The sequence below is a fragment of the Panthera pardus genome, unplaced genomic scaffold, assembly GCF_024362965.1.
Source record: "Panthera pardus isolate Hobbes unplaced genomic scaffold, ASM2436296v1 HiC_scaffold_10, whole genome shotgun sequence".
In the NCBI taxonomy this organism is placed as follows: domain Eukaryota; kingdom Metazoa; phylum Chordata; class Mammalia; order Carnivora; family Felidae; genus Panthera; species Panthera pardus.
The window spans coordinates 96,033,398-96,105,486 of record NW_026526655.1 but is presented as its reverse complement, the minus strand read 5'-3'; the positions used below and the strand labels follow the sequence as shown (position 1 = coordinate 96,105,486).

General features: G+C 43.8%; 1 pseudogene; it reads left to right on the top strand.

Moving 5' to 3' along the window:
* Positions 1-32,508: 32,508 nt before the first annotated feature.
* Positions 32,509-56,713, top strand: LOC109269453 (protein shisa-9-like; annotated as a pseudogene).
* The last annotated feature ends 15,376 nt before the right edge of the window (positions 56,714-72,089 follow it).

Below are 72,089 nucleotides of genomic sequence, written 5' to 3'. Positions count from 1 at the left end.
TTGGCTCTGAAATTCTCTGCCACTAAGACAGAAAAGAACAGGTCAAAAGCTCAACTCTTTGTTGGCTGAGACAAGAGATTGAGTCTTTGGATTTAAATTCATCTTTTTTTTCCCCCATAAATTCAACTCACCTAGTAGGCAGTGGGCAGCTCCTCCAAGATAAGCTAGTCATTGTGTTAGGAGACAAAGGTGGAGAAGTGTCATCCCTGCCTTCAAGGAGATTATGGTCTGATAAGACTGAAAGTGGCTAAGAACAGGATTGCCACCTAATACCCCTAACACCAAGCAGAACGTAAGTACTTCATTCAGTCATCACATCTCTTTCATTCTAAAGACATGTATTGGATGATATGCTATGTGTCAGGACAAAATGTTTAGCACTGGGAATTTAAAACATAAATAAGCCAGGATCCCAGCATTCTAGGAATTCATAGTCCCATTAAGGATACATCTATGTCTGGTGCCATAAGACAGAGTCACAAAAAATTACAGAAAGGAGAACTTTCATTATGAGGTGATTAGACCAGCTTCTAAAGCACAGGTGACATTAAGGGAGAGTTTGCACATTTCCTGTCCCAGACTTGGAATCATCCATGTCTTCAAGGACATCTAAAAACAGAGGTCTAGAAGGAAGAGTGGTCCAGGTGAGTGCATAGCATGAACAACAGCACAAAGATGGGGAAATAGGAGGCAGGGTCATGAAACAGCTAGTAGGTCAGCTGGGCTGGTACATGGCAGGGCACACAAGGGAGAAGCAGGGTCACAGCTAGGGACTCAGGTTAGGGTAGGTGGGGAAACATATGTGGAATGCCCAGGTGATGGACCTGATGGATCAGGGAGACCAGTGAAATGACTACATGAAAGCAGGAACCAACTAGTTCTGGCCTTGAGGAAGATCTGGCAGCAAAAAATGCAGTAGTTGTGATGATTATAGGAATTATAGGTGGGTCAAGTTTGCTATCGCAGTTGAGATTTAAAGTAATGGAGAACACTAGTATCCAAATTGTGGTCTTGACATACATTTCCCAGTACAAGAAACCAGGAGTCCTTGGAGATGTGATTGGCTCCCAGTCTGGGGCAGGAGATATACAAGATGGGTCTGGAATATCTTGTTATGTCAGACTATTGAATTGTGTAAAAAAAACTTGAAACCAACTTGGAGAAGCTACCACAGGCCAAACACAGAGCAATTCAAGCACCATATCAGGAACACAACTAAAGGGAATCAAAGTACATCACACATATTAAATCTACAACCTCTTATTTAAAAGAAAAGCATTAATTGGTCACTGTTGAAAGGTACTGGAAAACCAACTGTTAAGTAAGGGAAAAGATCATGCACTTATCTTTCCCACATGAAATGTGCCACTGGGAACCCACATGTTCAATGAAAGGAAGTTTATCTTCTAATGCTGGTAAACACATAAGGAATGATAAAATTTAGAATATCACCATTTTGCCACTTCTTATGAATGAATGGTTCTAAGCATCACCATTAAAGGAGAGACGAACAGATGTTATGTACTTCTTATGCCATTCTAAAGAAGTCTTGCCAAAAAATAATCTGTAAATCAAATCTGTAGACCTACCAATCAATTAATGGGAAATAAAAGGCACAGAGGAACATGTCTAATGACATCACAGGATACAATTAGCAAGATTCAGACCGTGGAAAAAACCTAAAGGTAAAAGGCCCGAATTCTTAAACAAATACACTGCAAGGGAAAGAAAAAGGGAGATGAATGGAAAACCTGTAGCTTAAAGAACACTTAAAAGTGCTATCAACCATTCACAAATGTGGACTTTAAATGGATCCTGGTAGAAACCAACTGTGAAGAATAAAACCATTTATGAGATTTTAAGTACATAATAATATGAAGAAACTATTGTTAATCTCTTGTTTGAGCTGTACATAATATTTTGTGGTTATGTTTCTTAAAAATTTACTTTTGCATGTGATTTAAATGTTCCATAATAAAATGTTAATAGTAAAATCAAAACAATAAGAAAGCCATGAAGGATTGAATAAGGAGCCGAGGAAAGAGAGACAAGGTGCCAGAGACATATCTGTGTAGGCCTGCAGGGACACCTAGCCCCTGGCCGAGTGCCTGGCTGGGCAGTCGCTCAGGTCCTGACAGCTCTTGGCTGTTCCTCTTCTCTTGTCTTGGCTGAAATTCTCCTTTGTTTGGATTTTCATACCTCCTTTTGAATATCTTCTCACCTATAACATTCTGGTTAAGCTTCACCTCCTTCTTGCAGCCCTTTCTGAGTGCCACCCGTCTCCAGGGATACAGGGAGTGCCCTTTTCCTCCTCCTCCTCCTGCTCCTCCTTCTCCTCCTCCTCCTCCTTCACCTCCGGGCATACTTGTCAATGTCTTCCACCACCATGCCTAGCTCTCCCCAGCTCAAGAACTGTGTCAAACATATGCTTGCATTCTCCGTGCCTAGCAAAATTCTTGTCACACAATAGACACTGAAATAGCTGGATGAGCAATGAACGGATGACTCTAAACTTTTGGTGACCATTGCAAATGTGATGTCACTTATAAAAGTAAGGAGATGTGAGATGTTAGATTGAAAGGTGGATGATGCACTTTGCTTCAGACTCACTGAGTCTACAATCCAAAGGACTCAAACTCTTAAAGGAAAGCTGGAGTCAGAACTACAGATTGGAAGCCCTCTCCACAGTGATGAGCATTGAAGCCATTGGACAGGAGAGTCCTATAATGCAAAAGGAATATTCCATGAGCATGCTGTTGAGAACAGACTTGGGAACTAAGAGGATACAACAAGGAAATCTATTAAAAACCAAAAAAAAAGAGAAAATAAAAGGGCATAACTTTTAAGAAGGAGGTGAGGTGTAGGACAGAATTCCAGATGGATCCTCAGAAGGAGGGAGCCCTGGAGAAGTCTAAGCTATGCCTGAAGAGGAAGCCCTTAGTTCCCTGCAAGGACATTCCTCCAGCAAAGAGTGAATGAAGGCAGGCAGAGGCTAGAGGTCAGACCTCAAGGTCAGCGGAGGCCGAAGTGGTTAAAAATGAAGTGTGACTATGGCTCTCTTTTCATGAAACTGGTGAGGGAGAGTTAGAAACAGGTAGTAGCAGCTTAGGACATATTTTTTAATATTGCAAGAGAGAAAGGTTATGATACAAAACACTCCTGGGAGAGACATAGGGGAATGAGAGATTTCTGACTTCCAACCTCTGAATGTCTTTGTTTTACTCTTGTGTCTGAAGGAGATAGTAAAAGGTTACTATCACTGGCTCTTAGAGCGTGAGCAAAACTATACAAAAATAGATGATACTTATGCAGCAGTTACCATTGCCAGTTTATTTTAAGTGTCTTACTGACATTGTCTCATTGAGCTCTCCGACTCCAACCTGAGGGGCATGGCGCTGGTATTATCATCCCATTTTATAGGGAAAGATACAAAGGCACCACAAGGTTCAGTAACCCATGCAAGGTCAGCTTGTGAAAAGGAGATCCAGACCTTGAACCTGCTGATTTGGCTCCAGAATCCATGTTCTCCACCACCATGCCCTGTGGCGTCTGACGTGAGGTGAGGTAAGTTTTATTGGAACCACCTTACAGAAGAGAAAACTAGTTCAGTGAAAACGAGAAACTTGCCTACCAATCAGAGTCAGAGCCAAGATTCAAATCCACATCTTCCTATGCCAAGTCCAGCATTCTTTCCATTACCTATTGTTGCCTCTTTTTGATAAAGGAGGCAAGATGTTACCTACGAAAAGTGAGAGAAGTTTCCAGGGGAACTGGGCTCCTGGAGAGAATTTTTAAAAAGGAAAAAAGCTTGAAAAAGCTTTTGTGACTAATGTGGTAATGAGTCAACAATAGGTACAATTTCAACACAGATGCTATAACCAGAAGGCAAATTCCCACAGAAAAGAAGAGTTATCACTAAGTACCTGTTGAATTAACGAATTCATGAATGAAACTGATAGTGACATCCCATTTGCCTCCATCCATTGGTCTCCAAAAACATCACCCAAAATAAGCTATATCAATAGAAATGACACCTAGTATTTTTTGAAGCTCATTATATTCCTAGCACTGTGCCAAGCACGTTAAATGCATAATCTCATTTAATTTTCATGACAATGCTATCGAGTACCATATTATTATTATTATTATTATTATTATTATTATTATTATTATTATATCTATTTTGCAGAGATGACATATGTGCCTGGCTAACAAGTTGGGGACCAAGATTTAGGCCCATCTTTGGTAGGCTTCCAAGTCTGTGTTCTTAGTCACTAGTGTCAGTCAGTGTTTGCCCTGGCCCCAAGGCTTCTAGGACACTTGACACCAACCTTGGATATTCATGTCTCAGATGTCCTGTTGGAACCACCTAATCCAAGCCACTAACAGCGGCTGATGGCTGGGAAGTGAGCATTTAACACACATGTTGTCCTACTAGAGACTGACTCCCTACCTATGATTTGATGTAAGAAGATGAGCTGGAACAATCAGATTAATCTTGTGGAAATTTAACATTGGGTATCCAAGGCACTGCGCAGTTAGAAAAAAACAAAGTTATATGAGCATGAGTGGGGTTGGACCATAGAGCACTTGTAGGGCTGTGTGTAAGCCAACTGATGGAAAGAGAGAAAGTCAATGAATAAGTCTAGAGGTGGATGGACAGATATACAGAAAGTAACAGCAATGCTATGAACAATGAGGGAAAGACCAAACAGCTCTTAAAGGAGTCAATAAAAGAGTAGATTTGTTACCTTATGTTCTTCCTCTTCCTGTTCCTATGAGATCTGGACATTCTCTGGAAGGCAACCTTCAAGGGGGCACCCAGTGATCCCCAGCTCCTGCTAGTCACATCCTTGCAGAGGTGCCTCCCACAGGGTTGGTATGTATGGTAATAAAACATGGCAGAAATGATGGTATGTCACTTCTGGGATTAGATTATAAAAGCCTATTAGGTGTTAAGACCAGGATTAGGTTATAAAAGACTGTGGCTTCTGTCTTGGCCTTCCTTTCTTAGATTACTCACTCTGAGAAAGGCCAGCTGCCATGTCATAAGGACTCTCAGGCAGCCCACGAAGAGGCATGCCTGGAAGAACAGAGATTGTCAGCCAACAGCCTGTGAGGTAAGGCCTGTCGACAACCATGTGAGCCAGCTTGGAAGCAAATCCTACCTTAAGATGACTGCTGGACAGCAACTTTATAAGAGACCTAGAGCCAGAACCACACCATTAGGCTGCTCTTGGATTTCTGACCCACAGACACTGACAGATATAAATGTTTGTTGTTTTAAACTACTAAGTTTTACGGTGAGTTGTAATGGAGCAATAGGTAACTAATATACTTTCTTCACTCCTGGGAGATCTCTGCTCTATTTATTGCCCTATAAGCTTCTTTCTAAAAAGCACCTACTTCCTGGAAATGATTTGAATATGACTTTGTTTCTTCTGGCTGAAAGGACTAGACCTGAAACTAAGCCACTGCAGTCAGTCAATCCTTAAAGACAACTTCCCCTGGAGCCTCAACAACTCACCTTGATTCCTGACGCTGTTTCCATTCCATTTGCTCTGCCTGGTTGAGGACTAATCTCATTCTCTTCTTGTATCTGCATCCACATGGTTCCAGGCCAGCTGCCCAACTTTGACCTACCAACAGGCTGCACACTTGGCTTCCAAGCTCCTGATAACTGGCCATCTAGGTTTTCCCTTGGCCCAGCCTTCTAGTTTTTTGTGAGCTTCAGATTACTAACTTTGAGTAAGTCTCCTCTTCCTACCATCGCCAAAGTCACAGCCTTGTGTAGTACTTATACTTTTTTTTTCTACATGGACTTTCCAAAATTCAATGTCACATTCACCATTAAACAAATATTCATCAGTACCTACAATATGGCAGGCATAATGCTAGTCACTGGGGACATAGAACTGAAATAAGACACAGCCCTAGTCCTCAAGGAGTTCTTGGTCTAGTTAGAGAAACTGGTGCATAAATAAATAATAATTAATGTGTTATGAAGATTTCCATGGAAGTGGTGATATTTGAGTGGTTCAAAAAAGCTAACTAGGAATCCTCCAATTATGGAGCCTGAGAAGGTGATTCTAGGCAAAGGGAACGAAAGAAAAAAGTTTTGCATTACCAATGAAAATAGAAAATTCCCCTTGGAATTTTCACCAGCTACTTACTTAGAAATTAGGCATTTCATACGCATACACCTTGACCAAGTAATTCCAAGAATTTTTACTTACAGCTATCTCAGAGCCTAACTAGAAATATATCTTATGGATAAATTCAAAATGTACATGAAGACATAGACACACAGATATTATGGCAACTTATTTTCCAATGGAGGAAAGAAGAAACACAGCCTAAATGCTCATTATTGGTAGAATAGTAGAAATAGATTATGTACATTCCTACTATGAATGTACTAGGCAACTGTTAATAGAATGACCCAACTCTTTAGGTATAGCTATAAAATACATACAGTGAAAAAAACAAAGTGCAGAGAAATATAAATAGCATACTACCAATTGTATGTACGTGTATGTGCTTGCATTCCTTCTTATTCATCAGTTTGTTCAACAAATACTTGTTGATCTCCTATGTGCCCAGAACTATTCTAGAAGCTGGGGATTCGGTGGTGAACAAGATAAAATGTAGGACCCCAAGCTTACAGTCTAACCCACTTGCTATGCATAGACCATCTCTGCAATGACAACAAAGAAACAGTAACAATTGCTGCCTGGAGCAGATGCACTGCAGGGCTGAAAGTCAGGAGTATAAGTGTCACTGTCACTTTGTATATTTTTTGGTACCATTAGAAGTTTTTACAGTGTTCAAGAGTTATCTAGGACCCCCCCCCCCCCATTTAAAAAAAATTTTTTTAACGTCTATTCATTTTTGACAGACAGAGAGAGACAGAGCACTAGTGGCGGAGGGGGAGAGAGAGAGGGAGACACAGAATCTGAAGCAGGATCCAGGCTCTGAGCTGTCAGCACAGAGTCCGATGTGGGGCTCAAACTCATGAATGGTGAGATCCTGACCTGAGCCGAAGTCAGACACTTAACTGATTGCCCCAAGTTGCCCCAAGTCCCCCCAAATTTTTAATTAGAAAAAGACAATAATCATTACATAGAATTAAACCACTTGTAACAGTCAGATTTAATGCTGCTCCAAAGTACATGCATTCTACATTCCCTACTCATTCAATTCTTTCCCTAAAGAAAAACTCAGGCCAAGAAATGCTCCTGGAAGTATCTCTCAGACTGATAGTTTCTGGTCCGAGTTTATCTCTAGACCAGAAAAGGGTCAGCAGTAATCAAAATGCATGATTTTTTAAAGAAGAAATTCCATCCTAAAGTCACAGAGAAAAATAGATTTTTATGATAGGCTCTGAGTTGGTTACTAATCCACAGTCCCTCCTGTGAAAGAAATAACAGAGTTGGACATGATTAGTATCATTCTAGTACATGGCCACAACATCACTTTACAAATGATTCCCAGCAATGAGGCAGAAAGAATGTGCCAGGATTCCAACAGCAACCCTAATGGCCGGGTTTGGGAATGGTTCTGGAAGGGGGGCACTTGCTGAAATATCCGGCCTCATGTTTTCATTCAGATCTTATGGAAACACCCAGTGTTCCCTCCTCTAGCTGAGTAGCCTGCTAATAATATATCACCCTCACCTCAAACCGACATAATTCACTAATAACATTGCTGGTCGAGAACTACGTTTAGGCATGTATTTGGATTAGGCGTGATCTGTGATGACAAAGGTTTCAAACTAAGCACAAATAACAAGGATAGATTTATGCAGGCCAGGATGCTCATTGTGGTTATTTAACACAATTACATCATTTCGCTTGGCAGTGGGAAAAGGGGGGGAAGAAGAAGCTTGTGAAATGAGCGTCCGGACCCCTCGCACTAGTTCCAGCCAGCACACAGAAAAGCACTGTTTGAGTGGCCCCTCTGTCCTGTCAGGGCTGTCTTGACATCCTACATCATCCCAGCTAGTCCTATCAGACCTCTGTCTTTAAACAGAGGCTACCATTCAGACCTAGTCAGATGAGAGTCTTGTGATACCTATCATGTCTCTCTGGAGCAAAATGAGGTCACTAAGTACCTGGGAGTGTCACCTCTGTGACTGGAGGCAACAATCTGACCTAAGATTCCATAATTTGAGCCTCTATCTGCCAGACTACATTGAAACTCCCTCTGAGTTATATAGACTTCAATGTCTCTTTTTGTTCTTTTCCACTGAGTTTTACGGGCAGTGGGTTCCCCTCCCTGCTGGATATGAGGTGTTGTGGCCTCCCTGGGCCAAAACCACTGTTGACCCAGGAGGCTTGTACTTGGCTTTCAGACAGCCCTGGCAGACGCTGCCCACGATTTGGCTCAGGGCCTGCTCTACAGACTTTGTAAAGCAGTGGAATCAACACAAGGAGACAGTAAAATGTAATGGCTCAACATACTTCCAATTCAAAGGATAAGAAAAATATTATAGTCTGTATCAACTGCATTACAACTCCTTGTAAGGTACAGTGATTCTAAAGGTTGAAAGCATTTCAGAACATTTGACATCTTCCCCTGGGTCTTGCGCAGTGTCTGAAGCAACCATAAAAGCACCATCTCTGTAAGATGGACATCAGGTAAGAGAAGAGACTTTCGTCACCCTTGGCTGAGTCGGCCAACATTTATAGCACAGCAAGGCCCAGGCACCAGGTCAAGCACACAGGTAGGTACGTGACAGGGTATACTCCCTCACTCCTGCGTGAACAGGACATGGAAAATATCACTATCCCTGTTTTACAGATTAAAAAAAAAACAAGAATAAGAGATCAACGGTTTACTCAAAGTCAAAGAGCTAGAATTCACAGAGGCCAGATCTGGACCTGCACTCCAGGAAAAACCCCAGGGGGAAACACTCATCCTATTAGCCTTTGTGGACCAGGGTTCATAAAGCAGCTGTGTGTGTTTCTCGTACACAGAGACCTGTGCCCAGGAAACAGGCACAATTACATGCACAAACCCACACACTGAGTCTTCCACTTCCCCAGAAGCCACTGATCAATCTGCTAACTCCCATTTACCAAGAAGAACACTTCAAGGAAAATAAGGGGGAGTCAGAAAAATAGGAATACGAAATAATCAGTGGAACACAAAGTTAGGGAAGCTAGGATGGTTTAATCCTGAAATAGGAAAGTTTATGGTCATATAGTAAGTAATTCTCAATTGAAGAGTCAAGACATGTCTCTGGGTGATTGTGCAGAAGTAATGAAAGATGCCAAAAGGGTCTTTCTGCTACAAATTTCTTCCTTTGATAATCTGCCGCATGTGCCTAAAAATTCCATTTCCTGGAGCCCATGCTTGACATTAATTTGTATCACCTTATTAACCTTTAATGCCTTGTCATGGATCAAAATCTACCACCCACATATACCCTGCAGAGAGCAAGGTCATGTGGGAATAGGAGGCTGTCTGCAAAGAGAAAGGCAGAAAAGGCCTGTGGATCTGAGGTCGTTGAGAGCAAGCAGGTGGGTGATAGTGGGTGAAAGGGTCTGTGTCATCTGGGGCAGTAGCAGAGTAACGGTGATGCTATCAACAGTGGCAGGAAACTTGGTCCTCTGGGACTAGCATAAGCATCCTGGAGCACACACAGTCAGCCGAAGTGGTTCACAAGATGAGCATACAGGTAGAACACTTTGCTCTCATTTTTATGCATTCATTTTAATATATTTAGAAAAATGACTGCCAGCATAGCCGGCCTCTCATTCCATAGATATCAGTGCTTACAACAAAGCTGGATTTTCAAAAAGTGATTGGATTTAAAAACAATTTGATGAGGAGGTCCGCAGACATGGCAAAAATTGTGACAGGGACATCAAAATAGCTGCACTTTTGAAAAATCTGATTTAGACCCCTGTCATGTTCTCAGCAAACACTGAGCACATCCTTGACTCCAAGCACCATGCCAGGTCAAGGAGGACCTGCCCGTGGGGAGTTCACAGGCTAAGGGTAGTGAGGCAAGAGAGGCATTGCAAAAGAACGTGCCATGGCCACCGTAAATGCAGGGATGCGAGGGACCTGCCCAGGGAAACTGTCTGGGAAAGGGAACACAGAAACTGAGTCCAGGAGCATTTGCAGGCATTGGACAAGCATGGGAGGAGCACAGTCCCAGACAAAGCACATCTACATTAAGCCTCAGGCATCTTGAAGCTATTGTTCTGAGCCTCCTCTACCTCTGTGGGCCTCTGCCTCCATCAAGGGTGGTTAGTGGGGACGGCAGGTAGACAGGAAGACAAAAGCTAGAATTGACCTCCCAACTGAGGGGACCAGGTCCAGTAGATATTGGAGGGCCACAGAGTCTGTCCGCCAGCTGATCTGATTCTAGGTCCCCACACTGCTCCGGTCCTTGAGTGTGAACTATGAGCTTCCCCAGGGTGCTCTGGGTGCTGACCTCCAGAAGTCCCAACCCCACTTTTTGACATTTGGGCTGCTTCCACAAAATGACCAGTCCCCATGTTCTCAATACCCCCTATCCCTGCTTCTGCATTGCTTGTGTGTTTGATTAGTCAGCCTTTTGTTCTTGACCTTGGACTATACCACTAATCCAATACCCTCCCTACTGTGGCTCAGAAGTGGGGGCCAGATCCCTTCCTATTTTGAAAGCAGTGTGCCTCTTACCCATGGATAAAACCACACACACTTGAACAGATAGTGGTGGATTTTTCTTTTCCAAAACTCAGGCCCTTCATTTCAGAAACCATGAAAACTTGCATGATTAAAGAGTGAAATTAATTAGAACACTTAAACTTCACCAAGAGGCACATTCAAAAGAGCAGCCAAATATAAAGCAGCAGTCACCACTGCCACTGCCTCTGAGGGTTCTATGAGGCACTGCCAGCTTAAAGAGATAGGCCCCAGACAGCACCCAGGAGGCCAATAAAGGACCATATGCAGCTTTAAGATGCTATACGAAACTCACTGCAATTATGAGCTGACGCATTCAGCAATGATGTAATTCGATACATTTAATGAGCACCCAAATACACTTTCAAAAAATTCTTACAATCATGCCATTCTTACAACCAATTTTCTATATTTCTCCAGCCCTAAAAAGAGGGGGGGACAGGGAACCGAAGTAATCATGTCATAATAAAAATATTGAACAAGTTTGAATCTCTTTTGTTCTTTGATAAAAGAAAAGGACCTTTATACATAATAAGTGCTCAATAAATACAAGTTTTATAATGTTATGGTCATAAAAATACAACATTTGATCCAATGCTAAGAGTATTTTCCTATAGGAGACATTTAAAAGAGGACATCGTTAATATCTATCACAGCTTTTTAAATATACTCACCTTTGTTTCGCACCATCTTCAAATCTCAGAGAGTTTGCACTTCCATTTACCACTCCGCAACCATGTGGCCCGCAACATCAGGTAATATTTCCATTTCACAGATGAAGAAACTAAGGCCTAGAGGAGACAATGCATTACAATCTTGTAAGTGGCTGAAACACAGCCCCTGACTCAGAGGGCTCCTCTCTCGTACTTTATTTCAAGTAATTATTGTGCCTCCACCACTTGTTCTCAGTCATGTGAAGATGGGAATAACCTGAAGAGGAAAACAGAGAGCACTTCCTCAATGGGAATAACCTGGAAAGGGGTGGGGGGGGGGGAGGGGAGGAAAGGGAGAAGAGAAAGAAAAAGAAAACAAAAAAGCAAAAATACCTTGGATCTCATTTCTAAAGCAGATCTATTTTTCAAAGAGCCACTGAGCACTCAACCAATAACTCCATCTTGAGTGAATGTGCCTGTGTGCAAAGCATCATGCTTTTAAGAAGAGAGCATTAGATGAGAGGGTTGAGAGCTGAAAGCCAAAACCCTACTGAAATTTCCTCAGAGGTGAGCAGCACACCTAGTTCTAAGGGTGAATTGGCATGCTCAAAAAAAGACAGTTTTCACTCTAAAGTTTGCATCTACTGTGGGGACTCGATAAATCAGCAGGACATCCCTTCTCATGTGTCTTCCTTTCATTGCTCAATCTTCAGAGGTTCCCATGTTTCTCCCCAACACACAAATTCCCCCCCACCAACTGCCATTATCCCAGGCTTCACCAAAACATGGCTCTCTCTTCCATTTTATGAAACTTGAAATCCATTCATATTGTGAGGCTTTCAGTCATTGAGCCTTTTCCTTTTAATCAGGTCAATATGCAGCCTACTAGCATTAGGTACACGCTCTACTTTACCCTAAATTAATTGACATTTGCTTCTGTAAATCTTACCAAATTACTACTGATGTTTTATGTCTCACCTTACACTATAAATTCTCAAGAGAAGAGATCAGAGACACATCCTTTCTTTGGGTCTGCTTTTTCAGTTCTCTCCTCCAAAATGTCTAATTAAGGGGCACCTGGGTGGCTTAGTCTGTTAAGTGTCCAACTTCAGCTCAGGTCATGATCTTGCGGTTTGCGAGTTCAAGCCCCGCATTGGGCTCTGTGCTGACAACTCGGAGCCTCAAGCCTGCTTTGGATTCTGTGGCTGCCTCTCTCTCTGCCCCTCCCCCACTCAAGATCTGTCTCTCTCTTTCAAAAATAAACATTAAAAAAAAATTTTAATGTCTAATTCACTCAGAGGGTCCATAGATTCTCTCTCACTCATCTTCTCCCCTCTTCATTGTGGTTATTTTCTCACCTAACCACAACTTTATCTGGTAATTATCAAAATCACAATTCAATAAACAATCCTCATGTGTTCAATGAGACAAATGTAATTAAAAATAGCATTAATAGATCAACTACACTTTACATTTTACAAATTACTTTCACGTATATGACCTCCTTGTTTGCAAATTCCAGGTGTTCTTGCTGATTAAAATTCCTGTATCCAAAAGGGAAATCATGAAGGAAAGTATCTTTAATTGCTTAATTCGTTTCAGCTCTTTAAGTATTAATCTAATCTGCACCATTTTGTTGGTATCACTTAAGAGCCATTTTTAAAAATAAGCTCAAAGTTCCATTTGCCCAGGTGGGAAGATTATATTTCAGGATTAAAAAGGAGAAGGAGGGTGGGGTGAAGAAATGATTGCTATTTCATCAAGAGAACTAATGCAGGAATTTCAAAAATTTTTTGCTTGCTGGCTAACAATTACCTTACTGGGAATTAAGAAAACACGAAAAAGGGGTTTAAACCGTTCCAAAATCCACCAGCTGTTTCTAAAAGCTCTTAATTTAATCCTGGGAGGTACCTTTTCACACTAAGTAATCCTGTCGAGAAACCTCTGTATATTTTTGTCCTGCTTTAGTTCTTCTAAAGCGATGATGAAGAATCTAAAACTGGGGGCACAGCGCAATCTAGTGGTGGGAATGGGTAGGTCAGGATCTTTGAATCAGATGGTTCCCAAAAGGCTTTTGAGACCGGCGGTGTCTGCCTCTCAGCCTGGACGCTGCGGAAAAAGTAACTATTCCCTTCCATTGAGATACATAATATTGTTAGGACATCTAATAAGCAGCAGAGTCTTAATGACAAAAGTCTCTCCTATCTGCTTACCCCTAGTAAGGCTTTCTCTTTCATTATGGAGGCAAGTCCTAATGGTATAATAGGTTAGGAGTTGCTCAGGAATAGGCAATTAAGAATGGAGGAAGGAGAAACCAAGCCCTCACAATAAGGTATGGTCAATTTATGGACAAAACATAATGTTGGTCCTGCCTGGTTCTTTGTGAACATGAAATTAAATTGATGATGATGATGATGGGGGACCTGAGTGGCTCAGTCGATAAAATAACCCACTCTGGGTTTTGGCTCAGGTCATGATGTGATGGTTCATGAGTTCCAGCCCGGAATGGGGCTGTGCGCTGACACGGAGCCTGCTTGGGATTCTTTCTCTCTCTGTGCCCCTCCCCCTTGCTCAAGCTTGCTCTCTCTCTCTCTCTCTCTCTTAAAATAAATGAACTTAAAAAAAGAATGTTGGGGCACCTGGGTGGCTCAGTTGGCTAAGCATCCGACTTCAGCTCAGGTCACGATCTCACAGTTCGTGGGTTCGAGCCCCGTGTCGGGCTCTGTGCTGACAGCTCAGCGCCTGGAGCCTGTTTCAGATTCTGTCTCCCTCTCTCTCTCTGACCCTCCCCCGTTCATGCTCTATCTTTCTCTGTCTCAAAAATAAATAAATGTTAAAAATATATATATTAAAAAAAAAGAATGTTAAAGTGATGATGATGAGGGAGGTGATAGTGATGCTGGTGATGGGGATAGCTAACAGTTATCAAATACTTCTCATATGCCACATCCTAAGTACCTGTGGTAACTTATTCTATCCTCCCGACAACACTGTGAAATCCATTTCTCTGATGGAAAATCCTAAGAGAGTAACTAAGTCATGTTCCCAGGGCCAAACAGATAGTAAGAGGGGATTCATATCCAGGGTATGTTCCTTTAATAATGATGTTAAGAAAAGTACTAATTTTCAGATTTAGATAAAAAGAGTTACCTCCTGAAGTAGCATACCATCTTCAAAGTTAGAGTAGAGAAGAGCAGCCCAGCAGCATCCAAGAGCCCACAGTGTGCTTTTGCAGATTTTATTCTGTCCGGGCTATCTGGTTTCATGTTTATTTCCCCCTCCCACATGCATGTGCAAATGAGCACACGTGCACACAGACAACAAGCATGCTGTACCACAGGGATGTGGTGAGTGGGCTCATAGGCTGATGCCGTTGGAGCTGGAAGAGGCCTTGAAGATGACTTCAGTACAGATTCCTCTCCATTTTACAGACGACAAAACAAGACCAACAAACACAATTGATTTTGTACATTTGAATTTATTACCAATTGAAGACTGACAACCTGCAAGGACTCATGACATTTTTGGGTAAGTACAAAGATGAGCAAATCCTGATCTCTTCCATCAAGAGGAATGGGGTCTGGGAGGGAGAAGAAGGGTTCACCGAATAACTGTCATGGCATGGAAAGATGTACAAAGGGTTTTGATGAAAATAACAATTAATAGTTAATAATAATTATTATTACCAGTGTTGAATGTTCACTCCATGCCAAGCATAGTACATATATTATAACACTGATATTTGTAAAAACTCTGAGAAGTTGGTATTATTATCGTTTTATCATCCCATATCATATTTATCATACTCACTTTACAGACAAGGAAACAGGCTCAAAGAAGTTAAGTTGCTTCCATCTGTTGGCAAGTACTAAGAGGCAAAGGCAGGATTTTTAACCCGGCTGTGTTGTATGGCAAGACTGATGGTGTGAAACCCTCCCACTCCAAAGGAGGGGTGCAAGCGAGATCTAACCCTTACCCTAACCCTCAACAGTAATGCTAACCCTAACTCTTCCCTTAAGAGATGCCTGCTTCTTCAGCTGTGAAAGTGAAAAGAGCCATTTATGCAAAGTCAAAATTACCAGTGGCATCAATACTCCCTCGCTGAGGAGTGGTGCTACACATGTGTGACCCCCTCCCATGCGGAGGGGAACAGGGAGCATGTATGAACCACCTAGGGCACCAAGGGGGGCCGGGGCTCATGGGTGAACACCCTTCTGCCACCAGGGGGCACTGTGCGCATGCGTGTACACCCTCTGGCGCCCAGGGGGCAGGGCGCATGCGTGAACACCTTCCCTCGCTGGGGGGGTCGGGGCGCATGGGTGAATATTCTCCCGTGCTGAGCGGGTGAGGCATATATGTCAACAACCTCCTGTGCCGAAGGGGGGGGTGGAGCGCATGAACACCCTTCCTTAATGACGAGGGACGGGGCTAATGTGTGAAATCCTCCCGCCATGAGGCGTGTGCGATGCATGCAGGTAGGCCCTCCCTCGCAGATGGGTGGTGGTGCACATGCATGAACATCATTCCGCCCTGAGGGCGTGCTGTGCTCATGCGTGAATACGCTCCTGAGGAGCGGGGGCGGGGCGCATGCATCAACACCCTCCTGCAGAGGGGTGCGGGGGGGTAATGCCTGAAGCCCTCCCATGCCTGGAGGCAGGGAAGTAAGCTTGACCTGTTACTCTAAAGGTAATCCTAACCATAACCCTTACCATAGGAGATGCCTGCTTCTTTAGCTGTGAGAGAGAAAAGAGCCAGTCATGAACCCTCAGATTTAATAATAGCATCACTACTCTCTTGCAGGGGGGGTGGGGCACATGCCTGAACACCCTCCAGCGCGAGGGGGTGGGGTCAGGTGTGACCTCCCTCCCTTGCCAAAGGGGAGTGCACGCATGACCTAACCCTTACCCTAACCCCAAAGAGTAATCCTAACCCTAACCCTTACCTTAAGAGATGCCTGCTTCTTCAGCTGTGAAACTGAGAAGAGCCACATGTCAAATTTAATAGTGGCATCACTACTCCCTCACTGAGGTGGGGCAACGCCCATGGGTGACCCCTTCCAGTGCCAAGGGGTGCAAGGTGCATAAGTGACCTCCCTCCCCCGCTGAAGCTGGGGTGCAGGTGTGACCTAATCCTTACCCAAACCCCTAACTCTAACCCTAACCCTAACAGTAACATATGCCTGCTTCTTCAGCTCTGAAAGTGAAAAAAGCTATTCAGGAAACGTCAGATTTAATAGTGGCATCACTACTCCCTCGCAGATTGGGGGAGGGGGGGTGTAAGCGTGACACCCTTTCATCGCTGATTAGGGGTTCAAGAATGACACCTATGCATTGCTGATGTAGGTGTATCGAGGCTGTCCTAGAAGGGCGAAAAATATGATTTGCATACTGTAGGCAGATGTTAGGGCTGTGGTCATGAGCGTTGGTAGTAGGGCTCAGGCATTGGTATATGATCTTAAGATCTGAATACCAAAAATAGACAACCAATTCTTAAGAACAGATGAATTTCACAATAAAAGCAATAATGCTGGTATGTGCAACAAGAAATGTTTGTCCTTGCATAAGTTTCTTTCAGTGCGGATAACCACGGACAGTTAACAATAAGACAAAAATAACCTGAGTATAAAGTCAACATGAACCCAATTGTTGACCCAACAGAGATAGGCAATGAAAGAAAGACGAAAATAAGTAAAAGGAACCCAACAAACACAAACCCCACTTGTTTACCAATCATACCACCTCTAATATTTCTAGTATTGGAGGCCCTGCCTGCACAGGAACCTCGTGAAACAACCATGGTATCCCGACTCAGCACAGGTAGCATAATCACTTGTTCCGTAAATAGTGACTCCTGTGAATGGCCACAGGAGGGTTTTACTGTCTCTTCCAATCGGTGAAATGGACCTTCCTGTGAAAAGGCAGGAATAGGACAAGAAGACCCTATGGAGCTTTAATTCACTGGCACAAAGAGACTACAACCAACATGGACAACAAGTCTCCCCATGGGCCAATAATTTAGGTTGGGATGACCTCAGAGAATAAAATCCCCTCTGAGGGATTTAAATTTACACTTACCAGTCAAAAGTACATCACTTATTGGTCGAGAATAGTTGATCAACACTGTAGATACTATACACATACCCTGCCAGAGTTTCCTTTTCAGGGTGGGTGGTGGTTGTCTCCACATTCAGTGCAAGATTATGAAATGGTGTTGGTGGCAGTGTTTTCTCCTCTCCTATAAAGAGTTACAAGGCGACCATTTTGTGAGAGCCAAGCAGTAGCTGGGCTGCTCCTGGATCCCTCACTGCTTCAGATTCCCTGTCCGGCGTCCTAGCAGCAGCCTAGCATAAAAATAAGAGATGTCAGAAGACACTCAGGTAACCAAAGATGTGAATGAGGAGCCTACTGAAATACCATCAGAAGACAATGGGTCAGTGCTGCTGTCCACAGTTACAGTCCAGTTTCCAGAGGCATGTGGGATGCGCTAGAGGAATGCAGTGTCACAGTGGATGAGAGGTGTCCAGCCGGTAGAAGAAATGCTGCACGTCCCTGATGCTGGCTGGGGAAATGTTGTATATGTCAACTATCCCAAAGATAACAAAGAACAAGAGACAAGACAGATGCCTGCCATCCAGGAAACCTCTGATTTAAAATGTTTTTCGGTATATTTTTTTGAGAGAGGGAGAAAGAACACAAGTGGGGAAGGGGCAGAGAGAGAATGAGACACACCTTATCTAAAACAGGCTCCAGGTTCAAAGCCGTCAGCACCGAGGCCGACTCAGGGCGTCTCGAGCCAAAATGGGACTCTTAACGCACTAAACTACCAACATGCCATAGAAAACATCTCACTTAAAACCAACATCACTACTACATCCTCAATGAAAGGGCGAAGAATAGACGCGTGCATGACGCCTCCATCGCGGGGAGGTGGGGGGTGGGGACACATGCATGACCCCCTTCCCGAGCCAAGGGGGCAGGCAGGGCACATGCGTGAACACCCTCCAGTGCCAAGGGGGGTGGGGCACATGCGTGACCCCACTGCGCCATCAAAGAGGGTGGAGCGCATTTGTGAACTCCCCCCCACCCCAAGCCGAGGGGGGGCGGGGCACACGCGTGACTCACCCCTCCGAGTGGGGAGAGGGGCTCTTGCCCCCTACCGCGCCGAGGCGGCAGCGCAAGCGTGACCCCCCCTCCCTCCCCAAGCTGGGGGCCCAAGCGTGACCCACCACCCTCGCCCAGCGGGGGCGCATGTGAGACATCCTCTCTCCCGGAGGGGGCGTGTGCATGCGTGTTCCCCCTCCCTCGACTACGGGCGGGGCGCATTCGTGACCACCCCTCCCACGCCAAAGGGGGGCGTGGCGCATGCATGTCCCCTCTCCATCGCTGAGGGTGGGCGGGGGGCATGCGTGAACCCCCTCCCGAATGAGACGACGGCGCAAGCGTGATCCGCCTACCTCTCCCTCCCCTTCGCCTTCGCCCTGGGCCAAGCAGGGTTGCGAGGGTGACCTAACCCTTACCGTAAGCATCCTGCTCATTCTTCACAACCCCTGTATATGGTCATCTCTTCCATGAAGTCTTCCCGGATATTGATCACTTTCTCTCACTTATACCCAGAGTGCACTGTTGAAACCTTCTCTTTCAGATGACCTGCTCTTCGAAGGACTTAACTGTATGTCTGCCTTTCTGTATCTGAATGTAATGTCCGGGTGGCCACGACTTGCCCCATTCATCTTTCAGGTCTCACATAGTTTCTAGCTCAACACACGTTTGCTGCGGGGAATGAACCATGGAACATATTACTATGAATTTTGATGGTATTTAATTAATGGAAAGTAATCTCTGGAAAAAAATGAGTCGTGTTTTGAGAAAACAAAGAATAGTTGTCTTAGGGCTCTTTTGGATGAAAGAACCCCAAATCTGTTCAGATTAGCTTAGGTGGAAGTGGGTTTTTAAAGAAAGATCAAAATCCCAAGAAAATCTAGAAATCTAGGTCTCTCAGAGTAAGAAACTGGGTGGTACCAGGGAATCTTCAGCTGTATATGTATGTGTGTGTGTGTGTGTATATATATATATATATATCTATCTATATAGAGATATATAGAGATATATATAGATATATATAGATGTGTGTGTGTATATATATATATATATAATTTGAGAGAGAGAGCATGCAGAAAAGAGGGGCAGAGGGAGAGAGGAGAGAAACCCAAGTAGGCTCCATGCTCAACTGAGCATGGGGCTCCATCCCATGACCCTGGGATCATCGCCTGAGCCGAAATCAAGAGTCAGACGCTAAACTGACTGAGCCATCCGGGCACCCCTCAACAAATATTTATTGAGCACCTACTATGTGCCAGGGTGGTGGTAAGCACTGGGCATACAGCAGGAGGAAGATTGTACAATTCCTGCTCTCATGCAACTTTGTCTGGTTCCTAAGCATTAAGGTAATGGGACTGCCCACCCCCCCGGCTGTGTTTTCTTAACTCAAGTTCTTGAGGACAAATCTAATTGGCTTTAGGCAGCATCACAATTGACTGGATCCTCCTGGGTCAGGCATCTGCGTCCATCTCTGGCCAGGCTATGGAGGACTTTTCTCTGCAGAGGGTACGGGGTTGATTAGGCACCCAAATGTGCCTCTTGTAAAAAATCATCTTATTCTACATGATTTGCAAAAATGTTATTTATGATTCATTTTATATCCTTTAAGGCACCATATTCCAAAGATAACTCTAATAAAGAAAAAGCCATTTCGTATTATAATGGTAACATCCTATGCTGTTGTGGGAAGCTAGGACAATTACTGCTTTCATTTGAAAGAAAGTTCTGCCCAAGCAATTAGACGTTTTTTGGAGCCAGGACCTTAGAGACCATTGGATTCTACTGACCTATTTTGCAGATGAAAAAACCGAGGCCCAAGGAAGGGAAATGGTTTAGTCAAGGTCAAGGATCCATCATGGAGGGGCTGAGACTGGAACTCAGGTGGTGGTTGTTGAGCTGTTTGGTGCTCTTTTCTTTTCTTTCTCATGTACCCTTTGTTCAGTGCATTTGCTCATTTTCTTTGCTTTTAAAAACATTTTAATTGATTACTTTTCTGGAATAGTTGAAGCATTTAGAGGTTTAAAAAACAGTACACAGAAGCATGCAGGGAAGAGCAATGTGCCTCCCCACCCTTCCAGTTCCTGAGGGTCACGACTTCTTCTAGTGCATCTTCCCAGAAACAGTCTGTGCATTCTAAAAGTAAGTGTGCTTGGGGCGACTGGGTGGCTCAGTGGGTTGAGTGTCTGTCTGACTTCGGCTCAGGGCATGATCTGGCAGCTGATGAGTTCAAGCCCCGCATGGGGCTCTGTGCTGACAGCTTAGAGCCTGGAGCCTGCTTCAGATTCTGTGCCTCCTTCTCTCTGCCCCTCCCCCACTCATTCTCTGTCTCAAAAATAAATAAACATTAAACAAATTTTAAAGTAAGTGTGCTTGTATTTCTGCTTTACGTATAATATATGTATATTATTATTATAAATATAAATTTACTTCGAAGTTTAATATTTGTGTTATTTATATAAATACATTCATATAATAAATATACTTATATATTTTTACATATTTTAATAAAGGACAGTATATTTATTATATATTTTTATAAAATACATTTAGATGTATAATAATGTGAATTATGATTTATTATAATTTAAACCATGTTTAGAATATAAACATATTTATTTATTAAATATGTAAGTAAGGCAATAATGTTAAACTGAGTTCTGGATTTTTTTTTTTTTATTGAATTATGTTGAGAGAGAGATGGGGGAAGGGCAGAGAGAAAGGGAAAGAGAATCCCAAGCAGTCTTTGAGCTGTCAGCTCAGACCCCTACGCAGGGCTCAATCCCACGAATGTCAAGATCGCGACCTGAGCCAATATCAAAAGTCGGATGCTCAACTGACTGAGCCACCTAGGCACCGCTAGAGTTTTTTTTCACTGCTCATTTTTTGTAACTGCTGTACAGTATTCCAATATGGAAGTTCTGTGATTTATTTAGCCAATACCTCACTGATGGAGAGATCTCTCTGGGAGACTATCAGGTCTCTCACTGATGGATGTTGTTTTCAGTCCTTTGCTATCACAAACTGCCATAATGAACACTTTTCTACATCTGAGTATGTATGCAATGACACCTTTCTCTCTTCTCCCCTCTCCTTCTCCCCTTTTCTTGCCTCTTCTCCCCACCCCTGCCTTCCCCTGACCTCTCCTTCTCCTCTCCATCTGGCCAACTCATGGCATTGGGGAGGAGAGACACAAAATGTGACACTTGTTGGTGATGTGGTGAAGGCCTGAAGACAGAAACTGGACACACAGTATCCAGGTCAGAATTATAATAGGAATCAACTTGAGTCAGTTTGGGCAAAAACAGGAGGAAGGTAGGAGGACTGCATTGGAAGATCCAGTAGTAGCATGCAGAACCCCCAAATCTCAGGATCCAGAAAGCCATCAGCAAGGTAGTTAAGTTTCTTTTTGTCTTGTTTCTGCTTCTCTCTGGAATCAGATCCATTTTCCCTTTCTGTTTCCCAGCACTGTTGGATCCTGTCTGTGCATGGAGGCCAATGGGATTCCCCACAGGACTCGGTATAGACGTTCTCAGCTCAGACTGGTTTGCTTTTTCTCGGTCCCAGATGGGTGATGAGGACCAGATTGGCTGACAAAGTGATCTGCAAAAGATGCAAATCTGAATGGATGTGTCTATCTTTGCTTTACATTGTTAGACAAGGTACCATCATTATAGGAAGCAGTCTTGAACCCCTTAGCAAGGCTTTGAAACACTTTAAGTTGACCCCCTACTTGACGTTTATTTCCAGTCTTTTCTCCTCAAAAGCTCCAAGTTCTGGCCATGCCAAGCATCAAATCATTTTCTGTAGACACCAAGAGTGCATCACTTGGCCAGGACAGTTGCAGGTTGGATTTCAGCCCCAGCTCACCCATCGGTTGGGGACATCTTTGTGGAGCGCACATCAACATAGGTGTACAAGCAGAAGCAGGAAATCAGAGTCAGAAGAGATTAGGAGAAACAGAAATCACTTGATCGTGGTGTGGGTGGTGATGAAGGTTAATGCTGGATTTCCCTTTATATGGGGATGGTGCTGTAACTATTTTATTCAAATTACAAAGGACATGATGGTCGTGGCAACTACAGGATTTGAAAGAAGGCATCCAGTAGATAGCACCTGGTCCTCACAGGCACCTTCCCTGTTCCTTTAGACTTCCCTAGTTTGTCTCTATTCCGGATAGGTGGATAAGCAGGTTATGTCCTCTGCAGGTACCATTAACCACCAGAATTGGTGCAGCTGATGTTGGTGATGGAGTGGATGTCTCTTATCAGAGGCGGGCCATCACCAAGTCCTGTTGATTTCACTACATATTGCCAGGACCCTGAATTATTGCCTTTCTACTTTTCTCCTGGGATAAAGCAAATGACTGTCTTCTGCTGCCAGCACTGGTTACCCTGATCTGCTCTCCACAGAGCAGGTGGGGTCATCTTGCAAAAATGCAAATCTTGGTCAGGTCACTTCTGCTTCAAAGCCTTCCTCGTACCCTCAGGTTTAAATTCACTACCCTCCCTCCTCCCCTCCACTCCCTCTCCTGTTGGATCTGGACCTTGCTACCCTTCAGTCTTAACTTCCACTTCTGGCCCTGCCTTCCAGTCTTTTTGCCTAGCTACTAATGAGTGATCCTTATCTGGAACTCAGCCTAGGCATTACTGCTTGTATTAGTTTCCTCTCCCTGTTGTCACAAATGACCACAAATTCGGTGTTTTAAAGCAAGAAAACTGTATTCTCTTATACTTGTGGAGGCCAGAAGTTCAAATTGAGCCTTAACAGGCTAAAATCAAGGTGTCAGCAGGCTGATTCCTTCTGGAGGTTCCAAAAGATAATCTCTTCCTTGCCTTTCTCAGCTTTTCAGTTTCTGGGACTTGTGGACTTTTCCTCCATCTTCAAAGAACATCACTCCAATCTCTGCTTCTGTCATCCCGTCTCCTTTTTCTCTTCCCTGGTCAAATCTCCCTCCATCTACCTGTTAGAAGAACACTTAATGATTACAGTTAGGGCCCCCTTGGATAATCCAGAACAATTTCTCTGTCTCAAGATCCTTAACTTAATCACATCTACAAAGTCCTTCCTGCCAGGTTTGAGATTCCAGGGATTAGGACTTGGATATCTTCAGGGGCCATTATGTAGCCCACTGCCCTGCCATCCTGAATCCAAGGATATAGTAAATACATTAGATCTTCCCCTGGTTCCCTTAGGATGCCGTACTTCCCGGTTATATGCATGACAATCATCCATTGAAGAAAGGACTGGTTATACACTCACCAGCTCTCTTTCCTCCTCTGAGTATGTAGGAACACTACAGTTCCCAGACTCCTTTGTGCTTAAGTTGGGACCATGTGACCGAGTTCAGCTAATGGAATACGGTGGGAAAGATGTATGCCACTTCCTAGGCATGGCCATAAACTACCTCACTCCATCCTTCTGCTCTTTCCTCTATGGCTCCATATTGCCTCTGCATGGCTTCCACATGGCTGAAAGTAAATGATTTTGTGATGGTGGAGCTACATGATGGGAGGGACCTGGATTCCTAAGTCACCATTTACTGGGTTAAGCCACAGATTTTGCGGTTATGCAGTACAGCACATGACCTACCCTGACGAATAAATTAAGTCTTTTTTGCTTCTTTCCTTTAGCAAACTATGGGCTCTGTTATTTCCTGTTGTATCTGCCACCACCAGCAGAGTGCTTGGCAGAATGTGAGCATTCAACAAAGGCTTGCTAAGTGAATGAAAGGCAACTGAATTCAGGATGAGGACATGAAGGGAGGGGTAGGCAAAATTAGGGAGAAGTGTCACCGTCACCATGAGAGATGATGAGGGCTGAAGTGAAACAGGAGGAACGCGGATGACAGGAAGGAAGGATCTGATGTTTGTTCAGGAGGGAGAATTAACAGAACTTGGTGACCAACAGGATATGGGAGATGAGACAAAGGGAGGCACCAAGGACCACCCAGTTTACTGGTTGGGACACATGGTTGGCTGCTGGTGCACCGAACTTTCTAATGTTACAGGGGTTGTTCTGATTATGTCAGTGAAAACACAGCTTGTATAACTTTATGTGACTGTTGTTTCTTTGCTGACAGTAAAATCCGTGTGTATAAAGTTTCTCCTGAAATACTGTCGGTGGGGCAGTCTTGGTGATAGGGAGATTTTCATTCTACCATGGTTGGGAGTAATGGCATTTGAACTATTTGGTAGGTTGAAGCTATCCTCTAAATGTTTGTGTCCTCTCAAAATTCCTATCTGGAACCCTAATAACCAATATGATGATATTAGAAGGTAGGGCCTGTGGGAGGTGGTTAGGTCATGAGGGTGGATCTTCACAAGTGAAATCACTCTTCTTATAAAAGAGACCCCACAGAGCTCCATCATCCCTTCCACCATGTGAGGACACAGTGAAAAGGTGCCGGCTATGAACCAGGAAGAGGGCTGTCATCAAAATGTGTCCATGCTTGTGTCTTGATCTTGCCAGCTTCCAGAACTGTGAGAAATAGATTTCTACTATTTCCAAACCACCCAGTGTATGACATTTTGTTACAGCAGCCCAAATGGACTAAGACAGTTGATAAAAAAAAAAGAAAAAAAAAAAAAAGGTACAGTGATTCACACATTCTACATGCATGTCCCTTTTCTTTCTTTCTTTCTTTCTTTCTTTCTTTCTTTCTTTCTTTCTTTCTTTCTTTCTTTCTTTCTTTCCTTATTTTCAGAGAGAGAGAGAGAGTGTGAGTGGTCAAGGGGCAGAGAGAGGGAGAGACAGAATCCCAAGCAGACTCCACGCTGTCAACACAGAGCCCGACACAGGGCTTGAACTCACAAACTGTGAGATTATGCCCCAAGCTGAGATCAAGAGTCAGATGCTTAACTGACTGAGCTACCCAGGCACCACATGTATGTCCCTTTGCAATGCAACTTTGCCACTCCTCCATATTCTCCTTGAATATGAATTGCCTTTGTAGTTTGTTTTGTGCCAAAAGAATGTGATATTCTTTTGTACCAAAAGAACAGTGATAATGTCCCTGTTCTGACCCTGGGTCTCAATAAGTCTTATGTGCTTTATTTTAGTGACTAGGATCCTTGCCCAGGCATCATGTGAAAAAGCCTGGGCTAGCCTGATGGCTTATGAGAAATCTCATGGGACAGAGAGGAACTGTCCCAAATGAAGGCTTTCCCAGACCAACCAGCACCCTGGTGACCTGGCAGTTAGCAGCAAATGCAAGAGTGAGTCCAACCAAGACCAGAGGAACCATCCAGTTGAGGCCAACCTAAGTTGCCAATCTATGGAACTGTTAGTTAAATAAATAGTTATTATTTTAAGCCATTAAATGTTGGGATGATTTGTTACATGGAAAAAACTAACTGATACAATCCGTATTTATAGGCATTTATTGGAACAGAGAGACATGGGTCTGGGGAGTTGTGTGGTTTGCATCCAGCCATAGCTGATTCCTGGGGATGCACCTCATCATTTTAGCCAATGTAGCTAGCTGGAAAATGCATGACCCTAAAACCTATTTTGGTTTCACAGCACAGTTGGAGGGACTTAAATTATTCAGAGAATTGCCTCAAACTACCACTTTACTTGTGAGCAAAACCTACTGTGAGGTTCTTAAATTAGTCATCCCAAACTCTGGGATTTCATCTATAGTAAAATGACCAAAAACTAGGCATGATAAGTTTACCATTTTTTCCCTGGTAAGAAATATTTAAACACACACACATACATAAATATAAGACTAACATAATTTAGAAAGTGAACTGTGACACAAATAAAGTATACAGCTTTAAAAGAGGTGCTTATAGAATATCTATTTCATCAACCATAATTTTTCTCAATTTTCTATGGACTAGAAAGTTAACTATGGAAAACTTCAGTATTGTTCTTAGGACTGACATTTGAGAACTACCTGTTGTATTTTATTTATTTATTTTGGGGGGCAGAAAGATAGGGAGAGAGAGAATCCCAAGCAGTTCCACACTGTCAGCACAGAGTCCCATGTGGGGCTTGATCTCAGGAACTGTGAGATCATACCCTGAGCCGAGATCAGGAGCTGTATACTTAACTGACTGAGTCACCCAGGCGCCCCGAGAACTATTTTTAAAGAGAATCTACCAAATTTCTTCCTGCTATGGGGGTGCCTGGGTGGCTTTGTTGGTTAAAATTGATCTCAACTCAGGTCTTGATCTCAGGGTTGTGAGTTCAAGACCAGCATTGGACTCCACACTAGGCATAAAGCCTACTTAGAAAAAAAAAATTCATCTTGCTATGTTGCTGAGAATGCTTACACACATGTAAGCTGGGACTGCTGGGATGTCAACACTTTGAGAGAAGCCTTTGCCTGTGTAGGCGGAGTGAAACATCCTCCTGTAAGTTCCCATATGCTTGACCTCTCTTTCTGCCAGAGTTGCATCCCCTACATAGAGGACTGGCTGCAGAATTGGTGAGGCCCCGTGTTCAGAAATCATTTAAGAGTTTTACAGCAATTTAAACATGGGGCGTTTCTCAATTGATTTTGCAATGTCTGCTCATCAACAGTGTTTGGTTGTGGCAACTGGGAGGTGCTACTGGCATCTAGTGGGTAGAGTCCAGAGATGCCGCTGAACCTTCTATGATGCACAGGACAGCCCCCCACATCAGCTCCCCATATCACAGAATGATCCACTGTAAAATGTCAATAGCATTGGGGCACCTGGGTGGCTCAGCCGGTTAAGCTACTGACTTCGGCTCAGGTCATGTTCTCACGGTCCGTGAGTTTGAGCCACTCATCCGGGTCTGTGCTGACAGTTCAGAGCCTGGAGGCTGCTTCAGATTCCGTGTCTTCCTCTTTCCCTTTCTCTCTCTCTCTCTGTCCCTGCTTTGCTCACGCTCTCTCTCTCTCTCTCAAAAATAAATAAACATTAAAAAAATAAAATGTCAATAGCATTGAAGCTGAGAAACCCTGTACTCACACCAAAACCCATGTTTCCCAAACATAAGACACTTCATCTTATTTTATTTATTTATACTTTATTAGTAAATACTATAATGTATTTATTATTCTTCTTAAATGGACTTTAAATTGATGTGCACCTTAAATGTTTCTGCCCATGAAGCCAAGTGTTTGATGTGTCATAAATTTTTTTCTGACACACATTAAAAATAAATATAAAATTATTAAAAAAACATGTTTGGGTACCACCAAAAATCATCTCACCTACTACTTGTGGTCTGGGGGAACCAAAATTTAGACCCATTTCACTTCTCTTGTAGTTTCCTTTATCTTTTCAGAACGAAAGAATAAAATATATCAAATCAGCGTGTTGCCCCAGCACGGCAAGGTGCTAGCCACATTTTGGCTTCTGTTGGAGAAAGTCATCAAGGGCACATGACCTTCAGTTGACCCCTGAGCTGGAGGTGGGCAATCGGAGGCTCATCACCCCCTCCCCTGTCCTTGCAATGTATATTCCAAACACTGTACTGGCACTAGGAGTCTGCTTCAGGGATGCAGCGTTGAGAGAGCAAAGTGCTGTTAAGACCATCTGGACGATATACTACTGACCTCCGTTTTGGGTCGTGTGTAATATAAACTTGTAAGATTCTGGCAGGCAGGTGCAGAGATCCACTTGCCTTGCAGGGCCCAGGGCAGGCCTTGTAAGTTCCCTTGCTTATTACCCCCACCACCCACCTATCTGGAGACATCTGCCTCCTTCTTTGGTCTCTCCTTGCCCTCTATTGGTCCTCTATTGCCCTCCTTGGTCCAGTTTTGACCCCCCCCCCCACCCCCCAGCCCCCAGGTAGCTCTTAAGGTTCCCAACCAACAGCTTCTGTGTCATCTCTTTTTTCTCAAGGCTAACAGTTGCTAAGAAACATTTTTGAAACCCTAAAAGTCACCAGATGAGGACTATTAACAATCAACGCCTTCGGCCACAACACAGTCTAATTTGTGGAGTTGCGTATAGATGGACGCAGGCTCCAAGTCTTGGTGAACAAACCCCCTTTGTAACATCGCTCCTTCCCCTTAATTGTTGGGGAGTATGGTTGCAGGCTCCTTGCTAATTGTGCTGCAGACTGACATAGTTAAGCCTAGAGCAAACAAGATTCTTCCTTTGATATTAAAAGTGCCTGTGTTGTAAATACTAATGTCATCATCTCTTTCATAGAAAGCACTTTCCTGAAGAGCTGCGTTTTAATTTCAACACATTTACATGAATTCATTTGAGTAGTGGTGGGGGTGGTCTTTGATGATGATTTTACATCTTCTATGAATTTGACAGGTGTTTCAATTAGGAAGTAAATAACCACCCCCCCCCCCCCCACACACACGCCGCACCCCTCCCTGCCAGAAACCCTGAGAGAAATGCTTTCTCAACCACATGTCCTAAATGGGGACATGTTTTCAATAATCACACATCTATTAGGAAGCAGTGACTCTATTTACTGAGTTGACATACCCAGAGGAAAGTGGCTTTCTTCCTTCAAAGAGTAATATGACCCTGATTCTCCCCTTCTTGTACATATTTTTCAAAGGCTTGGGAAACAGGTGTGGGCAATATTCCAGGCCGGAACAACAAGGGAATTTGGTTTGGTTAAAGTTCACAGGGCTAGCAGGTTTAAAGTTTGGGATCTGGCAAATAAGCCATGAAGGGTCGGTCTATCGGGTTGGCTTCTTTCCAAAACAGGCTCCCTGCACTCTCCTTGTGACAAACAGGGGACAGTCTCTTAATTAAAGCCGGGAACAGCAGGCAGAGTGAGTCTCCTCTGAGGACCGGACTCAAATGTTCTGGTGACAAGCAATATTTTACAGAGATTGGAGACCGATTCTAAAATGGACTTTTCTGTCTAGAGTTTGTCTCTTTTCATGAAGGTGTTTTCTGTCTCTCTTTTTTAAAATCAAATTTAGAAGTGTCCGAACACCCCCAACTCTTGAGGGAAGGTGTCTGTGACCTATTCTTCTACCAGGTCCTTGCCCTAGGCTCCCAGCTCTGATGCTTGCTGGGAGGTGCCTCGGTGGGGTGCAGTGGGGGTGGCCAGGCAGGAAAACAGAGGCTAAGAGTCTGGCATTCTGCACCCAGCCTTGGCTTTCCCATTTGTTGACCATGTGACCTTGGGACAAAGCCCTTAACCTCTCTGAGCCTCAGCTTCTTGGACCTTGGCAGGCGTGCTGGAACAGTCCTTTCAGGTTCTGATTTAGTGCCTAGATTTAGTGCTTAGACCAATCCCTCTGTGCGGTCCCGACAGCAGAAACTCCATTGTCAGTTCTCCCTTGGTTTCACACCAAGGTCTTGGATAAGAGCTTAATAAGTTAAACAAAACAGCCTATAAATAGTTTTTGAGTGTCTCTCATGCTTCTGGCTGCTGTAGGTGCTGGGAGATGCTGCAGGAGTCAAGGCCCCTTTCTGCCCTGGAATTTACGTAACATTTAATGTGCGGAGACGGGCACAAACCAAATATATAATGTAATGTCAAACGGACAGGGAGTCTAAGGGCCTATTTTAGGAAGGCACTACCTGCAGTGGTTAGAACACAGACCTAAGAGTCACTTTTCTTGGGTCAAATGCCAACTGTGTAGCATCCCTTGCTGTGCTACTGTGGGCAACTGGTTTAACTGCTTTGGGCCTCAGTCTCTCCCTCTGTTGTATGGGCCTGATAGTATTACCTAGAGATAGAGTTAAATGAGATCAGTCACTCCAGTGGTTTAGCAACTATTCCCAGATTGTCTGTGAGATGCCAGGCACTGCTTTGAGCATCTGTGAGGAGGTGATTTTAGAAAAGATAAGCTTAGTGGGTATGTTGTAAGCATCAAATAAATGTCAGCTATCATGAGCTCTCACATACCAATGCTTGTGTTTGTAGAGGCTCACACAGTGGTGGTGGGTGTGGGTCGACAGACATCCACACTACCTTATTTTGGAAATCTCATTCCGATGGCTCTGATGCATTTAGACTAAACAATCTCACACCTTGCCCAGGTGGTTTGGGACATAATACAGCCCGCAATTCAATGAATCTCCCAGGGCTGGCATACTTCTGGATATGCTGGGTCAGTGTCGGCCTGGTTCATTTTTTGCTGGAAAAGGGTCATTCTATGCTAGTGTTTCAGAAGACAGGAGGTGACATTCTTTGAAGAGAAGGCACAATTAATTCTCCAAGCTCCCTGTCATTTTGAGAAAACTTGCCATAGAGTCCAATAACCGCCTCCCCAACCATGCTTTTTTAGTTAAAGAGAACCCACTATGTCATTTTCTATGTGACCCAACTTTTTGATGCTTTGAAAATGAAAATGACCCGAGAAGCCCCTAACCGAAGCCCAATGGAGGGGCTGGGGTGGTGGAGATATCATTTCCCTGCAAACCGCCCAGCTGACTGCAAAGTGTATACTTAATTAATGCAATTAAAAACAAAACAAAACGCAGGGGCGTGTGGAGATCTAAATTCGGTGTAGCAGCTTTGGTGCAAATCCTGTTTTGGGGGCTATTGGAGTCAAATTCAAGCAGAGGAAAGAAGTGGTAGACATGAGAGAGGGCTGACGGATGGCTGGAATCCGCTGAGTGGAGAGGGCAGATTTGGAAATGCTGACGGGCGACGACCTGAGGCTGAAAGCTGAGGAAACAAGGCCGGGCTGCGCCACATCCGGTGAGGATGTCTGGGGGGCTCCGTGAGCACAGGGGCCAGCCGTCTCCGGAGACCCACGCGCGGGCTCCAGGCGCGGGAGGGTGCCTGAAGCTAGGCGCGGGAGGTGTCCAGGCCTTGCGCTGCACCGATCTGGGCGCGCAGAGGCGGCGCGGCGGTGTGCCCTCCTGTGGAACGCAAGGAACGCTGCCGCGAGGTCGTAAAGGGACAGAAGTGGCAGGTCCTGGGGCCTGGGAGAGTCCCAAGGAAAGACCTTCCGGCACGTGGGACGTGCCCCTGCCTGGGCCTGGTCTACTGCCTCTCCCTACCCCCTGCGCTTCTTGACTTCAGTTCCTCCCACGGCCCTCTCCCGGGGGTGCTTACCCCGGGGCCAGTGGCTTGCCACCCCGCCTTCCCAGCACAGCCTCCGTCCTCCGCCAAGTCCCGGGGAGTAGAACCATCCCGGACGCGCGCGCCTGACTAGAGGGCGCAGTCGGGAGAAGCTCCGGAAGGGCGAGGCGAGACGGCCCCGGGCACTATGGAGGGGCGATCCTGATCAGACTGTGTCCCAGTCTGCCTTGGAGCGGAAGCCACTTAGTCGGTCCCTACCTAACCCCGCCGAGTCCCCCCTTCCCTGGAGGTCAGATTCGAGACGCAGCTCCTGCGCACTCACGCCTGAAAAAGCCACGGGCGGAGCCCGCCTCTTCGCCCGGAACAGGTCTGAGCCGCGACTCCCTCCCGGAGAGGGCGCGGGAGGTCCCGCAGCCATCCTCCACCTGCTGGGAAACCCGAGCGGTGCCTTCAGCCCCAGTGGCTGCCTAAGCTCCCTCCTCCCCGCCCGCTAGCGTAGCTCAGCTCCGCAAGCCCCCCAATTCCCTCCCGCTAGCCCTCCTGAGTCACCTCTTCCGCGCCCCCGCCCCTCTGGAGCTCGCGCCCTTTCAACCCCCTCCCCCCTTTCCCTCGTCCCCCTCCCCCTTTCCTCCTGCCTTCCCTTCATCCCACAAGCGTTGCTTGGCTCTCTCCAGGGCACTTGGCGAGCTGGAGAGGTGAGAGGGATAGGGATCCTCAGAGCGGGCGCAGAGCGGCTAGTCCGGAGCCTCCCGCCTAGGCGAGGCGCTGACAGATCGACTCTCCGCTGCTCTCCGCCCCCCACCCCGCCCCGCCTCTCCCCGCCTCTCCCCGCCTCTCCGCGTAGCCCGCCGGACCCACACCCAGCCCTTGTCCCTACTCATCCTCCCCGCGCCCGGCTGGGCGCGCTCCTCCCCGCCCGGCCCCTCCCCCTCGGCGCGCACGCGCGGCGGGCGGGAGGCGAACGCTGGCTGAGGCCAGTGCAGTGACCGCCCACCGCTGAGCGGCCCGCGCAGCTCCCTGCCTGTCCGGCCCGCGGCGGCTCGAAGCCCCCGGCAGCAGCCTCGGCAGCTTCGGCCGCACCTCAAGAGGCGGCTGCAGCGGCTCTGGCGGCGGCCGAGCGACCGAGCCCAGGCTGGGAGACATGATTTCGTCGCGTCCCACGGCTTCTCCTCGGCTGCTTCCTCCCCGAGCTGTGCACCCGCGTGTGCCCGGCGCAGGAGCGAGCGGGGCACGGGCAGCTGGCGCAGCTGGAGGCGTGGTAGTACTGGCGGAGGGGGGGGGGGGGCAGCTGCTCCGGGGCCACCTCGGGAGAGGCCGGCGAGGACCCGGGGGTCTCGGACAAGCCACCTACCAGAGCGTCCACGCCGGACTTCTACCGGGGCTACTTCGATGTCATGGGGCAGTGGGACCAGCGGTTCACTCGGGCGGCTTCATCTTCTGCTGCGGGACTTGTGACTTCCGGTTCTGCTGTACATTTAAGAAGCGGCGACTGAGCCAGAGCACCTGCACCAACTACGACACTCCGCTGTGGCTCAACACCCGCAAGGCCCCGCGCGCAAGGACGACTCCCCACACCACCCCACGAAGGACAAGACCACCCTGATCCTTTACATCATCTGCGGGTGGGACGTCATGGTGCTTGTCGGCATCTTCACCAAGCGGGGGCTGTAGAAAGCGCACCGGCTGCAAAGGGAGCACGTGTCCAGGTGGGCTGCAACCCCTCCCCCCTCCCCTCCAGGCGCCGCTCTCCCTCCTCTTCCCTCTCCACCTTTGCCTGCGCAATGGCGCTTCCCCCACCCCCCGTATCTCCGCTGGAGGAGGTCGCCCAGGAAGCCAACTTGGGCTCCCAGCTCGGAGAGGGGGCGCTGGGCTCCGCACAGGTGTGGACTCGAGCGCGTGTGTGTATGTGGGGGTGGTCTCTGCCCTCCTCCTTCACCCTCTCGCCGCCCCCTCCCGCCTAGGATTGAAGCGGATCTGAGACACACACAGCCCGGAAGCCCACGGCCCCGGAGTCTTGGGTTTTGGCGAAGGGTCGACCCCTCGTATTCCAGTTGCTAGGTTCTAGGTAAACAGGGCAGGTGGGCCCAAAGGGAAGGGCGGCCTGTGTAAGGGAGGGAAGGAGTGTGTGCCGCCTGCAACTCGTAAGGCTCGCGAAGAAGAGGCGAGGGAGGTAGAGAGAGAGGGGAGGGCGAGAACAAAAGCCTTGCCTGGAGCGGCCGCCTCTCTCTCCCTGAGCTGCCAGGTCCCTGGAATTGGGACCTTGGTTGCCTTCCTGTCTTTCCTGACTCCTCCCTGCTTTCCGCTGGCGCCACTTCTCCCTGCTGGGGGTCAGGGCCTCCACCTCGCCCCTTGCAGGGTTGGCCCGGACTCCATGGGCGGGAGCCCCCCTGATTCCTCAACTTTCCAGTTTGCTTTATTCATTATGCAAGTCCCAGCGGGAGCGAGTTGCAGCAGATGGGAGAAGGCATTTGGGGATTAATGGAGCGATTTGCCTTTTGCTTTTTTTTTTTTTTTTTTTTTTACGTTTATTTATTATTGAGAGACAGAGACAGAGCATGAGCAGGGGAGGGGCATAGAGAGGGGGAGACACAGAATCCGAGGCAGGTTCCAGGCTCTGAGCTGTCAGCACAGAGCCCCCACGCGGGGCTCGAACTCAAAAACCGCGAGATCATGACCTGAGCCCAAGTCGGTTGTTCAACCAACTGAGCCACCCAGGCGCCCCTGCCTTTTGCTTTTTAAAAAAGTGTCTGAATTGATTCGCACGACCCAGTAACTTTGGAGGCAGAGGACGCAGCCACAGGGAAGCAGCCCCCAGACGCGTCGCAGGCCAGGGTTGGCGTGAGGTCTGGGGGGGCGGGGTTGGCGAGCGACTGGTGGTCTTGGAACAGGTGGATGGCTGGGTGCTAGCTAGCTCGATCTGGCCGAGTGTGGGCAGCGGGGTCGCCATGTGTCCCCCTACCCTCCCTACACACAGACACATACCCTCCCCACACCTCTGGCGGGGGCCCATGTGTGCTCGTGTGGATGCACGAGCTCCGTGCGCCTGCCTAAAAAATCTGAACAGAGACCCCACCCAAAACAGGCGAAGCAACATTACCACCTCACTAGTCATTATTTTCTACTTATACGCAGAGTATCCGATGATTCCCACCCCCCCCCCCCCCAGAGGGGAGGGATTTGGGGCAAGAGGTGAGGAAGTTCCTCTTGGTTTGGGTCAGCAGGGAGGTGTGGGTGGATGTTGGGGTCTTGAAGCACAAAAGTTAGCTTCAGGGGACTCAGGATACTCTGACCAACTGAGAGAATAACACGCTGGCCCCGCCCACCTCCTGCACCCTCAACATGCCCTGTCGCCAGCCCCACAGGCCAGTTTCACTTCCCCGCAGTCCCCACCAGTCCCTGTAGCTTCCCAGGGTCTGTGTTAAGATGAAGGAAGAGTACCACAGGACTGCGGCAGGGGACGGGTGTCGCCTTGGTAGGGAGAGAGTCCCCCAGGGATAGGTAGGCTCCCTTGCAGATTCGTTTTAATTCCTCTGCTGAAGTATATCCCCTGAGCCTTTCTTGCAAACCAGCGTTTCCAGGAGCCCTCCTGGGTGTTTGGGTGGGGGGTGGAGGAGGGTAGGAAAGGTGGGAAGGTTCGAGTGGAGTTAAGGGTGGGCGGCTCCCTTTGGCCTGTCGGCGGGGTGTGGGGGGGGGGGGAGGTGATGTGTGATCTTCAGGCTCTGTGTGATCTGGGCATTCCTGTTGAGACAGCGCTCCACCGCTGACCTCACGGCCCAGGAGGGACTCATGTTCGTGTCCTGCCACCTTGAAGCTCTGTCTGGAGAAAAAGAATCCCCCAGAGGTTGCAGCCACTTCTGCAGGGACCACAAAGGGCTGCTTGGGGGTGGAATCTCGGGGCACCCAGTCCTCTGATAACAGAGCCTGGACACAAGACTCTCCCTGGGCACAGTTTGGGAATTCTAGAATGCAGTGGAAGTACATTCTCTTGAAGAGAAAGGATAGTTGGTTTTTATTGGCAGTTTCCCCGGTGTGGTTTTTTACCCCAGCTGCTGTTTAGCACCTGGAGTGCTTTAAAAAACAAAAACAAACAAACAAACAAAAAAACGTGTTGCTAGGGGCCCCGCCCTAGGCAATTTAGATCAGAATCTCTAGGGTTGCTGAGTCTGTATACTTCTGTAAAGCTCTCTAGGCTTTCCTGTGTGTAGCCAGTTACTATTACGGAAATGGAAGGAACATTTGTCAAGCACAGCACTAGAGGTGTGTGTGTCTGTGTGTGTGTGTGTGTGTGTGTACTCGCATGTGTGGGTGTGTAAACGCTCCTTTAGTGTGCATGACTGCCTTAGGAGACAGGTGCTGTCAGTTCCCACTTACAGAAGAGAAAATCATGGCTCAGGTTGGGTGGCTTCTCCAATGTCACACAGTTAGTTATAAAACTGCAGTCCCCAGCCCCCTGATTTCAACTGTGTTTCCAGTTTGAGTGAGCAATGGGTGGGGGTGGGGGGCTTCCTAGAACACACATTCTTGTGTTCTGTCCGGAAAGGGAACGATTCCGGGTCAGTAAAGGTCTGGGATGAGCCCCAGAAATCCGCATGTAACAGCCTCCTCGAATTGCTCCTCAAAAGTGGCCTACACATTTAAGGAAGACTGTTCTTGAGTTTGGGACTATTTTACAGTCTTGGAGATGGATGCATTAATCCAGTGCCACTCTCTTATTTGCATTTGGTTGTGTGTTTTCTGCACGTATTTCTGCTTGTGTATTTGTGGTGCTGGGGGCTGCCCCAGGGACTGTCCAAATGCATGTTACACTGTGTATGCAGTTAATCATTTCAAGTCTCAGCCACAGGTCAGGCTGGGTGGCATATACCCAGCCACCTGAGAGCTCCCGGGTGAAATTAACATCTCGGCCACAGCCTCTTAATTTGTCTTGGGCTGTGCCGGTCACTGAGATGAAGGGTTCATTCTCATTTCATCGGAAAGCACCCCCACGTCACCAACTGCTTCTGGTGACCCATGCACTTGTGGTATCCCAGAAGAGGCCTCTGTGATGTCAGTTTTCAGACCCAGAGTCCTAGGCATGTCGGCTGCTCCTTTCTGGGCTGACTGGGACCTGAAAACAAGAGAAAGTCGCTAATTCCAGGAGCTGTGGGGGTCTTGCCCACCTATCTGAAGAACTTTAGAGGCCCTCATTCACCAGCCACAGCAGCCTTACATCCAGCAACTATGTATTGGAACAAGTGACTGCAAACAGTGGCGAGCTGTGGTTACCCATCCACGCAGACATGTTTTGTTTGGTCTGCAAGGTATTGCTATTTATGTATTCTTTTTAAAAATTTTTTTAATGTTTACTTTTGAGAGAGAGAGAGCATGAGCAGGAGAGGGGCAGAGAGAAAGAGAGAAGGAGACACAGAATCCAAAACAGACTCCAGGCTCTGAGCTGTCAGCACAGAGCCCAACACAGGGGGTCGAATCCAGGAATGCTGGGATCATGACCTAGGCGGAAGTCGGATGCCCAACCGACTAAACCACCCAGACGCCCCTATTTATGTATTCTTATTTTTAGTTTCTCTCTCTTTCTCTCTCTCTCTTTTCTTACTGTGAAACATTTTACACATACAAAATAAAAAACTTAAAAGAAGGACAGGAATGTCTTCAGGGTTTGTCACTCCCGGTACGACTGCCATTGGGGCCGGCTCATTCTCAGCTGTGGGGGGCTGTTCTGTGCGTTGTAGGGTGTCTGGCAGCCTGCTTCGACTCCCCCCACTAGGCGCCAGTGGCAGCTCCCTTACAACCCAGCTGTGACAGTTAAAAAAAAAAGGTCCTCAGTCATAGCCACATGTCTTCCGGGGGTAGAATCACCCCCAGTTGCGAGTTACAGATCTAGACCACACAATTACTAGTATTTTGTCATATCTGCTTTAACACACTCTATATTTTCATTTTCTCTCTCCCTTTCTCCCTCCATTTCTTTTTCCTCTGTTTCTTGGTGGAAACATTTGAAAAGAAATTGCAGATGTGGCACTTCATCCCTCAATCCTTCAGTGTGGATCGTCTAAGAACAAGGACATTCTCCCACATGACACAATCCCAGGATCACACTCAAGAAGAAGGACAGAAACTCTGTAATACCATCAAATAGCCAATCATGGTAACATTTTCCTGGTCATGCCAGAAATGTCCTCTGGAGCTTGGACTGCCAAACTCAGATCCAGTCAAGGCTCACTGCATCTGGGCTGTAAAATGTCTTCAGTGTCTGTTATATATTGTGTTTTAAAACCAACTTAGAACCAAGGAGATTTCACATAGAAATCCCGATTTCTGACTTCTCTTGAGAAATTGGTAGAACCGACAACACCGGACGTGCATTTTCACAGGGAAGCTGTTGGTTGCCACCCAGTGGTGACTTCCCTCCTTAGGAAGCTCTCAGGTTCACCTCTGTCTCCACCCCCAACCCAGTTCACTTAGTGCTGGTCCCTGCAGTGCCTGGAGATGGGGTCAGGCCGACCTCAAGTCAGATGTCCGGAGATTCCATCCAGCCTGGCCACTTAAGAGTTGTGTGGCCTTGCGAAAGTGACTTCACCTCTCTTTTAGGTTCTTGACTGTAAAATGAGACCACGGCGATCCCTATGTCCTAGGTTTATGTGAGGGTTTCACTGAGACTGGGCTTAGGAGGCCCTTAGCACAGGACCTCTTTATGGTCACTGCTCCGCAAATTTTACCCCTTTGCCATGACCCTTATTATTGGAATTTTCTACCCCTTACCTGCCAGAGGGGTAAATGTTGTAGTCTGAAACTCGGTTCCTAGCCCTCACTCTGTTATATCTTTTTAGCTATGTGATATTGGTCAAGGCTCCTAACTCCTTCAGACATAAGCAGCAGAAGGTGACAGGTTCAGAATAGGAGAGAAGGCCCAGGTATGGCCACATTGAATGCCTTGCAAAGTGTTGGCCTGGGTGATATTAAAGAACTCTTGTCTAGCCTGCTATTTTGCCGTGAGCTTGGGTATAAATTCTCATTTAATTTCAGGCCCTGCCCCAGTGAAGCAGGCGTTAGGACGTGTGCCTTTGAAGAGGCACAGATTGCTTTCCATGAGGATGAACAAGGCCCTGGGAAGTGGAGGAGTCAGACTTCCAACCCAGACAGTCTGAGGCCAGAGCACAGGTCCTTGACCACTAGGCTGCATGGCCTTTGAGCGGACATGTGCAGGACTTCCGTGCTCTCAGATCACCTAGAAGTGCTTGCAGTTCTGCAAATGGCAACATGTGCCAGGGGGGCCAGATCAAGAAGACACTGTAAGATCAAGACCAGGAGTGTTTCCTGCATCTGCCCCTGGCAGGACCAGCACCCTTGGAGGAGGCATTGATGAGAAATGACCTTGGGGGCAGGAATGCCTGTTTGAAGCTCCATACACTTGAGGCCAGTAGGGAACACATGCCATTATTTTGCCCACCTTCAAACAGAATCAGAAATCCAAGTGGCACATTACACAGCACAGTGTCCTGGGTGCTTTTCAAACACACTTCAGAAGAGCTGGAGTCCCTTTTAAAGAAGTGGCATCAAGGGATAAATGTCTTCCCTTCTTTTGCCTTTTCTCTCTTCCTCCTGTTTCCCCTTTTTCCTGCATGTCTGTGGTTACCCTGTGGCTTTGACCAGCTCCCCAGCTTGGAGAAACCCTTGCAGGCACATCTCCTTGCCCATGGAGTAGTCTCTTTATATTCTTTTTCATGGCAGGTTACTTCTCTTTGGGCAATGGAGTCCTTGCATTTTAGTAGTCACCTTCAGTGGGGTATACTTTATACATTAAAAGGCACACATTTTAAGTGTGGTTTGAGGAGCTTTGCCTGTACCTGTGTAACCAGCGCTCCAGAAAGTTACCTCATTCCCACAACCCTTGCGTTCTTGAAAGACTAAAAGATGCTTCTGGTACAACAGGAAATGCTCCAGAATCCTAGTCAAGTGTTTAAATGTCAGGACACAGTTTAGACCTCGGGACTCCTGGAACCTTGGAAGCAAGATGAGGAGGTTCTGAGCTCTGTTTGGGAATGTTGGGGTCTTTTATTTGCTCGCTGTAATTGGAAAATGAAGGAACACCGTGTTCTCTTTTTGTTCCTCAAATGTATCAAGCTCATTGCTACCTTGGAGCTGTTGTGTTGGCTTGGCTTGAATTCTCCTCCATCAGACCTCACATGCTGGCTCCCTCGCCATTGAGGTCTCCGCTCCAATGTCGCCTTCTCCGAGAAGTCATCCCTGACGGATGACCCAGGCTCAGTTACCACTGCCCCCCACCCACCCCCTCCAGCCCATTGCTTGGTGTTCCTTGCTTCATTTCACATGATAGTCTAAAATTAACTTATTAATTCCCTGGTTTGCTACTTGATTATCTGTCTGTTTGCATTACTGTCCACAGTGAGGAGTGCAGGGACACTCCACAGATCTCTTCTTTTGTATCCTCAGTGCCTAGAACAGTATCTGGCACAGAGGAATTCTGGTTTCTGACATCCCAGTTTACAAAAGAAAGTACCTCCTCTTTTATTCATTCATTCATTCATTCACCCATTCACCTATTCATTTAATAGGTATTTATGGAGCACCTATGGCATACCTAGCACTGTTTTGAGAGCTAGAAGAGAATAGTGACGGTGCAGACACAATTCCTGTGCTCAAAGAACTAACAGTCAAATGGCCCAAGACAAGTAACACACAAGTACATATAGAAGGAAATTGACACTAAATTGAACCTTATGAAATTGCCAATATTCCATCATCCTTGACCACACAAATGGCAATGTCTGAACCTAATTTTTCTGAACTGGGACAAGAGATATCAAGGAAAAGTATAGTTTCTTTAGTAAGGTACCTGTATTAGTTAGGGTTCCCCAGAGAAAGAGGACTATATTTATATATACATATATACAGTTGAAGGCTGTCAGACGGGAAAATTTCCCTTTACTCAGGAGAGGGTCGGCCTTTTGGTCTGTGCATGCTTTCAACTGATTAGACGAGGCCCACCCGAATGATGGAGGGCAATCTACTCAGTCTGTTGAATGTCAATGTTCATTTCATCCAAACACACATTCTCAGATGCATCCAGGATGACCTTTGACCAAATATTTGGGTACCCTGTGGCCCAGTGAAGTGGACACTTAAAAGTTACCATTATAGTTCTTTTAGGAACTTAGTATTCAGGGTGTGTCCTTTGGAGCAGCCTCATATTCATGACCTGGGAGCTTGAGCGGAAGAATGTTATGCCATGCCTCAGACTTACTGAAATAGAATCTGCATTTTATCAAGGCCCCTAGGTAGCATGAATGCATATCGTTTGAGAAGCACTCAAACTATGTGCTACAAATAGATGGCAAATCCTTGGGAGTTTGTTTGGTTTATAGCACATAGTTGGTGATTTCCACTGTGTTATTTATGAAGCTTTTTGGACACGTATTTTCACATGTTTTTTAGTATGTACCCCAATCCATACACATCTGTTATACTAATAAGTATGTGCATGTACCAGTGAACAGTTATTAGGTACATTATAAAGCATACATAACAACAAATTTTAAACTGAGCTGTAGGTGCAGTAAATATTATTGTAAAATTTGTTGGTAAGCACGATGACATCGTGCAATCATTAGCTAATGTCAAAGCATGATGTATGTTGAGGATGAAACTTAGCATTAATAAACAGTCCATATTTTGAATATTTTTCATGAGAGTTTTGATTATTCTTGGCTGACTTTGCTTTGATCTGAATAGAACATCATTGTTTTTAACCTTGTGACAAGCTAGCTGTTCAAGAGATGGGGAGAGTCAACGCAATTGTTTTCTTGTGCTTCCTCTATCAGTATTTTCTTGAGTCTGTAGTTTTGTTATGGCAGGGGGTGGGGGTAGTGGTTTAAGCCATGTGCCTGCTTAGTGATGGTTAGCCTCACTAACCCTAGATAATGAATCTGCATATCTCCTTTAGGGGGACACATAGCTGTAATATGGGCAACATACCCCACCGATGGTGCCACTGCCAGTCATCATTCTTGGTCTGAGCTTCCTGATTGTCACTGTCTGACGCAGGCATTTCAAGTGAGGGTGCCAGCATCCATACATATATTGCGTTGATTCCCCACTTTGACGACTAAAGACCGTACGCAGGAGTTCTCGGATTTCCTGCCCCTATGCCGAATCAGTTTATGTGGTCTGTAGAGTGAGTGGACTCTACTTTGAAGACTGCTTTTCCAGGATATGGAGGCCTCTTAAGAACTCTCATCTCCATTGCATGCCCTGGGAAGGGCTGCCTTGGGGAGAAGCATCCTTGGCTTTTCAGGAATTTCAGCACTCTGGAGAAGCCCAGGGGATCTGCAGATAGTAGTGCTGACCAAGTTCATGGTAGCTGTCCTGATAACTTACTATGCGAACCTCTTGAAAGCCTGAATAACATGGAATTATGGGGGGGGGGGGGGGGACTCCTTAGAGAAACTGGTGAAAGCTATGGCCTCTTGCTTGAGAAAAATGCATAAATTTTCCACTCAACTCCCGAGGGGTCCAGGGACCCCCTGAAACTCATGATGAAGAACCTGTTTAGAAGTGAAAAAGGCAAATCAGGTTTGGAGGGCCTGCTTTACCTCAAACATTCCCTTTCCTGCAGCCTCCTTGAGTTTCAGACTATGCTTACAGCACAGAGTGAGGAAGGAGGCTGAACTCCGATTTCAGAGACCCTCAGTTTTGTATGTCAGTCCCTGCATTGATGCGCCAGGTGAACTTGAACAGTTTTTTTAGCTCCATAAAATGGGTAGGTTTTCCTCACCTTAAATGCTCCCTTCCTTATTGGCTATCCTCCAGCTTCATTGGCCTTTTGGCTTATACCTCAAATATCTGAACTCTTTCCTGCCCCAGGGCCTTTGTACTTGCTGTTCCCTCTGCCGGGAAGGTTCTTTCCATCATCTTTACATGACTTACTCCTTCTTACCGTTCAGGGCTCAGCTCAAATGTCAACTCCTCAGGAAAGCTTTTCCTGATCACCTTGTGTGTGTGTGTGTCTCTCAGTTTATTTAGAATTTTAGAAAAGTATACAATTCATTGATTTTTGGCATATTCACAAAGTTGAGCAACTATCACTACTATCTGATTCCAGAACATTTTCATGGTTGAAAGTCTGTATACATTCCAGAACCACTCCCCAGTCCTCCCTGTCTCCAGTCCCTGGCCACCACTGGTCTACTTTGTATCTCTGTGGATTAGCCTATTCTGAACACTTGATGGAAATAGAATCACGTACCCTGTGGCTTTTTGGGTCCTTTGCAGGAGCCTCAAGTTTCCAGGTTCCATCCATGTTGTAGCAGGTGTCAATGCTTCCTTCCTTTTCATGGCCAAATCATACTCCACTGCATATTACACATTCTGTGTGTCCATTCATTAGCTGATTTGGGTTGTTTCCACTTTTGGGCTGTTGCAAATAAGGCTGCTATGTGCTGGTGTGGCTTGATCATGTTACACTTTTTCAAATTTATTTAATATGCATATATTTTTTATCCTGTCCCCTAGAATACAAGCTCCAGGAAGACAGTGATCTTGTGCATCTTGCACACTGGCTGTGTTCCCAGAGCTTTGACTAGTGCCTGGCACATAGTAGGCAATGAATGTTTGTTGAGTGAATGAATGAATGATTGGGAGCTGTTGTTATTCTCTTGTGTCTTGGCACACTCCTCTAATTCTTGCGGGACTCTTGCTGTGTTATCTGTATTTCACATCTGACACTTCTCACCAGCTGTGGTTTTTGGGCCATTGTCTCATTGCCCCCTGAGCAACCACTCAGTCCCCAAGCTTGGGGCCTCTGTGAGCCTAGCACAGGCTCAGACTTGAACGTGCACTTGAAAACACAGGTAGCTAACTCTGGAGTTTCTGAATCAGTAGGTCTGGGTGGATGTGAAAATTTGCCTTTTAACGTGCTCCCAGGTGATGCTATTGCCGTTGGTTGGGAGACATTATTTGAGAATTGGTGCTATTGGGGGGGGTGGTAAATTGCAGCAGGCAGGGTGGCCTCACTCAAACAGGTCCCCTTCCTTCTCTGTCTCCCTTGATGTGGATTCAGAGGGTTCTAGTTTGTTAAGAGCATCTGGATGTATCCTAAACCATGGCAGTATCACTTGTGAGTGTGTACCCTGAGAAGCTCTCCCTGGTCCAAGAGGAGGCATGGATGAGGATGCCTATTGCTGTGTTGTGTTCAGAGGCAGGGAGGTGGTGACCATGTAGGTGTCCATAATTGGGGAACTGGATAAGCAGGGCTGATATTCTTCTACTTCACCATAAAACCACTGGGTAAAGGAGATTCACAGTTAGAACTTTGGCTAGCTCTCATGTCGTGCAAAGAGGAAGAAACAGAATGAGATTTGTGGTCAAAACACTACTCATGTCAAAGATACACACCTATGCAATTATACCTACAATAGTATATATCATTCAAGGATGGTCCTGTCTCGGTAAAGACATGGTGGAGTGTAGGTGAAGAGAAAGAAATGTGGTGGTGAGGTCTGACCTTAGATGTGATATCTGCTTGACACTTACCTGTGTTCTGCTCTCTGTGCAAACACTGAACTGCTTTACTAAGGTTACATCTAATTGTGAAGGTCACTGTTCTGGGTGAATTGTGTACCCCCGCCCCATAACAAAAATTTTTTTAAAGTCCTGGTCTTTTTTAGTGATCCTCAGAAAGTGGTCCTCAGAATGTGACGTTGTTTAGAAATAGGATTTTGCGGATGTAATGATTTGAGATGAGGTTATCCTGGAGGAGGGTGCACCCCTAACCCAGTATGACTCGTGTCCTTTTTTTTTTTTTTCTTTTTTCTTTTCTTTTTTTTTTTTTTAATATATGAAATTTACTGTCAAATTGGTTTCCATACAACACCCAGTGCTCATCCCAAAAGGTGCCCTCCTCAATACCCATCACCCACCCTGCCCTCCCTCCCACCCCCCATCAACCCTCAGTTTGTTCTCAGTTTTTAACAGTCTCTAATGCTTTGGCTCTCTCCCACTCTAACCTCTTTTTTTTTTTTTTTTTCCTTCCCCTCCCCCATGGGTTTCTGTTATGTTTCTCAGGATCCACATAAGAGTGAAACCATATGGTATCTGTCTTTCTCTGTATGGCTTATTTCACTTAGCATCACACTCTCCAGTTCCATCCATGTTGCTACAAAAGGCCATATTTCATTTTTTCTCATTGCCACGTAGTATTCCATTGTGTATATAAACCACAATTTCTTTATCCATTCATCAGTTGATGGACATTTAGGCTCTTTCCATAATTTGGCTATTGTTGAGAGTGCCGCTATAAACATTGGGGTACAGGTGCCCCTATGCATCAGTACTCCTGTATCCCTTGGATAAATTCCTAGCAGTGCTATTGCTGGGTCATAGGGTAGGTCTATTTTTAATTTTCTGAGGAACCTCCACACTGCTTTCCAGAGCGGCTGCACCAATTTGCATTCCCACCAACAGTGCAAGAGGGTTCCTGTTTCTCCACATCCTCTCCAGCATCTATAGTCTCCTGATTTCTTCATTTTGGCCACTCTGACTGGCGTGAGGTGGTATCTGAGTGTGGTTTTGATTTGTATTTCCCTGATAAGGAGCGACGTTGAACATCTTTTCATGTGCCTGTTGGCCATCTGGATGTCTTCTTTAGAGAAGTGTCTATTCATGTTTTCTGCCCATTTCTTCACTGGGTTCTTTGTTTTTCGGGTGTGGAGTTTGATGAGCTCTTTATAGATTTTGGATACTAGCCCTTTGTCCGATGTGTCATTTGCAAATATCTTTTCCCATTCCGTTGGTTGCCTTTTAGTTTTGTTGGTTGTTTCCTTTGCTGTGCAGAAGCTTTTTATCTTCATAAGGTCCCAGTAATTCACTTTTGCTTTTAATTCCCTTGCCTTTGGGGATGTGCCGAGTAAGAGATTGCTACGGCTGAGGTCAGAGAGGTCTTTTCCTGCTTTCTCCTCTAAGGTTTTGATGGTTTCCTGTCTCACATTCAGGTCCTTTATCCATTTTGAGTTTATTTTTGTGAATGGTGTGAGAAAGTGGTCTAGTTTCAACCTTCTGCATGTTGCTGTCCAGTTCTCCCAGCACCATTTGTTAAAGAGACTGTCTTTTTTCCATTGGATGTTCTTTCCTGCTTTGTCAAAGATGAGTTGGCCATACGTTTGTGGGTCTAGTTCTGGGGTTTCTATTCTATTCCATTGGTCTATGTGTCTGTTTTTATGCCAATACCATGCTGTCTTGATGATGACAGCTTTGTAGTAGAGGCTAAAGTCTGGGATTGTGATGCCTCCTGCTTTGGTCTTCTTCTTCAAAATTACTTTGGCTATTCGGGGCCTTTTGTGGTTCCATATGAATTTTAGGATTGCTTGTTCTAGTTTCGAGAAGAATGCTGGTGCAATTTTGATTGGGATTGCATTGAATGTGTAGATAGCTTTGGGTAGTATTGACATTTTGACAATATTTATTCTTCCAATCCATGAGCAGGGAATGTCTTTCCATTTCTTTATATCTTCTTCAATTACCTGCATAAGCTTTCTATAGTTTTCAGCATACAGATCTTTTACATCTTTGGTTAGATTTATTCCTAGGTATTTTATGCTTCTTGGTGCAATTGTGAATGGGATCAGTTTCTTCATTTGTCTTTCTGTTGCTTCATTGTTAGTGTATAAGAATGCAACTGATTTCTGCACATTGATTTTGTATCCTGCAACTTTGCTGAATTCATGTATCAGTTCTAGCAGACTTTTGGTGGAGTCTATCGGATTTTCCATGTATAATATCATGTCATCTGCAAAAAGCGAAAGCTTGACTTCATCTTTGCCAATTTTGATGCCTTTGATTTCCTTTTGTTGTCTGATTGCTGATGCTAGAACTTCCAGCACTATATTAAACAGCAGCGGTGACAGTGGGCATCCCTGTCGTGTTCCTGATCTCAGGGAAAAAGCTCTCAGTTTTTCCCCGTTGAGGATGATGTTAGCTGTGGGCTTTTCATAAATGGCCTTTATGATCTTTAAGTATGTTCCTTCTATCCCGACTTTCTCAAGGGTTTTTATTAAGAAAGGGTGCTGGATTTTGTCAAAGGCCTTTTCTGCATCGATTGACAGGATCATATGGTTCTTCTCTTTTTTTTTGTTAATGTGATGTATCACGTTGATCGATTTGCGAATGTTGAACCAGCCCTGCATCCCGGGAATGAATCCCACTTGATCATGGTGAATAATTCTTTTTATATGCTGTTGAATTCGATTTGCTAGTATCTTATTAAGAATTTTTGCATCCATATTCATCAGGGATATTGGCCTGTAGTTCTCTTTTTTTACTGGGTCTCTGTCTGGTTTAGGAATCAAAGTAATACTGGCTTCATAGAATGAGTCTGGAAGTTTTCCTTCCCTTTCTATTTCTTGGAATAGCTTGAGAAGGATAGGTATTATCTCTGCTTTAAATGTCTGGTAGAACTCCCCTGGGAAGCCATCTGGTCCTGGACTCTTATTTGTTGGGAGATTTTTGATAACCGATTCAATTTCTTCGCTGGTTATGGGTCTGTTCAAGCTTTCTATTTCCTCCTGATTGAGTTTTGGAAGAGTGTGGGCGTTTAGAAATTTGTCCATTTCTTCCAGGTTGTCCAATTTGCTGGCATATAATTTTTCATAGTATTCCCTGATAATTGTTTGTATCTCTGAGGGATTGGTTGTAATCATTCCATTTTCATTCATGATTTTATCTATTTGGGTCATCTCCCTTTTCTTTTTGAGAAGCCTGGCTAGAGGTTTGTCAATTTTGTTTATTTTTTCAAAAAACCAACTCTTGGTTTCGTTGATCTGCTCTACAGTTTTTTTAGATTCTATATTGTTTATTTCTGCTCTGATCTTTATGATTTCTCTTCTTCTGCTGGGTTTAGGCTGCCTTTGCTGTTCTGCTTCTATTTCCTTTAGGTGTGCTGTTAGATTTTGTATTTGGGATTTTTCTTGTTTCTTGAGATAGGCCTGGATTGCAATGTATTTTCCTCTCAGGACTGCCTTCGCTGCATCCCAAAGCGTTTGGATTGTTGTATTTTCATTTTCGTTTGTTTCCATATATGTTTTAATTTCTTCTCTAATTGCCTGGTTGACCCACTCATTCGTTAGTAGGGTGTTCTTTAACCTCCATGCTTTTGGAGGTTTTCCAGACTTTTTCCTGTGGTTGATTTCAAGCTTCATAGCATTGTGGTCTGAAAGTATGCATGGTATAATTTCAATTCTTGTAAACTTATGAAGGGCTGTTTTGTGACCCAGTATATGATCTATCTTGGAGAATGTTCCATGTGCACTCGAGAAGAAAGTATATTCTGTTGCTTTGGGATGCAGAGTTCTAAATATATCTGTCAAGTCCATCTGATCCAATGTATCATTCAGGGCCCTTGTTTCTTTATTGACTGTGTGTCTAGATGATCTATCCATTTCTGTAAGTGGGGTGTTAAAGTCCCCTGCAATGACCACATTCTTATCAATAAGGTTGCTTATGTTTATGAGTAATTGTTTTATATATCTGGGGGCTCGGGTATTTGGCGCATAGACATTTATAATAGTTAGCTCTTCCTGGTGGATAGACCCTGTGATTATTATATAATGCCCTTCTTCATCTCTTGTTACAGCCTTTAATTTAAAGTCTAGTTTGTCTGATATAAGTATGGCTACTCCAGCTTTCTTTTGGCTTCCAGGAGCATGATAAATAGTTCTCCATCCCCTCACTCTCAATCTAAAGGTGTCCTCAGATCTAAAATGAGTCTCTTGTAGACAGCAAATAGATGGGTCTTGTTTTTTTATCCATTCTGATACCCTATGTCTTTTAGTTGGCGCATTTAATCCATTTACATTCAGTGTTATTATAGAAAGATACGGGTTTAGAGTCATTGTGATGTCTGTATGTTTTATGCTTGTAGTGATGTCTCTGGTACTTTGTCTCACAGGATCCCCCTTAGGATCTCTTGTAGGGCTGGTTTCGTGGTGACAAATTCCTTCAGTTTTTGTTTGTTTGGGAAGACCTTTATCTCTCCTTCTATTCTAAATGACAGACTTGCTGGATAAAGGATTCTCGGCTGCATATTTTTTCTGTTTAGCACACTGTAGATATCGTGCCAAGCCTTTCTGGCCTGCCAAGTTTCAAAGGAGAGATCAGTCACGAGTCTTATAGGTCTCCCTTTATATGTGAGGGCACGTTTATCCCTTGCTGCTTTCAGAATTTTCTCTTTATCCTTGTATTTTGCCAGTTTCACTATGATATGTCGTGCAGAAGATCGATTCAAGTTACGTCTGAAGGGAGTTCTCTGTGCCTCTTGGATTTCAATGCCTTTTTCCTTCCCCAGTTCAGGGAAGTTCTCAGCTATAATTTGTTCAAGTACCCCTTCAGCACCCTTCCCTCTCTCTTCCTCCTCTGGGATACCAATTATGCGTATATTATTTTTTTTTAGTGTATCACTTAGTTCTCTAATTTTCCCCTCATACTCCTGGATTTTTTTATCTCTCTTTCTTTCAGCTTCCTCTTTCTCCATAACTTTATCTTCTAGTTCACCTATTCTCTCCTCTGCCTCTTCAAGCCGAGCCATCGTGGATTCCATTTTGTTTTGCAATTCGTTTAAAGCGTTTTTCAACTCCTCGTGACTGTTCCTTAGTCCCTCGATCTTTGTGGCAAGAGATTCTCTGCTGTCCTGTATACTGTTTTCAAGCCCAGCGATTAATTTTATGACTATTATTCTAAATTCACTTTCTGTTATATTATTTAAATCCTTTTTGATCAGTTCATTAGCTGTTGTTATTTCCTGGAGATTCTTCTGAGGGGAATTCTTCCTTTTGGTCATTTTGGAGAGTCCCTGGCGTGGTGAGGACCTGCAGTGCACTTCCCCTGTGCTGTGTTGTATAACTGGAGTTAGTGGGCGGGGCCGCAGTCCGACCCAATGTCAGCCCCCAGCCCACTGCTGGGGCCACAGTCAGACTGGTGTGTGCCTTCTCTTCCCCTCTCCTAGGGGCGGGATTCACTGTGGGGTGGCGTGTCCCGTCTGGGCTACTTGCACACTGCCAGGCTTGTGTTGCTGGGGATCTGGCGTATTAGCTGGGGTGGGTAGGCAAGGTGCACGGGGGCTGGAGGGGCAGGCTTAGCTCGCTTCTCCTTAGGTGATCCACTTCAGGAGGAGCCCTGTGGCAGCGGGAGGGAGTCAGATCCGCTGCCGGAGGTTTGGCTCCGCAGAAGCACAGAGTTGGGTGTTTGCGCGGAGCGAGCAAGTTCTCTGGCAGGAACTGGTTCCCTTTGGGATTTTGGCTGGGGGATGGGCGGGGGAGATGGTGCTGGCGCCTTTGTTCCCCGCCAAGCTGAGCTCTGCCGTCTGAGGGCTCAGCAGCTCTCCCTCCCTTTGTCCTCCAGCCTTCCTGCTTTCCGAGCAGAGCTGTTAACTTATGACCTCCCAGATGCTAAGTCGCGCTTGCTGTCGGAACACAGTCTGTCCGGCCCTCCGCTTTTGCCAGCCAGACTCGGGGGCTCTGCTTGGCCGGCGAGCCGCCCCTCCGCCCCAGCTCCCTCCCGCCAGTCCGTGGAGCGCGCACCGCCTCGCCGCCCTTCCTACCCTCTTCCGTGGGCCTCTAGTCTGCGCTTGACTCCGGAGACTCCCTTCTGCTAATCCTCTGGCGGTTTTCTGGGTTCTTTAGGCAGGTGTAGGTGGAATCTAAGTGATCGGCAGGACGCGCTGTGAGCCCCGCGTCCTCCTACGCCGCCATCTTCCGGAACCCCCCTGACTCGTGTCCTTAAAAGCAGGTCTTCATGGGAAGACAGAGCCTCCAGGAGACACATCAGGTGAAGATGGAGGAAGAGTGAGGCAGCTGCGAGCTAGCAAATGCCAGAGATTTCCACCAGAAATCCACCAGAAGCCAGGAAGAGGGAAGGGAGGAGTCCCCTAACGTCTTGGTTTTGGACTTCTGGCCTCCGGAACTGTGAGACAGTGCATTTCCATGGTTTGAAGCCACTTAGTTTGGGGTACTTTGTTACAGCAGCTGGGAGAAACTAATACAGTCACTTAACACCTCTCAACTTATTTTCTTGTCAAATAATAGTAAAAAGAATATTGACCCTTGGATGAATGTCAAGGAGATGAAACAGGATGATAAAACACAGTTGGTGACTCAGGTTGTAACCTTGCCCTCCATCCCAGCTACTGATTAAGAGGGGCACCAACATGGGGGGGGGGGTGTGGATGGATCATACCAAATCCTCCCTAACTACAGGAAACCCAATGTACTCAGTGTACAGAGCTGTGAAAACAGACTCTTGTTCAAAGCCCTGTACAACTGGCTGTGTGACTTTGAGCAGGTTAATTCACCTCTCTGAGCCTTGGTCTGCTCATCTGCAAAGAAGGGGTAATAAACCTCATAAAGTGTTTGTAAGCTACTTAGTTGAATTAAGGCTTGTAACGTGATCGGCATGGTGCCCCGCTTATGGTAAGCACTCCATGAATGTTATTTGTGGTTAATGGTGGGCCATTGCTATACATGGAGTGTGGTATCGGGCGTTAGCTATGAGGGGGGACTGAGTTTACAGGGTGCAGACACATTACGTATATTTGTCATTAAATCTTCTCCACAGCTCTGCAGGGTGGGTGATACTGCTATCTGTGGGTGATACACATCTATTGTGAGAAACGTGTGGATTGTTTTGCATGAAGTCCTTATGTAATCTGTAATTGCAGTGATCTTTGGTAACTTCCTGCTGTCTTTTTCTCCCTCCCACCTCTAACGAGCATGCAACTCCGTGGAGTAAGGGGCCTTGTCCTCATAAGCACAGTGCTCAGAACACAACAGGTGCCAATCATTGTGTTTGGAATGAACAGATTTAAATTCTTTCTCCTTTCAGGGCCCTTGCAGATGTCATGAGGCCACAGGGCCACTGCAACACTGACCCCATGGAGAGGGACCTCAACATTGTGGTTCATGTCCAGCATTATGAAAACATGGATACCAGAACTCCCATAAATAATCTTCATAAGTATAGCAGTGCAGTCTGTTTCCAGCCCCACTTGGTGACCCAGGCAGTGGTCACGTGTCCATATTTCATGGGGTGAGTTTGGGTTCATTAAGAGCTTTTCTGTTTGTTGACTAGTTAGAAGTTTTCTTTCATCTCTCCGGGATGTTTGGCATCATCAGATTTCCCTTGGTTGGTGTCTCTGTTAAAGATTGATCCATTTGGTTGGCTTCTTATGGTTGGTTCTTCTGTTAACTAATGGCCCTCTTGGTTGGTTCATCATGGGTACTTAGTTAACTAATGGGTTACTTGGTTGTTTCATTTTACATAGTTAATCTGTTTGGCAATAACCCATTTTGTTGGTTCATCTTGATCGGGAAATCGGTTAACCAACAATCCATTTGCTTATTTGTCTGCTTCCTGAGGTGGACCAGTTATGACCTTTAATCTTCATGCTGTTGTCAATGAACAGATAGTAGTTCAGAAGAATTTGATCTCTTTTTCATAAAAATAGAGTTTCATAAAAATAATCCCAAACTACTCTGAGTATGCACACATGCACATACACATGCGTTTGTGTGTGGGGTGTTGAGTTGTGGTTATGATGGTTTGGGGTGCTTATTCCTTGCTATTATGTTTTCAGGTTACCCCCACATTAAAGTAATGTGGAGGGCTTCATTTAAAATAACACAAGCCAGACAGTTTAAAGGATGCATTTAGTTGTGGCTGGAGGTTCTTAAAAACATGGCACATTTTATAATCTGGGTGGCCTTTGCTGAAGCCCCATTACAAGAGCTGCATTGGTATCTTATTTGCTGAATCATCGTTTTGGACTGTTTGGCTGCAAATTTTTATGCTGGCTGGGTAGAGGAATAAATCGGCGGTATTAGACACAGGTGATGTGGATTCTCCCATTCTGTACTGTGATAATTTTTCATAGCCTTGGAAATGTTGCCACATATTTATCAAGTCAATGTTTACATGGTTTGGAAATGGGCTACTAAATAGAATGTCCTAGGTTTCATTGTATTCAGTGATTTGGCATTATTTATTTATGAATCGGGCCATAGAATGGCATGAGGAACGGCCACATCTTAGAGCAAAATACGTCAGAAATTGTAAGTTTTATGACCAAATCTCACAGCCCTGAAAGATACAGTAAATTGCACCAACTCAGAAATGGCGATCACTGAGTCCCGTTCTGGCTCTGATAGAAATGAGCACATTCCCTTTCAGATGTCACTGGGAAGTAAGCAGAACCTAGTTGTATGTGGGTCCCGGACGTCACACATGAGAGAATATGATTGTGAAATAGACAAAGGTGAAATGGTGTGGAGTCTGTGGCTATCCAAGGGGACTGTTAACAAGTTTCTCATGTGAAGTTACAAGCTTTAAGATGGTTTTTGAATCAACACTCAAACGAAATAACTCATTGAACTCATTTTTATCAGGCCAAAGGGCAAGGTACATTAATGAATCTTGTTTAAGTAAGGGACTTCTGTTTAACGTTGTACTGAAAACAAATTACTGCTCAGAGATGAGTGTCTAGGCACTGAGGAATTCAGAAGTCTCTTGTGACAGACTAACTTGATTTATTTATGATTCTTGCTTTTGGTCTATGTCTGAGTCTCAGTAATCAGAGATATTTATACCAATTAAAAAATGCCTTGTAATATTCTACTGGGTAGATGTATGCCAGAGCATTGCTGGTGGACTACAGGAGAGAATGCCAAGTGTACAAAAACATTTACTGCATTCTTGCAAGATGTTAATTTCCTATACTGCTGCTGGGTTAATCCAGTTCTTATTTCCTAGAATTTTGGGGAAGATCTGGAAAGATAAGAAGCATATAGCTCTTCCACCGATTTACATTAATCAGTTTAATTTTATTCAAAAACTTTTAAAATTAATTATTTTTGAGAGAGAGACAGAGTGAGCAGGGAAGGGGCAGAGAGAGAGACAGAGAATCCCAAGCAGGCTTCACACCGTCAGTACAGAGCCTGATGGGGGGCTTGAACTCACAAAATGTGAGATCATGACCTGAGCCAAAGCCAATAGTCAGACGCTTAACCAATTGAGTTACTGAGGGGCTCCTTAATCAATTTAATTTTTACAATTAATTTAATAGTTGTTAATAAAGATAGCCTTCCTTGGAGTGATTTTATCTTTTTATTGATTCACTAGAGCTATTTACATATTGTAGACACAGGGAAAATTTACATGTTCAGAAGAGGGAATGATTTTGGGAGTTCATTGAGAGGATAGGCCTAAATGACTGATATTTGTCAATTATTAGGGGTTCAAGAGGCCAGGCAGTCACCAGAGCCCATTTTGACCTATAGAGAACTAGGAGAGAAGGAATTCATTCCAACTGAGAAGTTAGACCAGCTCTTGGTGCCAGAATTAGAGTGCACCTATTGAATTGAACTCTTCTCTGGACACTGTGAGCAACAAAGATTTACCATTACCAAAAATGGAAAGAAAGATGCATCCATTTGTGATATACCAAGAGGGGGCACATCATGCCATTGTTGCGGTATTCTTCACTAAGCATTCAAGTTATCAGATCTGACTGGGAATTCGATAACCCAGACTTGAATGTCATTTTCATCTCTATTCAGTGACCCATTCACCATGGCTTTCAGAGGATACTCATCTCCATCTATTTCTCTTTCCTCATCGTTTTTTTTAGTATTTATTTTTGAGAGAGACAGAGTGCGAGCGAGGGAGGGGCAAAGAGAGAGGGAGATACAGAATCTGAAGCAGGCTGCAGGTTCTGAGCTGTCAGCACAGAGCCTGACGCGGGGCTCAAACCCACGAACCATGAACCTGAGCTGAAGTCAGACACTTAACCGACTGAGCCACCCAGGCGCCCCTCTTTTCTCATCTTAATACTAATCCTAGACTCCTTTCTGATCTTTCCATTATGCCTTAATCAAGCTAAGAGAATCAAAAGTCTGCAGAAATCTGGATATTTGGGAGGAAGGAAGTGGAGGACTAAGGTAAAGGCAAATTGGGGAGGGGGGGGGTGGAGAAAGCTTCATTGTAGGGAAATGTGGTCAACTTCCCTTTATAAATTTCCTAGGGTTGATTTTTCCTGTGATATGCAAGACTTGCCTTTTTATCTGAAGATGAATTTTTCTTCAGCTGATAGTGTTCATGTTCTTTCCAGGCATTCAGTGATATTGCCTAAAAATATTTAGTCTGATAATCAAAAGGGCCTCGACCTCTATCAAAGAGGTGGGGGAGGGGCAGAGAGAGAGGGAGACAGAATCTGAAGCAGGCTCCAGTGAGCTGTCCACGCAGAGGCCAACGCGGGGCTCATTCTCACGGACTGCAAGATCATCATCTGAGCTGAAGTCGGACGCCCAACTGACTGAGCCACCCAGGTGCCCCTAACAGCACACTTTTTAAAAAATATATATAATTTTAATTTTATATTTACAGAGAAGTTGCAGAGGTAATACCCAGAGTTGTATATACTCCTCACCCATACTTCCCCCTAATGTTAACATCTTTCGTTACTGTAGTATACCTGTCAAAACTAAGACATCAACATTAGTACATTATTTTTAGCTAAACTGTGGATAGTGTTTGGATTTCACTAGTTCCCTTTCTTAAGTCCCTTTTCTGTTCCAGGATCCACTCCAGCATACTACATTGCATTTCGTACAGGCAGCTTGATAGTAGAATTTTGGCTGTGCGGTATTGTTTAGTGATGTGGTAAAGACTGAAAACGACACCAAATAAGTCAGCGGCAATTACAGAGCCTTTATAGCCACGGTATAAAAAGTGTCTCCCAGGGTCTATAAAAGCATCCACATAAAATTATTCACCTGGTCAGTGTTGGAATAGAATCAGTTCATGTTTTGACTATGCTCTCATATAGGCTCATGGGACAGAGTCCCCCTGAGTGTTCTACCCAAACATGCAACCCCTCTTTTGAATTGGGTTGATGTTACAATGTTACTTAGCAGGTGAGATCTCACACCAAACTGAGGAGAAATACTGGCTTGATATTTCCTGACACAGAAACCATCTGAAAGACCAGGCTCCCATTCCAGCCTCAGCTCTCCCCTGACCACTCCCCTGCTCACCTCCAGAACCATTTCCCAGTGGGTTTACAAAGAACCAGATGAAAAGCAGATTCATGATTTAGCTTCTGAAGATGTTGTGCACCTCATATCTAGGGCCAGATGGATTTCCATTCATTTCCTATATTTACCAAGACACCCAAATGTCCTATACTTGACTTTTGGAGACACTGGCAGGGATATTGCCAAATATCTTTTAAAAATTGGGGGAATTTCCTAATCAGGGGAGGTGTATAAGAGTAAAAAAATATGTAAGATAGTGAAATATTAACAGTAACTTATATAGGCAGTATTCTAACCCCTCCCTCCACATTTAATGTTCAGAACCTTATTAGGTTGGTACTGTTATTTCCACCATCATAAAGGTGGGGAAACTGGAGCTCAGAGAGGTTAAATGACTTATCCAAAGTTCATACAGCTACTAAATGGTGGAGCTGGGATTTGAACCAGGCCAGTCAGACCCCAAGGTCTATGTTTTAACCACTATACTACGTGACCTCTCCTTTGGGTACAGGTGTTTGCAGAAGGGGGAAGTCTTCCCCCCCTAGGAGTTGAAGTGGTTGAAGGATATGTGAAGTGAACCAAAAGATCCATTGGCATTGTAGGAAAGAGCTATTTCCAAAACACATTCCAGTGTAGGTCTTGTGATGAGTCCTTCTTTAGGAGGAACAGGAACTAACATTTATTGAGCACTTGCTGTGTGCCAGGCATTGTGTTAAAGCTCTGGACGCATTAGCTCATTTTGTACTGAAAACAATCCTCGAACAGCCTTGCTCATCCCTGCCCCAAGGATCTTTGCACTTGCTGTGTTCCCTGCCTACAGAACCCTGCTTCCAGGCCTCTACCCTTTTACATCGTATGCGCAAAGCTGCCTCATTGGAGAGGACTTCCTTGTCTCCCTTGGGCCCCCAAGTTATCTACTGTTCCTCTTTCCCCCATGATTTTCTTCATGACTTTTGTTCTTTCTGAAATTGTCTTCCTCCTTATTTATGCCTCTTCCACTACAATGTAAACTTCATGAGAGCACATACTTTGTATTGTCACAGCAGCATCCCATACCGTGGGAACCGGGCTGGCTCATGGCAGCAGCCCCATCCATTTCTGTCCAGTGAATGAAAAAGACTATGGAAGGGGTATCATTATTCCTGTCTCATGGAGGAGAAAACAGATTCATAGAAACTAAGGAACTCACCTAACATGATGACTGAGATTTACTTTAAAAATTGCCAGGAAAATATAAAATTGTGGGGGCAGGTGAAACAGAAGGGGGGAAATATCATTGCATACTACTACTAACAAATATTTTTATTATTATTATTTGGTGGCCAAATACATGGGAGTCCATTCTATCTTTGGGTGTATTTGAAGATATCCACAATAAAATTAATAGCGAAAAAACTTGTCCACGGTGTCATAGTTAATAGATAGCGGAACAAGGATTTGTCCCCAGGTCTGTCTGACTACATAGCCTGAACATTATTGGATACACGTGGGGTATCTTCTGGTGAATATCCAGGCTCAGGAAGGGTAGGAATCAGGGCTACCTTCAGGACTTTAGTAGGTGGAGTGAGTAAAGCATCAGTTTTGTCTTTAATGCACTTAACTGCTGTGTCTTTTAGTTCATATTCTGCAGAGAGAGAAAACATGATGAGCTTTTGACCAGCCAGTGGTCTGGCTTCCCCTGGATCAGCTGTCTGACCCTGGTTCAGTCAGCTGAGTCGGGTGGAGAGTATCTCAGCCTTTCTCATGGCTGTGGTGGAGCCGGTTCTCCAAGAAGGCCAGGCTTGAGAAGTGGGGTGGAGATTGCTGATTTAAGCTTTGTTGGGGAGGGGGCAGGGGTTGTGTTTGTTTTATTCACCCCTGTATCTCCAGTGAAATGACGCAGTGTTCAATAGGTGTTTGTTGAATGAACGAACACCTACATGGGTGAATGAATCTCTAGCCAATGGAACCCGTTAGCAGGACCCTTAGGATTTTGAGTTTTGAGGGAACATGGCCAATTCCAACTCTTGTGAGGCTCTCTTTTGAATGAAGCCATAGCTACCAACACTCTTGTTTCTGAAATGTGAACATTCTTTTCCCCATTCGGGCAGACTAAAATTGTTCCATCTGAAGATCTATGACTGTTATGTTTTGGCACATGGGTCAGTAAGTGATGACGTTAGTAAGAGTTAGGGGTTGGATCTGTAGTGGATTACCAAACACATTTGTAGGTTCAGTGCAATGGCTTGAATCACTTTTGTATGCTTTTAAATCAAAAGTTCTGTTTTTCTCTTGAACTATTCAGTGTTATGGAAGGGTCTCTCACATGTGGTTGATGCCCACTAAATATGTCCAGTATGTCTCTGAGATAGTGCAGTGAGGCAGTGGGGCATATGGACTTGGGAGGTAGATGTAACTGGGTATCTGCTCTGTCACCTATTGGGTATGTAATCTTGGGAAAATTAATTTCATTTTCTGAACCTCAGTTTCCCATTCTATAAAAGGAGCAAAATGCAAGACTGTTTGGGAGGATTAAATATATTAACACATATAGTGAACCTAGCATAGTGGCTGGTAACCTAAATGTTGGCCGTTACTCTTATCATTTGTGGAACGAGTGAACATTCGTGCTAATGTGGTCCATTAATGAGGGGGCAATGATACACAACACAAATTCATTGTGCAGTTGATATTTCAAGTGAAAATGTTTGCCCTCTGCGTGTGTCAGTTGGTGACACAGTCTGTGTGTGTGTGTGTGTGTGTGTGTGTGTGTGTGTTACTACTAACGTGTTTGATGCCAATGAGAACTGAAGGATCTGTCAATTTCTTCCCAAGGAAGTAGTTCTGATGGAGAAGCTGTCCTATTCTTAACCATTTGTTCCTGTCTTATGTTTTTTTTCTATTCCCGTTGAAATACATGATCTTTTGTTCTGTTAGGAATATTGGTTTTAATATTTTATTTGCAATGGCAGACCAGGCCCATAGGAATCTGTATGGTCTCAAAAACACCTTGTATTTTCACCCAGAAAAATGAGATTGTGTATTCATGAGTGTGTGTGTGTGTGTGTGTGTGCATGCGTGTGCATGTGCAAGCAACACAGAAAGAGCACTTAAAACGGAAAAAAAAGCCCTACCACTTTCTTTCTTTTTTTTTAATATGAAATTTATTGTCAAATTGGTTTCTATACAACACCCAGTGCTCATCCCAACAGGTGCCCTCCTTAATACCCATCATCCACCTTCCACTCCCTCCTACCCCCCATCACCCTCAGTTTATTCTCAGTTTTTAAGAGTCTCTTATGGTTTGCCTCCTTCCCTCTCTAACTTTTTTTTCCCCTTCCCCTCCCCCATGGTCTTCTGTTAAGTTGCTCAGGATCCACATAAGAGTGAAAACATACGGTATCTGTCTTTCTCTGTATGACTTATTTCACTTAGCATAACACTCTCCAGTTCCATCCATGTTGCTACAAAAGGCCATATTTCATTCTTTCTCATTGTCAAGTAGTATTCCATTGTGTATATAAACCACAGTTTCTTTATCCATTCATCAAGTTGATGGACATTTAGGTTGTTTCCATAATTTGGCTATTGAAAGTGCTGCTATAAACATTGTGTTACTAGGATCATAGCAAAAGGACTTAAGAGTCAACTTTAACCAGGCTCCACTGGTCAAAGATGAAACAATTTGAGAATCAAATAAGGACATTAACTTGAATGGATGGATATTCATCACATATAAATAAATCCATGAATTCAAAATGACATCAGAGGGGAAAAGAACCCTAACTGCTCACCATTGAAGGATGCTAGGGAACCAACTCATAATTATGAACACTAAAGAAAGAATCAAATATTAATTTTGTCTTTCCTATACAAACTGTACCACTGAGTAACCAAATAGTAGATAATGGGAAATTTATATTTAGAGAAGTATCCAGTTAATAAGTGAAGACGCAATGATGACATTGGAATGACACCATGCTAGAACCACTAATCAATGAGTGGATCTTGACATTGAACGTGAGTGGCTGCTAATATCTCAAAAAAAGAAGAAACCACGCATGATGTGCCTCCTGACCAAAGAATACATCTTCACCTTTGAGATAGTTTTGCCAATGGATGAAACTTGCATCTCAACAAACCTCTAGAAGCAGCCGCCAATTTACAGGAAATGCAGAGGACAGAGGATCACATCAGGAGACATCCTGATGATGAATGAAGATGGCAAAATCCAGACTGGGAAGCTCAAGATAAATGAGCTTGTTTCTTCAACAAATAAATGATAAGAACGAGAAGAAGATGAAGAGAGGAAACTATGAATTGAAAGAAAGTTTAGAAATGTTCAACCAGCCATAATGTATGGATCTTGTCTTCATTTTGAGTCCATAAACAAACCATATGTTTCAATTAGAAATTTGAACACTGACTAAATATTTGATATTAAAGTATTATTAAGTTTTTTAATGTTTTTTTTCAATATATGAAGTTTATTGTCAAATTGGTTTCCATACAACACCCAGTGCTCATCCCAAAAGGTGTCCTCCTCAGTACCCATCACCCACCCTCCCCTCCCTCCCACCCCCCATCAACCCTCAGTTTGTTCTCAGTTTTTAAGAGTCTCTTATGCTTTGGCTCTCTTCCACTCTAACCTCTTTTTTTTTTTCCTTCCCCTCCCCCATGGGTTTCTGTTAAGTTTCTCAGGATCCACATAAGTGTGAAACCATATGGTATCTGTCTTTCTCTGTATGGCTTATTTCACTTAGCATAACACTCTCCAGTTCCATCCGTGTTGCTACAAAGGGCCATATTTCATTCTTTCTCATTGCCACGTAGTACTCCATTGTGTATATAAACCACAATTTCTTTATCCATTCATCAGTTGATGGACATTTAGGCTCTTTCCATAATTTGGCTATTGTTGAGAGTGCTGCTATAAACATTGGGGTACAAGTGCCCCTGTGCATCAGCACTCCTTTATCCCTTGGGTAAATTCCTAGCAGTGCTATTGCTGGATAGGGTAGGTCTATTTTTAATTTTTTGAGGAAATTCCACACTTTTTTCCAGAGTGGCTGCACCAATTTGCATTCCCACCAACAGTGCAAGAGGGTTCCTGTTTCTCCACATCCTCGCTAACATCTATAGTCTCCTGATTTGTTCATTTTGGCCACTCTGACTGGCGTGAGGTGATATCTGAGTGTGGTTTTGATTTGTATTTCCCTGATGAGGAGCAACGTTGAGCATCTTTTCATGTGCCTGTTGGCCATCTGGATGTCTTCTTTAGAGAAGTGTCTATTCATGTTTTCTGCCCATTTCTTCACTGGATTATTTGTTTTTTGGGTGTGGAGTTTGGTGAGCTCTTTATAGATTTTGGATACTAGCCCTTGTCCGATATGTCATTTGCAAATATCTTTTCCCATTCCATTGGTTGCCTTTTAGTTTTGTTGGTTGTTTCATTTGCTGTGCAGAAGCTTTTTATCTTCATAAGGTCCCAGTAGTTCATTTTTGCTTTTAATTCCCTTGCCTTTGGGGATGTGTCAAGTAAGAAATTGCTACGGCTGAGGTCAGAGAGGTCTTTTCCTGCTTTCTCCTCTAAGGTTTTGATGGTTTCCTGTCTCATATTCAGGTCCTTTATCCATTTTGAGTTTATTTTTGTGAATGGTGTGAGAAAGTGGTCTAGTTTCAATCTTCTGCATGTTGCTGTCCAGTTCTGCCAGCACCATTTGTTAAAGAGACTGTCTTTTTTCCATTGGATGTTCTTTCCTGCCTTGTCAAAGATTAGTTGGCCGTACGTTTGTGGGTCTAGTTCTGGGGTTTCTATTCTATTCCCTTGGTCTATGTGTCTGTTTTTGTGCCAATACCATGCTGTCTTGATGATTACAGCTTTGTAGTAGAGGCTAAAGTCTGGGATTGTGATGCCTCCTGCTTTGGTCTTCTTCTTCAAAATTACTTTGGCTATTCGGGGCCTTTTGTGGTTCCATATGAATTTTAGGATTGCTTGTTCTAGTTTCGAGAAGAATGCTGGTGCAATTTTGATTGGGATTGCATTGAATGTGTAGATAGCTTTGGGTAGTATTGACATTTTGACAGTATTTATTCTTCCAATCCATGAGCATGGAATGTTTTTCCATTTCTTTATATCTTCTTCAGTTTCCTTCATAAGCTTTCTATAGTTTTCAGCATACAGATCTTTTATATCTTTGGTTAGACTTATGGGAATTATTAAGTTTTTAGGTGTGATTTGATACTATATTTTAAAAAATCCTTTAGAGACACTTACTGAAATATTTATAGATGATATGATGTCTGAGATTTGTTTTAAAGTGATGCAGGGCAGAGAGTTAGCTGAGGACAGAGATGTAATAGGACTAGTTCTGAGTCAAACATTGTTGAGTAATGAGTTCATGTGGTTTATTATACTGTTCTCTCTCTACTTTTGTAGACTTTGTATGACTGATGTCCATTATAAAACAAAATTAAAAATGACTATCTTGGTAAAAAGAACAGTGGTTGCTCAAGTAGTTCTTGCAATGGCAGATAGAGGTGACTTACAACTATATCATTCATTGCAAAACTTGTTTTTGTGAACCTATACCTATATATAAATAAATAATATTTCCCCCTGCTTTATCCTGTAGGGTTTTGATGGTTTCCTGTCTCACATTCAGGTCCTTTATCCATTTTGAGTTTAATTTTGTGAATGGGGTAAGAAAGTGGTCTAGTTTCATTCTTCTGCATGTGCTGTCCAGTTCTCCCAGCACCGTTTGTTAAAGAGACTGTCTTATTTCCATTGGATATTCTTTCCTGCTTTGTCAAAGATTAGTTGGCCATAATTTTGTGGGTCCAATTCTGGAATCTCTATTCTATTCCATTGGTCTGTGTGTCTGTTTTTGTGCCAATACCATGCTGCTTTGATGATTACAGCTCTGTAGTAGAGGCTGAAGTCGGATTGTGATGCCTCCTGCTTTGGTCTTCTTCTTCAACATTACTTTGGCTCCTCGGGGTCTTTTGTGGTTCCATACAAATTTTAGGATTGCTTGTTCTAGATTCAAGAAGAATGCTGGTGCAATTTTGATTGGGATTGCATTGAATGTGTAGATTGCTTTGGTTAGTATTGACATTTTAACAATATTTATTCTTTCAATCCATGAGCACAGAATGTTTTTCCATTTCTTTGTATCTTCTTCAATTTCCTTCATAAGCTTTCTATAGTTTTCAGCATACAGATCTTTTACATCTTTGTTTAGGTTTATTCCTAGGTATTTTATGATTCTTGGTGCACTTGTGAATGGGATCAGTTTCGTTATTTGTCTCTCTGTTGTTTCATTATTAGTGTATAAGAATGCAACTGATTTCTGTACATTAATTTTGTGTCCTGTGACTTTGCTTAATTCATGTATCAGTTCTAGCAGACTTTTGGTGGAATCTTTCAGGTTTTCCATGTATAATATCATGTCATCTGCAAAAAGTGAAAACTTAACTTCATCTTTGCCATTTTGATGCCTTTGATTTCCTTTTGTTGTCTGATTGCTGATGTTAGAATTTCCAAGACTATGTTAAACAACAGCGGTGAGAGTGGACATCCCTGTTGTTTTCCTGATCTCAGGGGGAAAGCTCTCAGTTTTTCCCCATTGAGGATACTGGCTGTGGACTTTTCATAAATGGCTTTTATGATGTTTAAGTATGTTCCTTCTATCCTGACTTTCTTGAGGGTTTTTATTAAGAAAGGATGCTGAATTTTGTCAAATGCTTTTTCTGCATCGATTGACAGGATCATATGGTTCTTTTCTTTTCTTTTATTAATGTGATGTATCACATTGATTGATTTGCGAATGTTGAACCAGCCCTGCAGCCCAGGAATGAATCCCACTTGATCATGGTAAATAATTCTTTTTATATGCTGTTGAATTCGATTTGCTAGTATCTTGTTGAGAATTTTTGCATCCAGATTCATCAGTTCCATTCATCAGGCCAAATTGGCATTTGTATCCATATTCATCAGGCCATATTGGCCTGTGGTTCTCTTTTGTTTTGGCTGGGTCTCTGTCTGGTTTGGGAATCAAAGTAATGCTGGCTTCATTGAATGAGTCTGGAAGTTTTCCTTCCCTTTCTATTTTTTGGAACAGCTTGAGAAGGATAGGTATTATCTCTGCTTTAAATGTCTGGTAGAATTCCCCAGGGAAGACATGTGGTCCTGGACTCTTATTTGTTGGGAGATTTTTGATAACTGATTCCATTTCTTTGCTGGTTATGGGAGTGTTCAAGTTTTCTATTTCTTCCTGTTTGAGTTTTGGAAGTGTGTGGGTGCTTAGGAATTTGTCCATTTCTTCCAGATTGTCCAGTTTGTTGGCATATAATTTTTCTTAGTATTCCCTGATAATTGCTTGTATTTCTGAGGGACTAGTTGTAATAATTCCATTTTCATTCATGATTTTATCTATTTGGGTCATCTCCCTTTCCTTTTTGAGAAGACTGGCTAGAGGTTTATCAATTTTGTTTATTTTAAAAAAAAAAACAACTCTTGGTTTCATGGATCTGCTCTACAGTTTTTTTAGATTCTATATTGTTTATTTCTGCTCTGATCTTTATTATTTCTCTACTTCTGGGTTTGGGGTGTCTGTGCTGTTCTGCTTTTATTTCCTTTAGGTGTGCTGTTAGATTTTGTATTTGGGATTTTTCTTGTTTCTTGAGATAGGCCTGGATTGCAATGTATTTTCCTCTCAGGACTGCCTTCACTGCATCCCAAAGCATTTGGATTGTTGTATTTTCATTTTCATTTGTTTCCGTATATATTTAATTTCTTCTCTAATTGCCTTGTTGACCCATTCATTCTTTAGTAGGGTGTTCTTTCACCTCCATGCTTTTGGAGGTTTTCCAGACTTTTTCTGTGGTTAATTTCAAGTTTCATAGCATTGTGGTCTGAAAGTGTGCATGGTATGATCTCAATTCTTTTACACTTATGGAGGGCTGTTTTGTGACCCAGTATGTGATCTATCTTGGAGAATGTCCCGTGTGCACTCAAGAAGAAAGTATATTCTGTTGATTTGGGATGCAGAGTTCTAAATATATCTGTCAAGTCCATCTGATCCAATGTATCATTCAGGGCCCTTGTTTCTTTATTGATCCTGTGTCTAGATGATCTATCCATTGCTATAAGTGGGGTATTAAAGTCCCCTGCAATTATCACATTCTTATCAGTAAGGTTGCTTATGTTTGTGATTAATTGTTTTATATATTTGGGGGCTCCCGTATTAGGTGAGTAGACATTTATAATTGTTAGCTCTTTCTGATGGATAGACCCTGTAATTATTATATAATGTCCTTCTTCATCTCTTGTTACAGCCTTTAATTTAAGGTCTAGTTTGTCTGATATAAGTATGGGTACTCCAGCTTTCTTTTGACTTCCAGTAGCATGATAGATAGTTGTCCATCCCCTCACTTTCAATCTGAAGGTGCCCTCAGGTCTAAAATGAGTCTCTTGTAGACAGCCAATAGTGAAAGAAACCAGAAAATTTTCATGTACTGATTTTCCTCACCTTTTATTGAGGGGAGATCTATCAGTCTTAGAATATAGGTCTTTCTTGCAGGGTTGATTAGTTTTATACAGATTATCTAATGGAGAAGGGGATTTTCTTTGGTTAGGGTCACACTCCTTTTGGTAGAAAATGAAAATGCCACATCTGACATGGAAGGACTGAAATTTCAGGATTAGCTGTCAGGAGTTGAGTACAGATCCCTTTCAAAGTACTGTTTTCAGTTCAATCAGCTCACTGTTCTTAAGATTCGTGTTGAATTTTTTTCTTCTTTTAAAAATAACAGCTAATATAAAATTGAGCAACATAGTTTAATATCATAATACACATATTAAAATAATTTATAATAAGGTTTTAGGAAGCTTCCTGAAAACCCCGATAAGAATTCTCAGTAAAGTTAATTACAAGTTGAAAGGGAAACCCCATCACATTATTTGAGAATGCAGTTGATGAAACTAAATGTAATCATATTCTGAATATTTTATTCAATGGAGACTTAAACTCATTAATTTAGGTGTTAGGCCTGGAGTTGTGTGCTCACATGAAGACTGCCATGCTCAAAGCAGAGCCTGTACTGTCTTCTACTAATTTAAATCCAGCCCATTTGTTCCCCAAGATGGGCCCCACATCTGGAGATCTGTCCGTGGTGCTGAATCACTCCCCGATGCAGTTATATAGTTCAAAGTACCCAGCAAGAAAAGTTTATCTCCTAGAATGCTGGAGCTTGAGAGAACGTCAGGAATCATTCTTGCCTTTGGTTCACCACACTACTGGTTTCACTGATGATTAAAAATTTTAAAGAAACTTATGAACTGGGGGATCAACATAGTGTGCTAACTTCCAATTTTGCCAAGAAAGGAAATTTTGTAAAAAGTAGCTATAAAATACTATCACCATCATTTCACAAATGATATGGGCATTTTAACAGCAGACGTGTATTTTCTCAAAACAAAATACAATTCCTAAATCAAATGCAGTGTCAGTTTTATGAAAAATTCATTCCACTGTCCTTATTCTCTCTGTGTCTCTGTCTCTGTCTCTTTCTGCCTCCAATAAGTTGAAAATGAGAACATGGATTTGCAGTTTGAGGAATAATTGATTATTCCTTAAATGCTTTGTTCACTGAATGAGTCTTTATTGACTTTATTAGGGCTTGGTGCTAGGGATACAGAGATTGGCTCTGTGTGTGTATGTGTGTGTGTGTAAGTATGTAGGTATATATGCATATATCCCTTCCTAGACATTATACTCAGTCCATTCTTTGCATTTTATGAATAATGAAACTGACGACCAGGGAAATGTGTGGGTTTTCTTAAAGTTACACAACAATGAAACTCATGAGATTAATATTGTCTTAAAAATATTATTGAATATTTAGGACACAATAACTGATCACAAATACATATTTACTCGGCAGTTCTCTGAAATGGACTTAAAGATGTTAAGGGTAGGAATAGACTATGGCTATTGGTACAGTACTAGTTTAGTTTGATGCCTTACCTCTAATCCAAAGGACCTCTTTGAAATATTCAGATATTTTTAACATTTTTAACAAAATATTGACTTGTCAAAAGCCCATTAATTGGAAGTTGTATAAGGGCAGCATGTGGTATTTGTCTTTGTTTATTGAGTAGTAACATGGAACGGAGAAAGCACCTCATTCTTCAGAGGCATTACTTAAAAAATTTTAGCACATGTATTCAAAGTCCAAGAAGGTCATCAAACAATTCTTTGATAATAGCCAACAAAGACATTGCACAAACATGTTTTTAAAAATTGTTCCTTGTGAACATTTTTCTTCTCTAATCAGCTTAGAGGTGGCTAGATTCAGATTCTGGTATGTTTCTTTAAAACATGTATTTATTGTTTTCTTGTTTTGTTGTGTTTTACTTACGACTGTTACATACATACATATAATTACAGAAGTTTTCATCTAATGTGGTACTGAAAATTCTTGCTTCTGTCCTTAATAGCTCCTTTATAACAGGATCTTGGGGCACCCTGGTGGCTCAGTCAATTAGGCGACTGACTTCAGCTCAGGTCATGATCTCGCAGTTTGTGGGTTTGAGCCCCATGTCAGGCTCTATGCTGACAGCTCGGAGCCTGGAGCCTGCTTCAGATTCTGTGTCTCCCTCTCCTCCTCATGCTCTCTCTCTCTCTCTCTCTCAAAAGTAAATAAACGTTAAAAAAAATTAAAAATAAAACAAAACAGGATCTTAAGCCATATAATTATCAATTCTATGTAAACTAGAATATTCATTTTATTTCAACATGTAACTACCATGTATGATATACATTCTTAAATTTCATCTACTTTGTTCAGTGTTCTGTCTTCAGTGCCTGTAATAAGGTCTGCCACATAGTATGTGCTCAATGTGTAATGCTAGATGAGTGAATGAATTTATAGAATTTTGGTACTAGAAGGAAATTCAGAGATTAGTTAGCTGGTCACCTCAATTTAATTACAGTACTGAATAATCATCTATAATTTTACCTGCTTAAAATTGCCTCATTTTGGGGCAACAATAGCACCCTGATTTTTCTGTTGGGTGAACCATTTCTCATCTGCATTTTGGGTGGAGCTCATCTCATCCTACTATTCCAAGGATGAGGTGTTGACTCTGTCATAAGCCAACAAATGTATTCTATTCCCACAGTGTACTCTAAATTTTGGAATAATGTAATGTTGGTCATACAACTTTGTTATTTTTCATCATAGTTGTTTTGAGCACAGCGATGGGTGTCAAGACTGGGCAGTTGACCCAGTAAGAACTGGGTTCACAATTTTGTTTCTGTACTGGAGAGAAAAATAACTTACTGATAGGGTTGTAAGGAAGATAGGATGTACTCCTGGAGTTGATGGAAGCCATCTTGTCACTGCAAGGCAGAAAACCTTCCATGAAATAAAGCTATTGTGTTGGAAGGCAGAATGGAGAGAGTGAGTTTAGTTCTGATGATATTGGTTGAGTTCCTGGATCCAGCCACCCCCGAAGTGAGATTTTTAGTGACCTAAGAGAATGAATTTCTTTCAAACTTAATCAGCTTGAGCTTGATTTCTGTCGCTTTCAATGGAAAGAGTGCTGATTTCTGTAAGCAAAAGCTACCTTTTATTAATTAGTCACAGTTTTCAAAGCAGATATCTCATTTAACTCTTACAAGATTCACCTGGGACTACAGCCTACTAGCCAGGAATATCCAAATATATGCATAAATGTGCTAATTCTGTTGTGATTTTATCCTACTAGACTGTGAGCTCTTTGAGGTCTGGGTTTAGGTCCCAGCATTTGGACCTGAACACATGGTAGGCAATTAGTAAATGTTTTGTAAAGAAACTATTGAAGCCCTGCCACTTAACTTGTCATGACTGGTCGAAGCTAAGGGACAGAACAAGGACTCAAACCCAGTCTAGTGCTTTGATTGCCCACCTTGCCTTTGAGGCCTGGCCACTTTTGGGGTATAGTGATATGTGGGTTTTCACCTTAACTTCATTACATCACGAATTCCATTACCTGCTTAACACTAACCAGTTGAGCTTTCCATTGCTTGTTTCCATGGCAGTAAAAACAAAATATCAAACTCCTCACATGCCCACAAGGTCCTAAGTAACCTGCTTGAGCTCTTGCCCTTCTACTCTTCATCTTGCTCGACCACGGCAAGCTCTCTTTTTTCTACTTTGAACACGTCAGGATTGCTGCCATCTTAGGAGCTTCACTTTTGCTCTTCCGTCTGCCTGTGACACTTTTCCCCAGATCTTTGCAAGTGGATGCTCTTTCCTGCCATTCAGGGCTTGGCTAAACTGTTATCTCTTTGGGGAAGCCTTCCTTATAGAAGGTAGCCCACCCTATATAAAGAATCCTACCACCATCCCTCTCTATTAGGTCACCATTTTCTTTTCTTTTTTAGTGTTTATTTATTTGAGAGAGAGAGCACGTGCACACATGTGTGCAGGCAAACAGGGGAGATGGCAGAAGAGAGAGGGAGAGAGAGAATCCCAAGCAGGCTCCATACTATCAGTGCAGAGCTTGACATGGATCTCGATCCCACGAACTGTGAGATCATGACCTGAGCCAAAATCAACAGTTGGATGCTTAACCAACTGAGCCACCCAGGTGCCCAGCCATTTTATTTTCATCATAGCACATTACCTAAAATTATCTTGTTTACTTGTTTTCTTTGCTTCTTCCCCACCAAAGTGTCAGGTCCGTGATATCAGGGACCTTGTCTGTCTTGCTCCCCACTTGTATCCCCACTTGTATGCCTAGCATAGCACCTGGCACATGGTGGGTACTCTACAAAAACTACTCAAATGAATGCTGTCAAAATACAAGACTGGGCACGTTTTCAAGTACTTGCTATTCTTACTTCTTTGTCAGTTCATTGGGGTTTTATTTCTTGTGGTCTAAATCTTTAGTGTTGCTATCAGTTTAGCTTAGCAGATGCCAACTTACATGCCAAGAGAAGTTGCATCACTTAAAAGATCGTGGATAAGATATTCCAGCATTGCCTGGAAATTATGAAATGTCACACAGAGACAGTGCTTTCAGAATCCAGTCCACCGATATAATCACAATTGATTTTTGTCATTAGCATTTCCCCCCAGTTTGTTTCTTTCAGCTTCTTTGGGTCATAGATGGCCATGTAATGTCCTCTCCATGCTGACTCTCAATTTCATCAGCCCAAAAGCAAACTAAGGAAGGAGTTGGGTGTGTTTAATTGTTATGCAATTGCTATGGTGTGTTGATATGGATAATAAAAAAAAGACTGGTGGTGCAGAGTAACCTTAATCATCTCCTGCTTAGGATCACAATATTAATTTAAATGTATTGCCAAGCAGAGTGTTACATCTCCAGCAGCTATGTTCCACATTTAATTATTATATTTAAAAGGAAGTCTTGGGGTGCCGGGGTGGCTCAGTCAGTTAAGCATCCGACTTCAGCTCAGGTCATAATCTCACAGTCCGTGAGTTCAAGCCCCACATTGGGCTGTGTGCTGACAGGTCAGAGCCTGGAGCCTGCTTCAGATTCTGTGTCTCCCTCTCTCTCTGCCCCTCCCCTGCTCATGCTCTGTCTCTCTGTCTCAAAAATAAATAAAAACATTAAAAAAAATTTTTAAAGGAAGTCTTAACAACCCAGAGGGAGGAAGTAGTGGGTATGAGGGGGGAGAAAAGGTCACCACAGATCCACAGATTCATTTCATATCCTGTAATTGGGCATTCATCCAATGGCAGGCCCTAAGCCCTGGCTTATCCATGGGTTCGATCAAGTACTTAGCCACTGTTTGACTCTGAGTCCCCAAATGCCCCAAATATGCCACCAGATCTTATAATCCTCCCCTCTGGAGCAAAATCAGGTCAAGCTAAGAAAAGCACTTAAGAACAAAAGATGCAGCCTTAGGATTTTCAATCACGAACTCTCTGAGCATCTCCTATCACCCAGGATACTTGTTAGTAAATGTCTGGAAAGAAAATAAGATAGAATGTGTTGTATGGAGAGAGGAAGGTTTTTTTTTTTTTTTTTTTTTTTTTTGGTTCCCTTTTCTTGGTTTTCATTCTTTGTGACCCATCGTGCTTGCTTCAGGAAGGTTTCTGTTCATGCCAGCCCATCTTATTAAGCCATCACTGTATGTGAAACAGTTATGAGGCTTCCTTGGGGGAAAACTAATAGCACCGAAAGCATTTATTGGATACCTGTTGTGTGCCAGATATTTCAAATATATTATTTAATTCTCTTACCAAAAAGAAAGTGGGTAGGATTATCTATATCTGACAGAGTAACCAGGTACAGATTATCCTTCTGATAGATGGATTCAAATGCAGTGTGGTCTGGGACACCTGGGTGGCTCAGTCTGTTGAGCATCCGACTTTGGCTCGGGTCATGATCTCGCGGTCCGTGAGTTCAAGCCCCACATTGGGCTCTGTGCTGACAGCTCGGAGCCTGGAGCCTGTTTCAGACTCTGTGTCTCCCTCTCTCTCTGTCCCTCCCCCACTCATGCTTGTGCTCTCTCTCTCTCTGTCTCTCTCTTTCTCTCTCTCTCTCTCTCTCTCTGTCAAAAATAAATAAACATTAAAAACAAAAACAAATGCAATGTAGTCTGACTGCAAAGCCGGGGCTCCTTCTTCCACCCAGAATAAGCAGCCCTAGGGTTCCTTTTGGGTGCTATCACTCATGACCTCCAGTGTCTGCCTGAAGTGGAGTGTTACAAGGGTCTTTGAGGCTGTATTCAAGCTTGGTGGGCATGAGTGGTGAGATTGAGTAGCCGGGTTTGCTGTTTGTGTGCTATTTATGTTTACCCCTGTTTCTGCAACACATATGATAAAATCCCCTTAAAAGACTTATGATTTTATAAATGAGGGAAGATAAATATAATATAAAATGAGGGAATATAAACCAAATTGATGGATTGGAAAGGCCTCAAGTGTGTGTTGCCTAACATGTGGCATTTGAATGTATAGCACATTTGAGTGTAAGCATATCTCTGTTGAATGAATAAATGAATACATGAATGGCTAGTTTGAGGCATTTGATAACTTTCTGTTCTCTTAGGTTCTCAACATATTTACAGGTAGCAAGTCTTACCACCATAAAACTACATATCAGAACTGCATTACTTATAGTTTCCTATAGGCATGCCAATCCAGGACTGTATTCATAGTATATCCTTGTGTTTGTTTTCATTTTGTTTAATCATGCTTGATGTAACAAAGGGCAATATGAATAATGCATATGGATTCTTGTAAATATTCTGTTGAAAATGGGGCCAAGTCTATTGTGCAATTCTTTCTATAGAGAATGACTTCTGTATTACACATTCATTCAACAGACCTTTGTCTTGCATTATCTTGTTTAAACACTGTGCTAATGGAGCAAAAACAAGCTACATCTCTGACCTCTGGAGCCTACAAAGTGAGTGATGGAAAACTGTTTTTATATTTAATAGATAAAAGTAAGAATTATTATTTGTGATGTGTATAGGGCAAAACAAGGAAGGTGATGGGATAAGGAATAACAAAGCTAGCATCACTGAGGAGGTGACAATTCAAGTGAGGCCTAAGGATGAATGAGAAGGAATCGTCCAAATGAAGGTGGGGGAAAATGGTATTCTCAGCAGAAAAAAACAGAATGTGCAAAG